Source organism: Periplaneta americana, chromosome 1, assembly GCF_040183065.1.
Source record: "Periplaneta americana isolate PAMFEO1 chromosome 1, P.americana_PAMFEO1_priV1, whole genome shotgun sequence".
NCBI lineage: Eukaryota > Metazoa > Arthropoda > Insecta > Blattodea > Blattidae > Periplaneta > Periplaneta americana.
Window position 1 is genome coordinate 172,544,972 of NC_091117.1, and position 72,089 is coordinate 172,617,060.

The following is a 72,089-nucleotide window of genomic DNA, read 5'->3' on the forward strand; positions in this document are numbered from 1 at the left end:
CATTACATTACATTACATTACATTACATTACATTACATTATATTATATTATATTATATTATATTATATTATATTATATTATATTATATTATATTATATTATATTATATTATATTATATCATATCATATTATATTATATTATATCAGAAGTTACTGTAATAACATTATAGCATTATGTCAATTTAGAGAAACTACACTTTCCAATGGTGAAATAATAATTAATTATACAAATCGGTTAATTTAGCTTCCGATATTACTTCATACAAACACAGAAACATTCTCTGTAGGCTATCTTTCATAGCTTTCGATTGCTGCTGTCCAAGGCCCCTTATAGACGAAGTCATTTGTTTTTTAATTCATTACACCACCTTAGATGGCAGTTATTTTAATTTCAAAACTCATTTATCTCATTAAATATCCGTCCTATCAAAATTTGTCAAGGAATAAAACTTATCTTAAATTATTTTTAAAGAAACTTTTGTTATGCAATATTTTTACAAAAATCAATAATAAGCGAGATATTTCGATTTATTTAATTCAGGCCCCCTTATAACCCCCCTTTTAAATAATGTATTTTGAATGCCATATAGCCTAAAATCTAAGTTACAACGAACTTAATTTATATTCCAATTTTCATATAAATCAGTTCAGCCAATATTGCGTGAAAAGGTAACAAACATACAGACAGACAGACAGACAGAAAGACAAAAATTTCAAAAAAGCGATTTTTGGTTTCAGGGTGGTTAATTATATATGTTAGGACCAATTATTTTTGGAAAATCGAAAATTACCAGAAACATTTCGGCTACAGATTTATTATTAGTATAGATTAACTTCGTTACATAAAACTTTATCTATAACTAATCTTAACAGAATTTCTTTATTTAATCCCATTATAATAATAGAAATCATTTACCTCTTAAGTCAAAAGGTAGTAAGTTAAGTCGAAAGTCTCCATTTTGAGATATTGTGAGATGAATGTTCCACTTTGCATACAGCTGTTTGACTTATTTTCTTTGAATATCGAAATATACAGGATGTTTCCGAGGTGGTGTTACAAACTTTCAGGGATGATGGCGAAGGGCACATGTATCAATTTGAGATAAGGAACCCTGGTCCGAAAATGACCGAGTCGAAAGTTGCAAGCAAAAATAGTAAAGTATCGCTTCAAAGTGATAGCAATTGAACATCTGTGCGTTCATACAAATGCACTCAAAAGTATGCTTGTGTGTGGTAATTCAAAACATGTTATGTACAGTAGGCCTACAATATATTATCGTTAGCAGATAATACATGGGACGACATATGTAGGCTAGGGCCTATTTGATTGAAACTTTCTGCCTGTCAAGATAATTTGTTCATAATTATTATATCGTAAAATGCGGAATTTAAATAAGATTATTTATTCATTAAGGGGTTTGGTACAGCTTACAGCAGTAAAATTTTGGAAATGTTCAACATTTTTTTCCTCTATTACCGTATATTGTACAAAAATGAAGATTAGTATGTGTAAAATACTGTCCTTCTGCTATACGAAAAAATATATTTACGATTTAAAAAAAATGATTTATATATTTTTTAATTGAAAATGGTGGCAGTTCACTGTTCAGTGATGAAGCGTTTCCCTCATAACTCAAAAACTATCCAACATTCTGTGATGAAATGTTTTGTGTGTATTTATGCATGTCATATCTACAATATGATGCAAAATAACTTCTCTATTTTTAATAGATTAACTGATAAAAATAAGTTCATTTTAAAAAATAGTCAAATATCAGTACTTTCTTCTAACACAAAATAAATAATATATTACTTATTAAGGAACGTAGTTGAAAGAGCGTGATAATATAAACAAGGGTTTCAGCAATAAAATAAAAGAGAGAGAACATCAAAAAGTTAACAAATTTATGAGTTATAAGGGAAACGTTTCATCACTGCACAATGAACTGCCACCATTTTGAATTTTGTAAAAAAAAATTTAAATATTTTTTTAATCGTAAAAATATTTTTTTCAAATAGCAGAAGGACACATACCAATTTTCATTATTGTACAAGACACAGCAATGCAGAAAAATAATGTTGAATATTTCCAAAAATTTTACTGCTGTAAGCTGTACCTAACCCCTTAAATGGACAGATAATAAGTAAAAAGGAATAAGTATAGTAAATATGTACACAAATAAGTGAATAAATGTAACATAACAGCCATGCCTGTTATCAGGAATTTCGGCGACAAGCACCATGCTGAATACTTGACCCACAAGCGTAGAAAAATACAGTACGTCTTAGTAAATTGTGTTTAATTGAAACTTCTTCAAATGGGTACTTGTCGAATTCTGTGAAACACAATTCTATGGAAAACGACTTTGCGTGTTGTTGATACGGGAATGTGTGCATTGTTATGTTATTGCGTAATTTGTTTGTGTTTGCGATTTTCTACAAATTTACAAAAATTAATGAATAAATTTTTCTGGGAGTTAGGCTGCTACCAGACGGTATATCTACTGTGTATGTAGTGTTGTGTCGTTGAGAAGCTTTTGCTAGGAAATATGCCGAAATCAGAGGCGGAATGAAAGAGAACGTAGTGTCAAAGAAAACATGAAAATGAAACTTCGAAAATTGAGCCGAAAACGAAAAAGGATAGACTGGTACGTGTGCGAGAATACAGGACAAGGAAAAATACATGTTCTATCCTTTCTTCTGCAGTTCAGTCACAAAGTATCAACGACTTAGTGAATGTTCCTACACCGCAAATAATCAACGAGTGCAATGCTTTGGTCCATCTGGTTTCAGTGATTTACAATTAAATCGTAGTTCACCATATTATACGAAGACTTTGAAATCAAATAAAAGTATTCATCAAATATTTTAAAAACAATTCAGAAACAATTTTCGTTTTATGTGCTTAATTTTTCATATATTATTTCAGTTATCATAAACAAATTGTTTCATTTTTAATCTCTGAAATTTATTGTGTATGGCAGTCTTAAATTCAATACTAATTTATCGTCTCTCATTGCACGAACAAGTTAAAAAGATTACTATACATTTATAGGTTAAGAAGTTTCGCTTCCGACGCGTGTAGAGGCTAAACCCTTTTTTACTTTTGATGCTATTTGGAGTTGATCACTTTTGCAACAAAAAGCTAAAGCGTTCCGGAGTATTTTTTTTCGTAACGCTTGTGCCATGAGTCGGTTAGCGTGGCAGAAGATGCCACACCTGTATTCAAACATTCTTTTATTTTAGTTTCGTTTCAATTCATCGCCATACAAGTTATGATTTCTGAGAAATTATTTACGGTTTTTCAACTCTGTTCGTTTTCTTGCAAGCCTTGAAGATTGCATCCAGTATAAAATTATATCCTTGGCCAGGCAATTAATCGAAGGACTAATATATATATTTTTTTTTATTCTGAGATAGCAGATGGAAATATTTTTCAACCGCTACAACTTGTGATAATTTTGTAATGAATGTTAATTTCATCCAATGAAAGTAATTAGATTTGGTTCGTTTTAATTGAAATGAACTGAATTGAATCGGATTTATTTGGGTTGGTTTGGCTTAATTTGAGTTTGTTGGAGTAGGATTTGGGTTGGTTTTGAGTTGGGGTTGAAACGAGTCTAATCGTGGCTATTCGGTTGGCAGCTTGACTGTTGGCTCGTTGATTTGGTTGCTTATTCACTTGCTTGGGTTTGATCGCTGGTTGATTTGTTGCTTAACTACTTGCTTAATTTGGTTGATGGTCGATATAGAAGTGGTTAAGTTTTTCACGTCGTTGTTTCTTCTTAACCAGTTTGTTTCTTTCCGACAAACAGTCATTCTCTCGGTTTCATAAACGTTTTTCTTTATTTTCACTTTCTTGTTACGCTTTCAAACTTTCTACCGCGAAGATAGTAATGTATTATGGCAAATATCAGAAGGAAGACGACATAGTCAGGGTGTTCGACAAGAATGTATGTAGCATATCACTATTTTTAATATTTATATTGATTACTCTGCGAGAAAATTTAAATGTTTAACAGATCCTGGATTAAAAATATGAGTTAGATAAATACCTAAATATAATCTTTCCTGATTTCTTGCTTATCCTTCAAGATACAAACGTTTCCTTACAAAGATTAATTTTTAAACTAAATCGAATTTGAAGGGTACAGGGGGAAAAAAGCTCAGGATCACATAAAGCAAATTTTTTAGGTGAGCAAATTGAAAGTTCGACCCTGATCGTTATTTCTTACAATGCCCTAATTTAAACTCCACATTTCTCGGACACTAATTCTTTATTCTCAGTAATACTTAACATGATTATTTATTTATTTATTTATTTATTTATTTATTTATTTATTTATGTATTTATGTATTTATTTATTTATTTATTTATTTATTTATTTATTTATTTATTTATTTATTTATTTATTTATTTATTTATTTATTTATTTATTTATTTATTTATTTATTCATTCATTTAACAAGCTAGCTAGTGAATACAAATTAAAATGATGAAATAGAAATGATACACTTGCATGTTAGTAACTATAATAGTTTTTATTATTCGATCTTCAATATCATCTTCAAAAAAGTATAGTTGTATTACGAAACATCTTACGAAGTCACACCAAAGGATAATTTCTGAGTCATGGAGTCCTTTTTGGATAACAATATGAATTATTGGAAAAGAACAAATTATAATCTATGAGTGTTGTGTTTGCACCACAATTGTAATGGAAATGCACTCTGTTACTCCAAAACAGTATCAAACCAATGCGAATCCAAATGAATTTGAGCTACAGTTTGTATAGCAGTTTGAAATTTTATGTTTAGTCCCTAGAGTTTAACAATTTTATATCAATTATTTTGATTCTTCGAATACTCAGAAGTATACAGGCCGTAAGGTGTATAAGTCCATTATTTTAACTGATGATTATTCATGCTATAAAGAAGAAAAAATGTCCTTACAATTTTTTTCTAATTGCAATATTTAACTAAAAATTTACAATATTAAGCTTTTGACAACGTTACTGGATGGGGAGGAGGGGGTTTAGAAGTACACAGTACAGCTCAAGCGGGTACAGACATACAGGTACAAAACAGATGCTCTGTTCTAATGCAGGAGCGGACCATGACAATACTGTTGTTTACATAAAACCAGCAGCAAATACTAACCTCCAATCTCAATAATAGAACATTATGGTGAATTTACATTTTATGTAACAATATTACTCCATTTTTTAATTGTACGTCTAAAAAGTAAACAATAATGGTTTTCTGCATAAAATCACACGAACTCTTTTTCTAATGCAACATTTCAATCTCTCCCGCTTCCGTAAAGCAGTAACATTTTAAAACAAATTTCTGGTTGTGTGATTTTCGAAACGGGGTAAGAGACATCTAGTTTCTAATAATCGTTGAGAAACTGCTACAAAAGTTCGCCGATTAGGTAACCTTCTTTGAGGAAAATGTTGACGGTACATCCTTCTTACCTCACTTGAATTACGACGACTTTCTCCATAGATTAATAACATATGGTATTCCTAAACTGTGAATGACATTGTCGAATACCCTGTACTGTACTATCATCCGCTCGGCAGTATATCTATGGACAGGGAGCTTGAACTCAGCTGACTCGTACTTACGTCTGTGCAGAGTACTGCCTGCTGAACACGTTGCCAGTCTCTCACTCCAAAATATTAACTAAGTTAAGCATGCATTTTTATTTAATTTCACGAAAACGTAATAGAACACACAAATATTTATTTAAACTAATATTAACTCTTTGCTAGATGTATCTACTGATGTAATTGTTTTCGTAATTTTAGTAACGATGTAAGTAGTATAACGCGAATAAAATAAGAAAAGAAAGATTTTTTCTGGAAAAACTATCAAGTTTTAACCCTATGTTGTATGGACATTTTTTTATCCTGTAGACGTCCCCGATGACTGTTAAAAGGAAGACACTTATACCGCTTACATTCCTTATATTTTAATTGTATCGGGATCTGGTATAATTACTTTTGAAAAGCCTTATACATTGAATAAATAATTACTTGGTGATACAGGAATGATGAAAGAAACCTGTCGTTTTGTTCGTCACAAACGGGAGATCGGAGCCGAGCATCTACTGAGCTTGAGTTGGGACTTTTGAGATAGATATAAAATTAAGATCAAAGTTGATTTAGCCGGTTTTTCTGCTAGGAGTCTCAAGGTATTTTATGAATCGAAAGCAATACGTAAGAGGGGAAATAAAAGAATCAAAGGGGCAATGATGAAAGTATCAGTCAGCAACGAGGTGCACGCGGAGAGCTCCGTAATTTGGATGTGATTTATGGTTAAAAGCGCCTTCTTGCATTTGTCGGGACCGGCAATTTAAGGAAACTACACTTCTCTGTTTCTCTTTCTCTCTCTCTCTCAATGTGTGCACACACCGAGCTTCGGTTCACATGGTCACATCTCCAATGAAGCTGAAAATCACCATAACGACTTCAATTAATGCAATTCCGTGGTCGTTGTTGTTGTTATTACAATATGTATGCAATGTAGCTCAGTCAGATTAAATTTATTTATTTAAAAACTGTAGACACATACCTTAAATTTCTTTATTTAAAAATTGTACATCTTAAAAAAATTCAGTCTAACTTCCTTAACACTGAAGAACAAAAGTAACTAATTGCTCAGAGTATCGAGATCTCATATAATGTTCCTCTGAATGGAGACGTTACTGATAAAAAAAATATGGCAGTCGTGTTCAAATTTTACATTTATCATATTTTACTGTACATAAATAATTTCTAATCTTCTTATGAAATTATTTTTATGCTCGACCATGCCGAAATGTAGTAATTATACACCTGGTAGCAGTCCTTTAATGCATATCATTAAAGTACACCTATTCATTAAAGTTCAGGTTTTCGTTAATCTCGGATATGCAATCGAAAGACGAGGGAAACGTCACGGAGGCTGGAAATTCAATACTGTCGCAGAAGGTTATGTTCTGTTACTATAATAATTAGCGTTAATTGTAAATAATATTCAAATAAATTCAATTTGTCATCTCGTTTTTCAATTCTAAATCAATTTCCAGGTTATACATTCTCTGCATTACATCAAGGTCAATGACATTATTGTTCCTCGGAAAAAATCAATACTTTCGCGTCTGCGCACATCTCACAATTTCGAGCTATGAACAAGGTCACTTCCGATCTTCTGTCAGATACAAATAAAATGAATATTTCTGAATAATTTCAAGTTAGAAATATGGTCGAGCATAAAAAGTCGTATGAAACTTGCCTATGATGGTAATGAAGACGCTCGTATAAAAATTATGAAACTCCCTTGCGCTCGTTTCATAAACAAACATACTTGCGTCTTAATTACTATCATTATAGGCTTGTTGCATAATGTACTATTTATGTAAACTTTTCAGAGAAAATTTCAGCGGATTCAAAAGCGGCTTGGCTTTTGAAAGACCTTACAAGATTTTGGATATTACCTCAGATGACGTCATTTCAATACAGTTATAATAGTTATTCATGCAACAAGTGGACAACCTTGATTATGGCATGAGTGCGACAATTTTCACAAGTGTCATAATAAGATTATCCACGAGTTGGATATAACACTTTATAGCATCTTAGCATTATAAATTGTAGGAAATAAATTATAAATCATCCATAGCTGACAGAGTCTTCATATGTTCGTATCGATTAGTTGCGTCTGGCATTGACATTGAATAAAATGGAATTGATGACCTTGCAGGTATTACAAACTCTAGTTATACCACAGTCTAGTACTGTAGATATATACAGTCACGAAGCTTGAGTTGAGAGGATGCTAGGAACAATAGACTGTGCCGGTAATAATTCGCATTGTCTGTAATGAAGCGATATTAGCGATCCTAGTGGTTAGCAACTATCTATGGATGCATATTTACTACGTATTGAGCTTCGTGACTGTATATACTAGACTGTGATTATACCTTAGGCATCAAATTTTATGTTAGAAATGTTCCTTTATTTCGTTAATATAGTTTCTCTGAACCACAGAACTGTTTTACGCGATATTACAAAAGCGATACAAAATTGTTAAAGCTTGGAAATAACTGATACGTTACCATGTGTCCTGCATTTCATTTCTTGTTACGTGGCGCGTAGAAGCATAAGCAAGATAGTCAGACGAGCTGCATGCATACCGACCTAAGCGTTCCGGTATTACGTCATAGCGTGCCATAATAAGCCGATTACGAACGTTATTGGATGTAGTAACAACCTGTTTATAATGCTAGGATGGCATAAAATCTCTTAATTGTATCACCTAGTTCAGGGTATTTACTTTTTAATTACATTATTATTATTATTATTATTATTATTATTATTATTATTATTATTATTATTATTATTATTATTATTATTATTATTATTAGCTATAATTCAAGCTTAAAATATTGGCCTCCTGATTAAAAGAATTTCGATCAATGCCTTTAAATTGTCTACGTTATGCGTCCTTAGACTAAATCAAGTTCGTAGTTTTTTAGGAATTTTTGTAGTTCTGCTACTTTGTGCACTTTTCTCAGAACTGTTGCATTCTGAATTTAAAGTATTTAATATCCATCAAATTTATAACAATGTTTTATTGCATTTCGCACATAAAACCCGTAATATATTCAATTTGTAGTAGAATAAATATAAAACTAAAAGATCAGCCAACATATGCTTGGCAGAACATAAATGTACCACGACTGTACATTACAATCACAGTAGAAACTCCGGTACAAGGCTCTATAACAAGATAACAGCTAAATTACCAAACATCCAATTTGCTAATGCTTCTTATTTTAAAAAATAAATTAAATATTATTGTTTAGGGAGGCAATAAAAAGTTTCAATTACTGTAATATCTACGTTTTTCTTTTTCTCTTTTTTCTTTTTATTTTTTAATTAATAAATTGAATACTACACTTGTTTTAAAATTTTATGGAATACCCCCTGATCACGAGTATGTACTCTTTGTGGGGGGAAGTAGAGAGGTTTTTATATACAAAAAACAATATTGTGAATTTTATTAGTTACAACAATGTAATTTATTCGTCACAACAATAATTCCTTTCTACAATTCACCTTAAACGCTCTTGTCAACAATTGGATCTTCACTCAACACAGTATTCGTTATAGCACTCCACCGACGACAATGACAGTTTACTTGGACTATTACGCACAACAATGAACTGTTAATCTTAACTAATATTTACAAAGCACTATTTACAAATCAGAACTATCAGTTCTCAGTTCTTCTATCTCAGTCACTCGAGTTCACGGTATCTCGAACCACAGACCTTCAGAGACAGTTCACTGTACTCGAACTCGGGTCCCTCCAACTGCGGTCCACTGCACTCGAACTCAGGTCCCTCCAACTGCGGTCCACTGCACTCGAACTCAGGCCTTCGGATGCTGACGCAGATGCGGACGCACACTCGAGTCGAACTCCGGCTGGCTTGCTTGCTCTGGCTTTCTCACTGACTGAATCACTGAAAACTGGAAACTGCTGTCGTTCCTTCGCGACCGTAATTTATAACCACAGTGACGTAATCTCGAAGGTTCCACCCGTCTCTAGAGATGGCATTCCAGAGAAATCCAGAGCCCTCTCCTCTCTACCAGCACCAGATGCGCGCGCAAACTCGTCGCGTGACGTAATACACCCTCTCTCTTCTCTCCACCGCGCGACGTCACTCAATGTTCCGTGCAGCCTGTGCGATCTGCTTTCATGCGGAACGCTGGTCGTGAGTTCGAATCTCACGTCGCTGTCACAATATGTATATTCATTCTAGCAATAAGAAAATGGATCTACCTCCAAATGTGCATTGATCAGTTGTATAATGGAGATATTAAAAGTTTAATATTTGTACAGAGCGTTCGTTATCTCGTGAAACCAACTTACGTGTGAGGGGAAGAAAAAAGTGGACTGGGAAGCTTTCCCCTCGCTCCTCTTCCAATTAGTTTCACGAGGTAAGGAATGGTCTGCATAGGCCTAGATCATTGTAGCGTTTCTCACCAAGAAGACGGTAACTTGACTGCAATTATGATCATTATTTATTACCAACACAGTTTCGCTCAAAGAAAGAAACGAAATATAATTGATTAATCGCTAGGCTTCCATAAATTTCATGACATCATTACAATATCTCAAAATACAAGAAGTGGATAGGGTAGTAATGAAATGGGTAAAAAATTAAAAGATTAAAAACAAATTTCCATTCATGCATCAATTTACCTATTTACCTACCGATCTACTTGCCTACTTATCAGCCTGTTTGCCTGTCTAATGTTCTATCATGACGCTTTATGAAGACACGCTCGACACAGTGCAACGCATGCCATTAATAATGGACAATCAAATTAAATTAAATTAAATTATGTTTATTTAACGACGCTTGCAACTGCAGAGGTTATATCAGCGTCGCCGGTGTGCCGGAATGTTATCCCGCAGTAGTTCTTTTACATGAGCCAGTCGCAGTTAAACACGCTTAAATGCCATCGATCTGGGCCGGGAGCATAGAAGGCGAGCGCTATACCAATTCCGCTACCGAGGCCGACAATATATAATGGACAATGGTAATGCTCGAAAGAAATTACTGTGACGTGTATACGACATAAAAGTTTTCAGTCTGTATCACCTAAAATAAAATTAATATTTAAACCAACAGTAGGCCCTAATTTTAATGTAGTCATACTAAACAAAGGAAATAAATCAGGTACACGGGAAGGAGTACAAATTCCACCCCTTCTGGTCCTCACAGATGTTTACAGAAATAGATGGAATAATCACATGCGACGGATGGATACCTCACGAATTCCACGCCAAATTTTGAATTTCCAGCTCAAGAGAAAGCAGTCCTTAGGAAGACCTAAACAAACGGTGACTTGAGGCCGTAACAGCCCAGTAAAAGCCTAACAAGGCCTACATATCAGAAGGAGAAGGATGATGATGATGATGATGATGATGATGTAAGTAAGAATGAATATGAAAAGTGCACACATCTTTTATAAAGATGAAGTTTTCAAAATCATTAACAACGCCTGTCCACACCCGTGGAGTAACGGTCAGCGCGTCTGGCCGCGAAACCAGGTGGGCCGGGTTCGAATCCTGGTCGAGGCAAGTTACCTGGTTGAGGTTTTTTCCGGGGTTTTCCCTCAACCCAATACGAGCAAATGCTGGGTAACTTTCGGTGCTGGACCCCGGACTCATTTCACCGGCATTATCACCTTCATATCATTCAGACGCTAAATAACCTAGATGTTGATACAGAGTCGTAAAATAACCCAATAAAATAAAAAAAAATTAACAACACCTAGGCTATACGAACTCAAAGTCAAAACTATTTTTAAACAGGACACAAACAATTGCTCGAATATAGTATGTATATTCAAGGAACTACAGTCCCGACGCTGTAATTCCCGGCGTGACTCCTTCTCTTTGCTTACGTCTTAGGAAGTGAAGGCTCTATAAAATCTAGATAGGTAGTATCGTTCGCCATTTTTGTTCTTTTGTTGCCGAGCTACCATACGAGGAATCTATTTGCCACACCGTTAAACATTATCATGTCGTAACTCCTATCATAACAAATCAAACGCACTGCAATTCAACAAATAATTGAGCGGCAAATAACGTCTTCGTGTGCTTTCTGCGAACGCCAACGAAAGAACCAAAATGGCGGGCGATTATACTAAGTATTTATCGAGCCTTAAGAAATGAATAACATCTTCATCAGCGAATCACAAGACGCGCACGTTTAAATGTAGCCGACCTGCAACGCGATTGGGTGCCGCAAATTAGAGCGACTGGACTATAATATTTGAACAGTTTCAACAAATCCTTTACCACAGTAAAGGAAACTTAAAATGATTTCATTGACGAAGAAATGTTTTTTTTTTTACGAAAAACGATATTTCATTTATTCCGAGTGAGATTGACTTTTTACCAAGATGTGGTTATTTTCAAATGATATTGTTTAGTGTATAATGTTATTTTCGGTCATATCAGGTAGTCCATATATCATTTTTATGTGTATACAAGTCAAATGATCCCGGTTAAAATCTGAGCAGGGAAGTGAAAATTAAAATCTTTCTCTTAAAGGAATTAATTTCGTATTCCATGGGTTCTATTTGCACGTCATAGCTCAAGAGATATTTTTACATCTTCTACATATTATTCCCCCTTTAGGAGAGAGCAGGGACTTGACTGTCCTCGCACGCAGGCCGCTCGAGTGGTACCATTGTATTGCTCGGGATGGAATGGTGTGTGTGCCCTAAGACATCCCGCGGTACAGATCCCCACATGATAGTGATGGTGTTTAGCAAGAGGAATCGGAAAATTCGCCAAAGGATTGCCTGAGATTCGCTTTTTAGTTGGGAATACTTTGGGAACAATGCAACCAAGTAGACAGCCGAAACCGGATTGGAATTCACGCCTGAGTGTAGCGTTAGATCAACAGCCTAGCCTACTAGCATATTAAACTACACCGCTAGCCTGCCTAGCGTTAATTCAAAATCTTTAAAAATAATAATAAAAAGAAAAGGATGGAAAGAGCAAATGTTAATGTGTTGTAGATAGATGAAGATTATAATAATGATGAGAGACAATATTAGTCGGACGGCTATCGCGACGGTAAGGTAAAGGTAAAAAGGTAAAGTTATCCCCGTAACATACCATGAAGGCACTTGGGGGGCATGGAGGTAGAGCCCCATGCTTTCCATGACCTCGGCACTAGAATGAGGTGGTGTGGTCGGCACTACGCTCTGACCGCTTTTTACCCTCGGGAAAGACCCGGTACTCAATTTTATAGGAGGCTGAGTGAACCTCGGGGCCGTTCTGAAAGTTTGGCAACGAGAAAAAATCCTGTCACCACCTGGGATCGAACCCCGGACCTTCCAGTCCGTAGCCAGCTGCTCTACCAACTGAGCTACCCGGCCATCACTATCGCGACGGTATATCAAATTAGAATCCGGGCGAATCCAAGTGAAATTTGTTTTGGAAAAAGACGGTGCTTGGTGATAGATTTTCGCGGAGTAGGCTACTTCCCTTTTCCCTACAAATATTCCACTATTGTCCCATTAATCATCACCATGCGGTGCTATAAATTTCGTCTCCCACAGTTTACTGAGAGCAACGCCTAAGGCGGCTAAAAGAACTTTTTTGATTAGTTACTTAACGACACTGTACGTAGCAACTATTACATTATTTAGCGTCGATGGAATTGTTGATAGTGAGATTGTATTTGGCGAGATGTGGCTGAGGATTCGGCGTATATTACCTGGCATTCGCCTTACGATTGGGGAAAACCTCAGGAAAAAAACCCAACCAGGTAATCAGCCCAAGCGGGAATCGAATCCATGCCCGAACACAACTTCGGATCCGTAGGCAAGCGCCTCAGCCGACTGAGCTACATCGACGGCAGCTAAGAGAACTGCAGCTTCGATGCGTCGCTCATACTGGGACGCTTGGGTGAATGACGCAATCATGTACCCGCCATTGCACAATAATAATTAGGGGAGAGCATGTTGATGAAAAGTTATCTTATTTTTCACATTAGGAGGATGTCTGTTAATATAGAAATCCTTTCTAATGTTAATATCAGCTTAAAAACGTAATATCTTATATTGCATTTTTTTACGTTTTTGAACTAATAGGTCAATTTTATATTTTTCTTCGGCATTTTTTGGTCATTTTTAATACTTTGAAGAACTTTTAGATCATTTGGAATAAATTTTACTTTCTTCTTTACCGATAGGCCTGTTAAATAATTTTCTAACCAAATAGGTCAGTAATAATTACCTACTGAATAAGTGAATAACAGTGAAGTTTGAGTTTTATAGTTTGGAACAGACTCTAAAGTCCATCCCTCATTCCACTAAAGACTTCACCTCACACAACGGAATGAATATAAAATGCTTGACAGCAACTTAGTTTAAGTGAGAACTTCGACCGCTACAGTTCTTTTGTCGGTACGAGGGTGTCTTTAGAATTTATGTTTGGAAGGAGGGAAACTTTCACCATGTCCTGGAGAGGATGTTGTGTTCTCAACATGGTTCGGAAGGGATGTCTACTGTAGTGGACAGTATTTTTAACAAAAAGATTGCAAGAATGCACGCTGCGCCCACAATTTATTCTCTCATTCACACTCCCTCATCTGGAAGATCTGGTAACAAAAGTGAAGCGCGAAAGGAGGAGGAGACAGAGAATGAAGGCACTGACATGGACCACTCCTGATTGAAACACATTGTAAACACTCATTAAAATCTATAGTTTTCCCTTAAAACCTTCATTTTGGTGCATGCTCTTTTCCTTTATCTTAGCAAAATTCCAAGAAGTTGCCTCCTCTCCCAGAGATTTGCAGGGCAGTCATTAAAACAAGGTGACTAATTTTTAAGAAGTTGTGGTGAAAGTACGGTGAATAATATTTAAATGTCATTTTCTTTTAATTTAATGTCATTTTTCCGTTAATTTAAGAACATTTTAATGATCATTTTAAGTAGATTTTTAGGTCATCAACATCCGCCCCTAATAATAATAATAATAATAATAATAATAATAATAATAATAATAATAATAATAATAATAATAATAATAATAATAATGACGTTGATAGTACTTTTAAGTAAAACGGACAAAAGTGTCTCATTTTCATGTAATAAGATGACGTCAATCTTTCCGCACACTGTCCGTTTCATTCTATTCTCTAATTTGCCTCGATGTTTTCCACACAATAATCGTGGAAATATTGGGTGTTGTGTGTGTATACAGGGTGTTTCCGATGTGATGTTGCAAACTTTCAGGGATGATGGCGAAGGGCATGTGTATCAATTTGAGATAAGGAACCCTGGTCCGGAAATGACCGCGTCGAAAGTTACAAGCAAAAAAGTTGTGTGGAAATGAAATAATTTTATTCCCTGTACACCTTATTTATGTGTATTTATCTGTACACCTTACACGTACTGTATTCATCTGACGTTGTTTACGTTGTCTGCTTATCGTATTCCATTCAGTGCGCTGTCTGAGGGACGGGGACAGGGAACTACACTAAAGCAATGCAGATGGCGTAATGTGTAACGGACATGGTCGGTCCTGATATATTTACGTCTGTAGACAGCAGTGTATGTGTACAAGTTGCAGTGTCCAGTCGATCAGTCCTAGTGAAATGGAGGAGTACATGAGAGCGGAATAAGCAGACCTGATTTTCGAATGTGGATGAGCCAATGGGAACAGTAGACAAGCTCACAGATTGTATCGGGACAAGTACCCACGTAGGAGACATCCGCCCCATGCCATCTTTCCACGACTGTTCCAAAGGTTAAGGGAAAGAGAGCACGTGGTGCGAAATTACAATTCCATTTCCACACAACTATTTTTGCTTGTAACTTTCGACTCAGTCATTTCCAGACCATGGTTCCTTATCTCAAATTGATACATGTGCCCTTCGCCATCATCCCTGAAAGTTTGTAACACCAGCCCGGAAATACCCTGCTTGTATACTACATACATACATACATACATACAGTCGACCTGGTTGGCGAGTTGGTATAGCGCTGGCCTTCTATGCCCAAGGTTGCGGGTTCGATCCCGGGCCAGTGTGCTTAAATGCGACAGGCTCATGTCAGTAGATTTACTGACATGTAAAAGAACTCCTGCGGGACAAAATTCCGGCACATCCGGCGACGCTGATATAACCTCTGCAGTTGCGAGCGTCGTTAAATAAGACATAACATTTAACATTTTTACATACATACATACATAGGCCTACATACATACATACATACATACATACATACATACATACATACATACATACATACATACATACATACATACATACATACATTAAATACACTATAGTACAGTGTTTAAGAAAGTACATACTTGCATTTTATTACTACTTCAAGTAGCGTCCTGCAATGTTCGAACATGAGAGAGGCAACCAAGACATCACAAACTTCGCCTTATTGCATATGAAAAACTAATAGCAAGATCTGTGCTAAAATCCTTAAGCGGTTAAAACATGTTAGAGGTGGGAGTGAAGGACAGCGAATCAAGATTGAACAAACACGACAGGCATCGACGAACATCACACTTCGCCATACTCAACAAACTTGAACCGAACATAGCGCCTGTAATGCACGACTCTAACTTTGACTAACTTATCTATAGATAACTTATTTCACGCAATTATTTTCTCCAGTTATGTTTTTAATGTGACCTCTGTATGAGGATAATGCGATTTAGGTGTACATAAAATTCTTTCCTTAGACTCCGTAAGTGATCCAACCATGAAAACACTATATCTTCCTGGTTTATTGTGTCCAAACTTACTTTTATATACTGATTCCCGCTTCGTTCAACAGAGGCATCCACGATCTCACGATACTGTGTCTGCAGAGACACTTCCAGTCTCAGTTGAGAAGTTCTGTAAAGACATATTATATAGTCCAAATCGAGATGTTCTCTTTCAGAGACTTCTGTAGTCTCAATCGATAAGTTTTCCTGCAGAAGACTGCGGTCTCACTCGAGACGGCAATTCAAACTTCCATTTCCAGTGTCGTGTGGCAGTTGTGAACCAGGCTCGAGCAACAGAATGAACGCGCTCTGTTTAACCTAGAGCCATAGCGCTCCGTCAAATTGCCCCCCTTCTCTTGAGACATAATCACGGGGTGCGGACACATCTCAACACAATCCAATCCAATTCCAAACAGTTTTTCTTTCGATTTCGTGCCATCATAGAGTACGCTCTGACGAGAGCATGAATGACGTAACAGCTGCTTATCCAACAGCGATCGCTAGCATGCATTTCGTCATATTATTCCCACAGTAAATCCCAGATCCTACTTTCTTTCAAAACACTTTTCATACCCGCTGTTTTTATAAGACTAATATGCGTCAAACGAAAAAAAAAAAAAGATTATAAATTATCTGTAGTTAGAGTCTATGAATTACCTATTTTAATTTGTCATTTGTGATTTTGCAAGTTTTATTTCGGATATAATTTTCAGCATAACTGATACATTGAAAGTTGTCTATAACATATGTCTCTTCCAAACTACTGTACGAACTTTATACATTTATACATATCTACCAGCCATTTCATCTGCGAAAAATGTCTTACATGAAGTACTCTAATAATAATTTTACTGGAATAATTCAGAGCTATAGAAGTCTTATGACAAACTAAATTTTTTTAAAACGATTGCCGGTATTAATTTAATGTCGACTCTAAAGAATACTTCTTGGATTTTTTCTACATGATGAATAGAATCAAACATAAAGCAGATACATATTATTATTATTATTATTATTATTATTATTATTATTATTATTATTATTATTATTAGTAGTAGTAGTAGTAGTAGTAGTAGTAGTTTTTTTATTGGGTTATTTTACGACGCTGTATCAACATCTAGGTTATTTAGCGTCTGAATGATATGAAGGTGATAATGCCGGTGAAATGAGTCCGGGGTCCAGCACCGAAAGTTACCCAGCATTTGCTCGTATTGGGTTGAGGGAAAACCCCGGAAAAAACCTCAATCAGGTAACTTGCCGCCCCGACCGGGATTCGAACCCGGGCCAACTGGTTTCGCGGCCAGACGCGCTGACCGTTACTCCACAGGTGTGGACTAGTAGTAGTGGTAGTGGTGGTGGTGGTGGTGGTGGTGGTAGTGGTAGTGGCAGTGGTAGTAGTAGTAGTAGTAGTAGTAGTAGTAGTAGTAGTAGTAGTAGTAGTAGTAGTAGTAGTAGTAACGCCGCTGCTATTATACATACCACTAATCCATACTAAACTTACAAAATACAAAGTTGTGGAAGACGCCTACAGTACATACAAAACCTCACACATTAGGACATATTAAGACACAGGAAAAGATTAAAAAAAGAGCTCTCAAGCGTTGTCGTAATAATTCACCATTAAAATGGGACACACTCACGGACAGGAAAACGCGAATTCGATTATGCGCAATGTTCAAAATATACGAGGTGAGCCTGCCTGGAAAGAAATAAAAAAATAGGTTGCAGCCGCCAAATTACTCTTCAAGGAACGACTACTCATATACAGTAAATTGAGGGAAAGAAGACAGAGGACGAACACTGGAAAGTTTTCTGTTCTCAATCGTACTATCAGGGACTGGAATGCTTTACCTGCAGACTTAGTAAAGGCTTTACCAATAACCAAAAATGTATTTAAAAATAGACTTAAGGACTTTACTAATAGACGGTAGTATATTATACACACTATTTAAAGGTGTAATTGATATTTTATTTGAAATGTATCAGTGAAGAAGTGTGTTGTGTAAGTGAAGTGTGTTGTGTCAGTGAAGTGTGTTTGTGTCAGTGAAGCTTTATAGTTTATAGTGGCATTGCAAAGTATTTGAACAGTGAAATGTTTTGAAGTGTTAGTGAAATCAGGATAGAATCAGTGAAATGTGTCGTAGTTCCAGTGCAGTGTGAGTTGTCAGCGAAATGAGTGTAGTGCTGAAAGGTACTTGTGAATGTATGAACATATCATACTCGTGGGTTTTAGTTCGAACTTAGGGTTAAGATACAAATTAGATTTACTTTAAATGTTATTTTAAGTGATCGTACTTCATTTAATTTGGGATGTTCCCTTTTATTATTATTGTTATTGTTATTATTATTATCAATTATTATTAGTAGTATTATTATTAATTTATTATTAATTCTACTTTTATTAATCGTGTTTATTATTAATTGTCATTATTGCGTGTAATTGGTTACCACTGCTACAGGTATATACCCATTTGCAGTGTGAATAAATACATACATACACCCTATTATTCAACTCTTCACCCTACATGCAGTTGCAATACTCTACCCTTCTCCTACGCCCCTTTTCTGAAATAAGTTTACTCAGTCGGCCGTAATTCTGAAAATGTTTACGGAAAATTATTTTTCTGATTATATCTTATTCAGTATAAAATGATATTTATTTCGTATTGAAAATTTTGATTATTCATTGTAAACGTTTATAAAAGTTTAGCTTTCTTTTAGGGTAATTCTGTACTACTGTCTACGAATGCTGTAATTCTATGAGAGATACTGTGTATAAGTTAAGTCAAAATTGGTATACCCGCCTAATACGCAGTTTACACGCATCTCCTTGAAAAGCGTCTTGTCGGGATCTTACAATAATAATAATAATAATAATAATAATAATAATAATAATAATAATAATAATAATAATAATAATTATTATTATTATTATTATTATTATTATTATTATTATTATTATTATTATTATTATTATTATAAACTTTTCGCGAAGCGTCCTAATACTATTTTATTTACGACTACACACCTAAGTAGTTCCCTTCGTACTCCGCTTATACACTTTACATATACGAATCTGTGATAGGATAGGTTAGGTTAGGTTAGGTTAGGTTTCTATTAGCTTGCATATACTATCACCTGCATCCCCACAAAAAATCCCTCGCTAAACTGGAGAATTAGCATGGTGGCTTTGAACCGTGCCGTTACGTTTACCACCAAATTTAATTAAATACACAATGTCGCCAACATAAGAACATGACGTTGGTGTGTGGTGTCGTTAGAAGAAGAAATTTGTTTCTCTCTCTCTCTCTTTCTCTACCTCCTTCGTTCTGAACATTACTGAGAGATAGCACCACTGTTAGCGACAAGGTGTATTTGCGTAAATACTGCGAGTAGATTAAAGTTATGTGGCTTAGATGAGAGGCTCGGGACAAACCGTTTTGCTGTAGCGCATGCGCGGACCTCTCATACAGTGGGAGCGTGATCCTTACTTGAATTTATTTTCGCGTGTACATTGCAGATCAAATGAAGAAGGTCCCTTCTTGTTCCGGTTACACACCTTGCATATACGAAGGTTAGGTTTGGTTAGTTTAAGTTTTTATTAACTAAGTCCGGGCATGCGCAGACAGGCAAGAATTGTACCTATATGTCATTTCTTTCTGGAAACGTTTCACTGTGTCTTGTAAAGTGTCCATTTTATCTCGACCTAAAATATCTGTCGCATTTTCTTTTGTTTTATCACGGCCGAATTGGTTTATCTTTTTGGTATCAATGTTTCTAGTCGGTCATAGACTTTATGACAGGTTTTGTTTCGTAATATTGATAAACAATAATATAATGAAAGCGTTCAATAATTTCATGGCCCCTAAAATTTCTTTTTCGTAAAAGGCTAGATATTTTTTCTCTAGGCCACAAATAAAACGGCAACGCGGTCATAATTACATATTTAACGCTTTGGCGAACATTAACCAGAAATTTACTTTCCGTCATTTGAATGATATTCCGTGTAACACACCTTTTTTCCTCTTCATTTCTTTGTGATATCCTACTTTAAGATCTTAATACAACTGCATTTTGTTTTGATGCAATCAAAACACCGCCGTTGTACTACATAAACCTTGCACTTGACTAATGAAGTGATTTATTTAAGAATATAGTCGCGAATTTCACTACCACCATTTCGATTGTCTTTTGTTTGGCACGACTCGGTATGGCCCGGTGACTAGTGGTCAGCGAGTAACGTCGACTACCGACTATGCTCTACCGTGTGTATTAACCAGTTGTTCCAAATCCTTTTCACTTCCAAAAACACCGGAACAACCTCAGCGCTAGTTTCACCGACGTTAGTATTGGAACTACTAGTGAACATAGATAATATCATGACGTAATTTTCAGAATATGAATTAGTTAATTTCAATCCCCATAAGTCCCTTAAAAGCATGTCCGTCGCGCAAACATTCAAAAAGTCTAAGTGACGTCATCTGCTGGGGTAACCGTATTGGGTGACACGACGTGCGGGTGACACATTTTTCGTATTTACCTGCAAAACTTCATCTCTCCTCATTCTGATTTCCAAATCGCATACTGAAAAGTGCACACCGTCAATGTTCCTATGCAGTCGTGGTAATAATTTCGAACAAGAATGATACAAAACTTTTCGTATTAAGGTTACGTATGCAACAGGGGCGGCCCGTCCTTATGTGCTACAGTGCTACAGCACAATGATAATTTTTGCTCAAATAATGTATTTGCAATACCACCATAGTATCTGATCTGCCATTTGACAATTTTCCGTGGTTATGTTCATGACGCGTTAGAGAGTGTTTAGTCTTCGCTCTTAGCTCTTTGGTGCCTCAGGGGGTACAATGTGCTACTCAAAACTCTAAATGAGAACGTAGACAATTAATGCGCATGTGCGAAGCTGAAATCACTGCCCTGATTGACTATTTTTACGCGGGAAAATGCTGTAGTCAGCTTCAGCACAACACAGCTTGGAGATTGCAAAAGTAAAGCGTAACGAGAGAATGCTTGTTTGTGGAAGAACTCGGAACTATTTACAATGTAGGCCTATTTGATAATTCAAGTGTCCGACTGCTGCTGCTGTCTACCTGGTTTTTGAGGTTCCTCCTGAATCAGCCAGCAAGCGACGGAGAATGGAATCCCAGAAAACTGAAGCCAAGGAAGCATGTGACCGTATAATTCAGAAAACTACTCACCGTTTCCAGTCTTTAAGCTATCTAGATGCAACAAAATTGTTAAACAGCAAATTTTCTGGCAATTTTTGGATAGCCTAATTTTCCTGAACGCGAACTTGAAGTTGCTGTCAACAGCTATACTGTACTGAACAAAAGAGTGCTAAAGACACAACTTTGAGTTCTATACGGAACATCTGCCTTCCGGAATATAGATGGAGCTGTTCAATTGTTACGATACATAGCCTCCAACAATTCACAGGGTCCATTCTGTGAAGTAACACTGTCAATAGAAAAGAGTATGATATCCAAGTTGAAGGGTTTAACACCAGGGTAATTGACAGGTTCTGCAGTAGGAAGGAACGTCGTATGGATTTCATATTTCGTCACTAGGCGAGTCTCAAATTAAGATAAATACATATAAGTGTATACAGTAGGCCAATATAGAAATTGTAGCACACTCATTATTTTGACCACCAGCCGCTACTGGTATGCAATTAGTAGTGAATGTATCGATATATTCTCGTGGGACCTTATGAATTATGTCACTCAGTTTTCTGTACATACAAATCATCAAATGCTTTACATTTCATTGAATAACTCACAGATTGGGTGATGAGAATGTCCTCCGCTTCCTTTTCATGGACGTGGCTTGCTGCCTGCGATGTTAGGTGTCCTTCTTCTGTTACTTTTAAACACGAATTGCACTGCGATTTTACACAAATCTTATCTCTTTCACCACCAGCTAGACATTTATGGAAACGGTATTGATAACGATCGATAGCCATTAAATGTATTTCACGTTAGCTAAGCTTACGTATAGATGTACAATACCCCTAATACGCCATTACGAAAACGCTATACAGCTGTTGGCTAGCCTCGTTTATAAGTTCACATTACACTACACTCTGACATCATACAATGTTTGTTCTCTTAGTCTAATATAAGTTCATGTGCTCTAAATATAGAGATCGCTCTGTCAGTAGTCAACCCCGTACCATTTTTTGACATCATACAATGTGCGTTCTGTTTAAAATAGTCGAATAAGTTCATGTGCTCTAAATACAGATATCGCTGTGTCAGGTTTCTACCACAGTCTAGTATATACAGTCGCGAAGCTCAATACGTAGTAAATATGCAAACATTAGGTAGTTGCTCACCACTAGGATCGCTAATATCGCCTCATTACAGGCAATGCAAAATAGTACCGTCACAGTCTTTTGCTTCTAGCACCCTCAAAACTCAAGCTTCGTGACTGAATATAGTAGACTGTGGCTTCTACCACAGTCTACTATATACAGTCGCGAAGCTCAATATGTAGTAAAAATGCAAACAGGGGTAGTTGCCCACCACTAGGATCGCTACTATCGCCTCATCATCGCAGATCTCTCTCCTAGCAGCCGACAAAATATGTTACACTTTCGTTGTGTTCTTTTGGAAAAATTAACACCTTCCTTCCATTATTGAAATATTAAATGCATAAAGTTAATTTATTATTTTAATGAAATTCCACCATAAACTCGAAGATACCTGCAAGAAATAATTTAATATAATTTTTGTTTGTGCAAAACGAACTGAAATTTACTATAATAGCTTCACTCATTCAATATTATAGCGATAATTAACTATGAATTGAAACCAATAAATATTAATTTGCATTTCTCTTTACAACAATAATAATGGAAATATGAATTAATGGAGTAACTTACGTGTACCGGTACTTCTAGTGTAGGCTTACGTAGTTAACAAAGTGGGATGAGGTTAAGCAATAATAATCACACCAGAATTGAAAATAAAACGTGATCAATACATTTTATTGTAACAGGCTTTTTCTACGTCTCTAGTTAAAGCTACAAATAAAAATAACAACAAAATTAACAGCTATAATTAAAAACATATCCTTTGAAGAAAAAATTAGGCCTAAGCAATAATAATCCCACCAGAATTGAAAATAAAACGTGATCAGTAAAGTTCATTAAAACAAACTTAATTTTTCTACGTCTTTAGTAAAATAACACATAAAAATAATAACAAAATTAATAGCTACAATTAAAAATATATCCTCTGAAAAAAAAAGTAGACCTAACCTTTATTTCTCTGGAAATTTAGCAGCCTAAGTGACAGAACTTTGACCGGTATCTAATGTCCTTTCGGTTAGACTGAAACATTTCATTGTGAAATTTAAGGATATAATGTATTCTAACAGTCACAAAGAACTTCAAATTAACAGTTTTGTTTCTGCACAGCATTCTTGTGGAAACCTAGGAACCTTTCTGAATCTTTCGGAAATCGGAAAAAGGATAACTTTGGCCTCTTTCTCTTACTGTTGCTACAATTTATAGCACTACAAACGTCTCCTCCTTGTCCCATATTATTATTCCAATTATTATATTTTAGCCATTAACATTTTCATTATAACCAATAACGAACATTTCACAAGCATCAATGTGAAATACGCAACGAGCTAGCACTCGACAGAAATACGACACAGTCCAAAGTCGACCATGGACAGTCTATTGTTTTTAGTTGCTAACCGCTTGGAGCGCTTTATCACGAGATTTGCAAAAAAACACCTCAAGCTTCGCGACTGTATATAGTAGACTGTGGTTTCTACCATTCTTTTGCATCATAAATGTGTTTTCTCTTTAACATAGTAGAATAAGTTCATGTGCTCTAAATATAGAGGCCATTGTGCCAGTAGTTAATTCGTATTTGCGATCATATCTCAGGCAGAAGAGTTGTGTTGTGTTACGTCTCTTTACCGAGCTATGTTTACTCCTTAAAAATTGACGGAATTACCTTAGGCATTTAGGATTCTATTTTATAGACATTATAAGCCAGATAGTAAACTTATGTAAATAATATTTCCATCTGTGGCTTATCTATTTCAAAATAAGTTAAAATAAAATACTTTGAAATAGATAAGTTACAGACGGAAATATTATTTACATAAGTTTTAGGATGGAAGTTCCAGTATAAAGGGGACCGAGTTATTACACAGGTTCGTATGCGTTTGTAAAAATAAATGCAACAATATTTGCTACTCTAAATCAGTTAAACAAATACATACACGCATACATACTATACATGCGTGATAAAAATAGTGGAATATGGCCGATAACAAATGATGAACTAATGAGAAGACATCTTAGAAGCTTCGTTATATATATATATATATATATATATATATATATATAGCATTAATTGAGCTGGACACACTATAATTCACCAAATTACAGATACTTACAATAGCCTAAACTAATTTAAGAAATACAACAGTTTGTAAAGTGAAATCTACAGCTAGTAGTAAGAAGCGTATGTAAGTACGTACGTTTTTTTTCCTACTTTATTCCACGGCATACCCCATTATAATACGTAATATTACATGCTATATGTTCTTACTCCTACCACACTCTAATATATACAGTCACGAAGCTCAATACGTAGTAAATATACATCCATAGATAGTTGCTGACCACTAGGATCTCTACTATCGCTTCATTACAGACAATGCGAAATAGTACCGGCACGTCTATTGTTCGTAGTATTCTCAAAACTCAAGCTTCGTGACTGTGTATACTAGGCTGTGCTCCTACGCTGTAGATTTTACACAAAAAAAAAACACACAAAAACACACATACAGAAAACACACACACAGTAAGGGTGAAATATGAAAAATACACAGTAACTTTATTTATTTATTTAAACAAATCATGAAATTTCTTCCTTGTCACATGGTCTCAGCAGTAGCCCTATGTCATGCTGACCACATGGCCAGGAACACCCGCAATATTGTGCGTGTCAAGTGTTGCCCCACTGATAAACATGTCTATCCTCTTCTACACCGCATTGGATTGTAATTCGATATAAAAAGGCGAAGTAAAACATGACAAAAAAAAAGTATCAGGCTTAGTGTTTAGTATTGCACGTTGTCTCTTTCAATAGAGAAGAAGGTGGAAATATGGGCTAGGAGTGGTAATATGGGCTACCTCGTTTTTTACTATATATGGTGTTGTTTGGAGACCGGAGGGAAAAAGACCTTTGGGGAGGCCGAGACGTAGATGGGAGGATAATATTAAAATTGATTTGAGGGGGGTGGGATATGATGATAGAGACTGGATTAATCTTGCACAGGATAGGGACCGATGGCGGGCTTATGTGAGGGCGGCAATGAACCTTCGGGTTCCTTAAAAGCCATTTGTAAGTAAGTATATGGTGTTGTTACCTAGCGAAAAAGCTCTAAAAGTACATCTCGTGTCCATCAGTCTGCGTGCACAAAGAGACAAAACCAGTTGCCTTTGTGGTGTGGATGTGGTGTGTTCTTTGTGTTTTTCATCAATTTCAAAGTTTTTTTTTCATTTATGTAGTTTCAATTTTATTGAAAGAAATATATTTCGTGTTTAGAAATCACGCTTGATGTGTTCCACTGATTAAGAACAGTTCTATCACATGGCATAAGAGTAATATTTATTTAGAACAACAATTGCCATACATAATCTTAGAAACCTTTATGAGTCGATGTTGCTAATATGGGCTATCGCTATGTGTCAAATATGGGATAGGTAGCCCATATTACCAGCACATTAACACGTCACGTATTTTCACTATCGTGATTTGCGTTATTTGTTACAGAATATTGCCATTCATGTGACACGATTCCCTACCTATGTTTCTTTGTTTTTTTCCGATTTTATTTAAAAATTTTTGTGGTAGCCCATATTTAGACCATACTACCTATACAGGACCAGTTCGTCTTTCTTTCAAAAAGTAATTATATGCAATTATATCTATTGCAACTATTGACCGTTAAGACTGGAAAAATTGTATAGGCCTATGAATAATTACTCTGTATGTGAATAAAGATTTCCAAGCAATATACCACACCATTTTCCATTATTATGAGGAAAACAAAATGGAAGCCCATATTTCCACCTTCTCCTCTATTAATTTAGCGTGACATCTCTGTATTAAGTTGAATAGCTACAACAGTAATTACACAAGAAGAATTAAAAAATTATGCCGTTCGACCATTAAACCTCCTACTACCGTACATATAATGAATCAAGTCTGAGATTCTATAGTAATCCAGTGTGAAAATGTATTTCTGATTTTATCTACTTAAAAATATTCAGTTCTTGTCCATCCCATGTACCAATGATACAAACTGTATGACTCCTTCATAAATTGGTTAACACGATTCAAATATAGTACATGGTAGGCCTAATAACAAAACGTGAGGCAAAGCATTCTGGCTTCGATTCTTTTGCCGCCTGTTAGTCGAATACAGAGGATTCCAATAAGAAAAATGTAAATAAAGACACACACGAATGTGCCACATTTGCACGCAAGAAGCTGGAATTCCCTCTCTCTAATACGAAAACGTCCATGGCAAAGAAATTACTTATTGATGCTGTATTCCACCAGCTGTCCCGATTCTGAATGGTCGCCACTTGGTCTGAAAAACAACCACTGCCACTTCTTTGTGATGTAACAAGAAATAGTTTTTATAACGGTGATTATTTAAACTACGAGTATGTTTAAATATAGGCCAAGCCGATGTTTAAATACAATTAAGTTCTTTTTAACATACTTCTAATATACAGACTTAATGCAATTTTGGTTAGTTTTTTTTTTCAACCTCTCCCCTTCGATCTCCCTTAAAATTAAGTTCTCAATTTGTGTTAGGGAAATTGCCTATAATAATTATAACTAAATTTGGACTTTGTTTGGCAGAGGGGCGATCTCTTTCATTCCTTGTCAAAATGTTAACTCAATGTTGATCTCGGTACCGACCACACACACAATTTCTTAATAACAAGAATGAGAATTCTTTGTTGCAAAACCCAGTTTTAGTCCAATTGACTGACGGGTTCTCAACAAAGCAATCTGTTATTTCCATACGTATCCAGAAATCATGCTCTCAAAAGTTTAGTTCTATCATCTTTCCGTCTCTCTCCTACTTTATAAATCAAATACTAAATATTCATTAAGAAATGTACTTCTTGCAAATGTGGTTAACATATCACCTTTTATCTTATGACGAGTTGCCAAACTAACTTACTATTATGACAAGTGTTGTACTGTATTGCATGTTTCCACGTATTCACATTTTTTCTATGTTCTAGTGATATTTAACTTATTTTATATTTTTGTTTTCATATTTTCCGATAATGGTATATCTATAATGTGATAAGTTGAGCTATATATAATCATAATTTTCCTTACTGTGTGTACTTAAAAATATTGTATTCATTGTATGCTTTGTACTGCACTATTTTATTACTACTATTATTATTATTATTATTATTATTATTATTATTATTATTATTATTATTATTATTATTAATTGTCTTATTTTTTTACACTTTGTATGTCTCATTTATTTTGACCTGATGTTCACATTTTATTATGCTTTTTTCTTTCTTTCTGTATGTTATATATTATGTCTGATTTCTGCTTACTTGTTACTTACATTTTATTATTATTATCTTATTCACTTTTTTGTGTAAAATTGTAGTTTATTTTCTAAATTTGTAGTGTTCTTTGTAACGCAGTTTTACTCCTGGTTGAGTGTTAGAGAAGGCCGTATGGCCTTAACTCTGCCAGGTTAAATAAATCATCATTATTATTACTATTATTATTATTATTATTATTATTATTATTATTATTATTATTATTATTTTAAAACATATGATAAAGTCGTAAAATCATGAAATAAAAATACTTTGAGTCTCTATAGAAAGGCAAAATAGTCTCCTCTCTACAAGAAATCGAACCCATCTGCTGTAGATTTATAACGGAGTTACAGCTTTGAACTCAATTGAATAGAAAGATGCAGAAAGAGCACAGCCAACAAAAAAATACAGTTTTGTGTTTTTCCCCATTACATAATAGATCTTTAACTCTATCAAATTATGTAAAAAGGACACACATAATGCACTACAACTTGTTGAAAACTAATGTGAAAATTCTTATAAGATGCAGAATGGTCACATCTACTGTAGATATACCCTTTATGCAAAGTAGGAGCATTTCTGTCCATTGCGCGGAGAAAAGGATTCCTGGAGACACATTTTAGCCCAGTGTGGCGAAACGGAGCATATCCGGAGAAAATATCTACCACTCTCGATGCTAAGTCAGAATAGGGGTTCGCTTGCATGTCTTGACCTCATGGGGAATAGAGAATGCGAACAAAAGACTGGATTGTTCCTCTTGAAGGCGAGACAGATTGGAACTTCAGCTGTTGAAGTTTGTGATGCGGATTGACGAAGGGATAATGGTAACTATTGAAATATACACTTTTATGTCTGTTTTAGGTTATGATATATTATATAATGTGTTTTGTTTGTATCATTTTCATATTAATCTGTGTGTTCTTTTGGAGAATGGTTGGATCTAATCATAGGTGAGGGGGGTGAAACCTACAAAGTAGAACTTGTTTTATACAGCAATTACGGTCAAAAGACCCGTGCGTTGGATTTGAGAGAAAATTCTGATAGTGTAGTGCATCTGTATGTATAATATTTCTGAATAAATCCATCTATCTGTCTGTCTACTTTGAAATACATTTTCAAGTCACAATATAGTGTAATTTTAATTTTATTTTTGGAACATAATAAACTTTGCAAAAGGTAATAATTATATTATGTAAAATGTGAACATTACATAGAGTAGGCTATTATATTCCTTTACCAAATTGTTCAGAAAGAATATGTTCTGTTTATATTGAAGAATGTATAAATAAATTTTCTAGTAGAAAACACCACTACTTTGTTAATTATTCATGTTTATCTCTTTCCTGTAAAATTTTAACTTTGTCGGATGTGTCCTTTATGCATCTTTCTATTTAATTGTAAAATTAAGCAAGATATTAACCTCTTTTTCTACAAGCAGAATAAAATAACATTTATTTTTCTTCCTTTTCCAACGTGCATGTCGTACTTGGTCTACTCACACTCAAGGATCACAATCTTCGCACTTTCGTTTTTCTATAATAAGCCTGTACATGTCTGCGCAGAGCATTCTTTCATGCACAGGTCAGCTAAGTGCCCTATTATCTTAAACAATTCCATCCTTACTAACAGAGTTCACTCACAGTGCACAATTAATGTGTCAATTATAACAACTACTTACTTGGTCACAAAAACTCACTCGTAGTAAAGAAAATATCGAAAGTATTTTAACTATCCTTATGCATTTCTTACATCTTAAATACTACCCATCATCAATGATAGATATCATTTTCCATTATGTATTGCCATCTAATACTGAAATCAAATCAAATCATTCTCCCTCTCAACATGGAGATTTTCTTTTCGTATTTTCGTGTCAACAAGGCAGTATTTTAAAAATTGTTGTCACTGCTCGAGGAATTATAACGCGACTTCAGTTCTCACAATCATTTTTGCTTGTATTGTCAAGAGTTTCTCTGTAGATCAACGGAAATATTAAATAAGTCGAGGAAATGAGCTGAAATATTACAAAAAAAATGAAGTGAAATAATTGCTCTGCTTAAATACCGCAAGGAGAATATTAGAGAGGATATCATGATACTATATAATGTAAAATCTTAAAGATACCAGAAATATTATAAAGACTGTCCGCCTGAGTCGTTATGTCGCATCCCGGTTTCCCCACCAGTTTCTGTTCGTCCCTCTGTAAAGGCTAGTGGCTGGGATGTTAGGCTATTTCTTGAAAATATTTGCTGTGCGGAATTGAAAGTCTACATAAAATTATACAACTGTTTAAAATAATTAAAAGAAAAGGGCCCCCTTAAGTAGGTAATAGTCACGTTTCCCCCGTTTCGACGACACTGCGACATAACCCCGAGGACGGACAGTAAGGGCCATCAATTCTATCGTCCAAGGTCAGACTAGAGTCATTGCTGCTCTTAGAGGGGATACCTGCTTCAAGATGATCGACCAAGTACTCGCCATTGACTAAAGAAACTTCTGCCACCTCTTTTTATGTAGGAGAGTTTTATCGTAAAATCATCACCTGCTATGATTGACACGCCAGTTCTTACCATGATTAAAAGTGATTTTGAATTTCGGTAAAACAAGCTGTGATCGCCGTAAATTGTATACTCTGCGCAACGAACCCTTCAGTAAGGAAGCGTTCGGTATTTACCATGCGACAAAAATAAAGTCTTTGAAACGTAATATTTTCACATCCATCTAATTTTTAACGAATTTTAACTTTTGTTTAATTTTGTATAATGAAATATGCTTTGCATCATTATTACACTTACACAATAATCATATATTTATTATCTGTACATATCGAACTGGCGAATCAAGGTCACGTACATACGTACAAAAGTTCAAACCACGCACAAGTCACTGAACTGAAAACTATGAACTGAAGTACTGATATTCCCGGTTGCCCCAGTTGTCTTTAGTTGAGAAGAATGACCCAGGATTGGGGTAAGCACAAGTAGCAAATGCAGTCCATTGGTTGACCTTGAGCCGCCAGTTCGAAATGCACAGATAATAGTCAACAGTTATTTGTATATGATATGTAAACGATTATGGATAGAAAAATACTCAAATATAAATGAAAGGTTCAGAGCCATAGTGGGCCAAGCGCCATTTATTAAAAACGGAGAAAACAAGGGTTAAAGTTAAGTGAATACCATAGTTTAATGAAGATTTGACATATCATTTAGTTTTAATGTGTATACTTTATATTACTTTCTATATGTTTCCATTGAATTATGGTAATAACTTCATTTTAACCCTTGTTTTCTACGGTTTTAGTAAATGGCGCTTGGCCCACTATGGTTCTGAATCCTTCAAATATGTTTTTTTTTTTAGTTTAAGTGGAGGGGGGGTCCGATAACTCCCTCTTGTGTACGTCCTTCATGGAAGTTACGGTCCTTTGTTCGAATCCAGCGTCAAGTACCGGTTTTTGTCTGTCATACGGAAAGATGACATGCAGTGTTGACACGGAAGTTGCACATATGTGGCTAGTGTATGAGGTTGATGCTGTCTGAAAGGGCAAAACAGCTGAAGACTGCAAGTGTTAAATGCGTAATAAAGAAAACATTATGTTGGATTGCATTTATTAATAGCAAACAATTGGGACAGGAAGGATTCTAAATTCATCACGTCATCAGTTAATATAATTACATTAACACAGTGGTAAACAGTTCTTAGAATTTAAAATGGTACATATAGCCATGAAAGACATAAATTAGGAATAATCAGTATGGGCAATGTACTACAGACTAACAAATTACACACACCACAGGAAGGCTTTTCTGATCTCAATCGGACATTGACAACGAAACATTGAAATGTGATGTCATCTCTGTTCAAGCACCCGCCATTTCTATGGAAACAACTTTTTAATATTCCAACCGTAGACCTAATGCCGAGAGCTTTTATTCCTTGTTAAATCATAAGGTAACCGCGTTGCAAATGTAACAAATATTTTAATTAATCGGTAAATGAGACTTAGGCTAATTCATTTCAGATCTTTAATGAAATAATGTAGTTAATATATTATTAATAGGCTACATTTCGAAAAGTAAGTAATTACTTTTAATGCAATATATTTAGCATATTTCAAAGTTCATTTGTATCTTTTCTTGACAATACTTCGCATAATTAGTAATACTCACATCGCTATTTTTCGCTTTTAAATTTTAACATCCGTAATAATTATTAATACGCATTGCATATAGCAACGTGTAATTTTAAGTTAATCCTTATCAAGAAATTCCATTAAATCGGCTAATTTTTCTGGTACCAGTCAAAACTCACAACTCAAAAATTTGCTGAATTTCAAGATGAAATGTGTTCGTATTTCAATTTTTTTCATAAATTTTAGTCATTGGCGAGATAAATATGTTTTTGTGAAATATTATTAACTCTGTTTAAAATAGAGGGTTAATTGCCTTGAAAAGTAGCTTAACATAGATTAATTTTAGGACAATTTTATTTGCAAGTCATTATTAAGATTCTTTTTAAGTATTATCAGGTGATTAATCAAAAGAATGTTCCATAAAAATGTGCATAGGCCGATAATGTTTATCAGAAAACTTAATTTTCTGATTACAATCGAAAAATTCGTATGTGCAAGCCATAAACTGTTTTGCAGTTATTAAGTTTTCTACAATTCAATCTTCGTATTCTTTTCGTTTCTGATTTAAAGAATTTCACGATTAAGTACTGTAGGCAGCAATGTGAATTACCATTTTATATAACTTGCACCTACTTACTGTATTCCTACAAATACAGTCTATGCCTATTTTACAGGTGAACGTTTTAAATGTATGTTCTATTATCACTATTAGGCCTACATAATATTATTTCACGCAGTATGAATACAATTTTTTATAATGCAAGTATTTCACGTCTATTTACGTGAACAATATTTCCTGCAAATTTATCTAAAAATATATTAATTAATTAACAGAACAGTTTTTAATATATCGTCTGATAATAATATAATTTCAACGCTTGCCTCTATAAATTGACAAGCGAAGCATCATTAAAAATTGCCATTTCCTTATTCTATTTTCAATTAGACTACATCAATTTGAAATGTTCGCTTTGTTTTAATTCGTATCTGTTAAATGAACTTCTAAAATTATCATCTAAATTAAATCTGCTTAATATTGTAGCCTATAGTTAACTAATATTTGTTCATCCCACAATTAAGAGGAGAAGTTATTTTCAATATTTTATCTCATCTAATCTAATTTTTAAACCATCTTTCACCACAAAATAACATGAACGTTTCTTTTATTGTAAATTTAGGTATCTCCAGTAGGTCTAAGGCATTTTGAAATGACGGTGACTATGTTTGTTGACTAGATAAGGCATTTTACCATTTCGTTTCCACTCTCAACTGCTAACAGGCTATTCCAATATGCCTTCTTATACATGTACTTCATAATAATAAATATATCGATATAAAATATGTTCTAAGTTGATAAATTACGTATAATATTTTATATAAATAGTTTTAAGTTTCTCTCTTGCCAGTAACAGTTTCATCATGTTTCGTTATTGAACTTCGGCTTGACTTCGGACTTCGTCTATTTCTTTGTTGCCAGTAGATCTGCGTACAATGTGCTGGTAATCGATGTCATCTTTAAGAGGAAAGGATTGACCGTTCTTCCGCCAGAGGTCTGGTTTCCACAATTCCGGTGCCTCTTCCATTGTTTTTTCAACGTCGTTCCATGATAACGGTTGACCTGTGAACATTATTAATATTATTTTATCTAATAGATGTATCCAGTTCCTTGCAAAGCTTTTAATAACCATATAGAGAGGGTATATTAATTTCATGTTCGTTTTCACCAAATAAAATTAAATCATCTGCATATACCGATAGGCCTAAATTCATTTTGCTCAGTATATAATAAAATAATAATTAATACAGACAGCTTATGACTATAACGTAAAACAATAAATTAATGTCCATGTACAGAAATCAAATGTTTCAATGCGTTATCTAACATATTAGTTGAGCCTGCCCGGAGAGAGATAAAAATAGGTTGCAGCCGCCAAATTACTCTTCAAGGAACGACCATTCATACAAATTGGGGGAAAGAAGACAGAGGACGGACACTGGAAAGTTTTCTGTTCTCAATCGTACTATCAGGGATTGGAATGCTTTACCTGCAGACTTACTAAAGTCTTTACCAATAACCAAAAATGTATTTAAAAATAGGCTCAATAATATACGGTAGTATATTATACACACTATTTAAAGGATGTAATTGGTATTTTGTTATTTGAAGTGTTGTATCAGTGAAGAAGTGTGTTGTCTCAGTGAAGTGTGAAGTGTGTCGTGTCAGTGAAATGTGTTGTGTAAGTGAAGTGTGTTTGTGTCAGTGAAGTGTGTTGTGTAAGTGAAGTGTGTTTGTGTCAGTGAAGTTTTATAGTTTATAGTGGCAGTTCAAAGTATTTGAACAGTGAAATGTTTTTGAAGTGTTAGTGAAATCAGAATAGAATCAGTGAAATGTGTCATAGTTCCAGTGCAGTAAGTGAGTTGACAGCGAAATGAGTGTAGGTAGTGCTGAAAGTATGAACATACGAGTATCATACTCGTGGGTTTTAGTTCGAACTTAGGGTTAAGATACAAATTAGATTTACTTTAAATGTTATTTTAAGTGATCGTGCTTAATTTAATTTAGGATGCTTCTTGTTATTATTGTTATTATTATTATTATTATTATTATTATTATTATCATTATTATTATTATTATTATTATTATTATTATTATTAGTAGTAGTAGTAGTAGTAGTAGTAGTATGAATTATTATTAATATTATTAATTTATTATTAATTGTATGTTTTATTAATTGTGTTTATTATTAATTGTCATTATTGAGTATAATTAGTTACCACTGCAATCGGGTATTTACCCATTTGCAGTATGAATAAATACATATATACACATACATTAAAAAAGTAATTAGTTACAAAAAATTGCATATATATAAATAGTTCTAATTATGCGACATGGACACTCACAAAACAGATGCGAATAAACAGAACATTTTTGAAAGACTGTGAGAAAAATATTGGGAAACAGTTCGAAATCCAGGTACCTACTTCGAAATGGAGGAAACTGCGCAATAAATAAATTTATAATTTTTACAAAGAACCTAACATTGTGGCCAGAATTAAAGCAAGAAGACTGCAATGGATTGCACATGTGCTAAGTGCTCCAGAAGAAAGGAGAGTAAAAAGGACGTTCCTTTAGAGAAAAGACTACTTAGAAGAACTAGGCTTAGATATTTGAATAATCTGGAGGAATAGGCTACCTAACATTTTTTGAAATTTATGATATCTGCAAAATTTTTTGTCAGGACGAGGTGGGTCCAACGATTAGCATGTATAGCCGTAAAACGAACGAGCCCGGGTTCAAATCCTAGTTGGGACAAGTTACCTGGATGAGGTTTCTTCCGGAGTTTTCCCTCAACCTATTAAGAGCAAATGCTGGATAAATTTCGGCGCTGGATTCTGCACTCATTTCGCTGGAATTATCACCCTCATCTCAACTCAGACGCTAGATAACTATTGCAGTTGATAAATCGTTGTTAAATAACCAATTAGGAAAGGGCAGAGTTCAGTAATATTATGTTATAAACTCGAGAGCTTATAGCTTTTATAGCTTATAAAGTTTAACAATAATAACAATAATAATAATAATAATAATAATAATAATAATAATAACAACAACAATAATAATAATAATAATATTGTCCGTGCAATATAAAAGTCTAATTCTCACTTACTGTTTAACTAAAACGTGTGTTATTTGAGAGCGTTTCAACAATTTGATGAAATGGGAAAAATAAACGATTTCTAACTATTTATCGATACCATCTTCAGGGATCTACGTAAAAACACATCACATAGCTACGTAGCAATCATCCTTGATGAATTTGTTACTAAATCCAGCAACGAGAACGCGGGAAGCGAACTTTTGATTTATCAGTAGAAGATATTCTATACGTCCACTTAATGAAAGAAGATATATAGAAAATATCAGCTGCTACATTCAAGGTTAATATAACTTAAATACGTACAAAATTGAACCCAAAGCTAGTATAAATTCATTGTGATGTGATTGGTAACTGTGATCACATAACGTATCAAGAATAAATTACACAACTGATCAATTTGTCAATATCCATGGTAATTAATTTAATATGCGGAAATAATCATAAATCGATTAATATTCGGATATATTGATAACCACCGGTCATTATACAGATCAATATTATCTTAATCAGAGATCATATCAACGACAAGAGCGAAGAAAATGCAATTTATCTTTTTCGTCGCTTTTATCGTGTATCTTTGCTTTTATCGTTACTCCAATATGCACACCTCAATGACAATGCATGCTTCAATTCTCTCTGATATAGCATCGCTGCTTCTTTTATCGTTTATCTTTACTCCAACGTGTGCGTACCCTAATTCTCACTTACTGATTAACTAAAACGTGTGTTATTTGAGGGTGTTTTAACAATCTGATGAAATGGGAAAAATAAACGATTCCTAACTATTTACCGATACCATCTTCAGGGATCTAGGTAAAAAAAACATAGCTACGTTGTAATCATCCTTGATGAATTTGTTACGAAATATAGGATTAAACTTTGATTACCTTTTTCGAAACTAGAAAGCTAATTCTTTTAGCATAAGATTCAGGTGTAGTAGGTGACGTTGATTATCGGAAGAGAAAGATTCTTTCTGTAGAAATGTGTGTGGTCCACTCAAACTACCCTAGATGGCACATTAGAATGACGTAGGAATAGTAACTATTTGAAGTGTTATGATTGGTTGGGAGAGAAGCATTTTATTACATCCATCTCTAGTAGAAACCGTGTAAGTAATATTGCCAACACTTTAAAAGTGCTGGCAGAGTTGGAGGGAAATGTTATCCCATCACCTAACCAAGCCACTGCAACCTTGTCACGGTCCTCGACCTCCTGTCACTTTGCTATTGTCTCATATGAACCACTCTAATCTTGTCTCGGTCCTCGACCTCCTGTCACTTTGCTATTGTCTCATATGAACCACTCTAATCTTGTCTCGGTCCTCGACCTCCTGTCACTTTGCTATTGTCTCATATGAACCACTCTAATCTTGTCTCGGTCCTCGACCTCCTGTCACTTTGCTATTGTCTCATATGAACCACTCTAACCTTGTCTCGGTCCTCGGCCTCCTGTCACTTTGCTATTGTCTCATATGAACCACTCTAACCTTGTCTCGGTCCTCGACCTCCTGTCACTTTGCTATTGTCTCATATGAACCACTCTAATCTTGTCTCGGTCCTCGACCTCCTGTCACTTTGCTATTGTCTCATATGAACCACTCTAACCTTGTCTCGGTCCTCGACCTCCTTTTACTTTGCTATTGTCTCATATGAACCACTCTAACCTTGTCTCGGTCCTCGACCTCCTGTCACTTTGCTATTGTCTCATATGAACCACTCTAATCTTGTCTCGGTCCTCGACCTCCTGTCACTTTGCTATTGTCTCATATGAACCACTCTAACCTTGTCTCGGTCCTCGGCCTCCTGTCACTTTGCTATTGTCTCATATGAACCACTCTAACCTTGTCTCGGTCCTCGACCTCCTGTCACTTTGCTATTGTCTCATATGAACCACTCTAACCTTGTCTCGGTCCTCGTCCTCCTGTCACTTTGCTATTGTCACATATGAACCACTCTAACCTTGTCTCGGTCCTCGACCTCCTGTCACTTTGCTATTGTCTCATATGAACCACTCTAACCTTCTCTCGGTCCTCGACCTCCTTTCACTTTGCTATTGTCTCATATGAACCACTCTAACCTTGTCTCGGTCCTCGACCTCCTGTCACTTTGCTATTGTCTCATATGAACCACTCTAACCTTGTCACAGTCCTCGACCTCCTGTCACTTTGCTATTGTCTCATATGAACCACTCTAATCTTGTCTCGGTCCTCGACCTCCTGTCACTTTGCTATTGTCTCATATGAACCACTCTAACCTTGTCTCGGTCCTCGGCCTCCTGTCACTTTGCTATTGTCTCATATGAACCACTCTAACCTTGTCTCGGTCCTCGACCTCCTGTCACTTTGCTATTGTCTCATATGAACCACTCTAACCTTGTCTCGGTCCTCGACCTCCTGTCACTTTGCTATTGTATCATATGAACCACTCTAACCTTGTCTCGGTCCTCGTCCTCCTGTCACTTTGCTATTGTCTCATATGAACCACTCTAACCTTGTCGCGGTCCTCGACCTCCTGTCACTTTGCTATTGTCTCATATGAACCACTCTAACATTGTCTCGGTCCTCGGCCTCCTGTCATTTTGCTATTGTCTCATATGAACCACTCTAACCTTGTCTCGGTCCTCGACCTCCTGTCACTTTGCTATTGTCTCATATGAACCACTCTAACCTTGTCTCGGTCCTCGACCTCCTGTTACTTTGCTATTGTCTCATATGAACCATTCTAACCTTGTCTCGGTCCTCGACCTCCTGTTACTTTGCTATTGTCTCATATGAACCACTCTAACCTTGTCTCGGTCCTCGACCTCCTGTTACTTTGCTATTGTCTCATATGAACCACTCTAACCTTGTCTCGGTCCTCGACCTCCTGTTACTTTGCTATTGTCTCACATGAACCACTCTAACCTTGTCTCGGTCCTCGACCTCCTGTTACTTTGCTATTGTCTCATATGAACCACTCTAACCTTGTCTCGGTCCTCGGCCTCCTGTCACTTTGCTATTGTCTCATATGAACCACTCTAACCTTGTCTCGGTCCTCGGCCTCCTGTCACTTTGCTATTGTCTCATATGAACCACTCTAATCTTGTCTCGATCCTCGACCTCCTGTTACTTGTGCCCACATCACGCAAAATATCCAAATAGTAATTTTTACTCCATTTTATTATATTTTTGGTCCACGGAAAATAATATCCTCCATTCACAAGAAGTTTCACGGTGCCGTCATCTATGAAATAAAGAGTTATAAATTATGATGGCAGACGGTATTGAAGGAAAATCCTATGTTGAATGTTGCCAGCACTGTAGTAGTCATTCCTCATTGGCTACGCTAACAGAAAATTATTTAGCGCGTCTCGTAGCGTTGATTGCCGATCGGTGAAGATAAACGGAGAATATTGAAATATAGATCATGTAGATATTTTCTCATATAGCCAAATACTTAAAACTTCAACATGCAAAGTCGTTAGTTATGTCTAAGTCTACTGATTAGTACGAAAACGATGAAATTACGAAATAACATAACTCTAACATAACTTACACTTTATAATGTCGAATAATACAAAATAAATACATTTGAAATGTTGATATGGAGAAAGATGGAGCGTGTGAAACGGACAGATAGAATAAGAAATAAAGCTGTGTTGGAAAGAGTGGATGGCGAGAGAATAATGCTGAAACTAATCAGGAAGAGAAAAAGGAATTGTTTGGATCGCAGACTAAGAAGTAACTGCCTACTGAAGGATGCACTGGAAGGAATGATGAACGAAAGAAAAGTTCGGGCCAGAAGAAGATATCAGATGATACATGAATTATATGCGGAGAGTAAAAGGGAGAGATTAGAGAATGCTGAGGTTGCAGTGAAAAACCTTTCCTTCAGCAGAAAATTATGAATGAATGAATGAATGAATGAATGAATGAATGAATGAATGAATGAATGAATGAATGTACATGTTGGCTTGTCATTAACTATAACTGAAAAAAAAAAGTTTGTTTGCATAAAATAGCACAATTTAGATTATGCAAACACAGAATGAGCCATGAATATCGCACGGTTTAGAATTTATGAAAACAATTTTTTGAGTATTAAGTAACACCGTGTGCTATATCACAGTTCATGTTCTTATAGGCCTATTAACTGGAAAAGTTAACAATGAACGTTCAATTTATGGTAAAGTACATCTTTTGATGTAACTTCTTGCTTAGTGAGACTGAAATTAGAGAACGTCTTAATAATACATAAATCGAGGTTTAATCCTTGCCACATCTTATGATCCTTGAAATGGACAGACAAGTGGGACAGGTCATCTTTGAGTATACTATTTCGTTTACTCTGCCATTCTCATCCTGTCATTGTTCTATTATTGCAAAACTATTATCTCCTTCTTTGTGTATTGTTCTAGATTTAGAATTCCGAGAGGTGCATTATATAAATGTTTACATTGCATCACCTTCTTCGTGGATGTAGTAGTCCGAGCGCCGCGATGGCCCAGGGATCGTATCGGCTGTCCTGAACCACGGCAACGCTCCCCAGTCCCGGCCCTCGGTCTGCAACAAAACAACATATCAAACATTTTCAACAATAACGTTGCATATCCATTCAAACACTATTTAATGTATTCACTTAGTCACTTATTCATTTATTCAGTCACCCTAGAAGAGGTGTATACTGACGTTCAAAGGTATCCGACCTACGATTTTATGATCGTGTAAGCGAACTTTCAACCCACGGTATAAGATATAAGAAATTGACAAACTTTGAAATAGTTCCGCTATTTCTCAATAGGTGATCCTATTATTGGGACCGGTGTAAAAGTATTTGGGAGAATGTCGATGTAGATTAAGTATAAATTATTCTCATAATTGACATTATCAGCGGTTTCCCACTAAATCTAATGTTTTTAAACAATCATTAGAGAGGAATGAACTTATGGATTTTATAATGCGGGTATATTTATGTACTACTGGCGACACTGACGGTTACCTTCGCCATCTATTCATAGAGGTAATAATTAAAGAAGCGATACTTACACGAATAAGGTATCGAAAACTATCGATTAGTGAAGTCAGATACCTCTGAACGCCAGTGTACAATGGACTTTTTCTACTGTTGGTAATAAAAAAGAAAACCACAATCTTTCTTAAATTGAATTTATCACCATCTTCATGCGAACAAAATTGTGTGAGGATCAATTCTTACTAAACGGGTTCGTTACAAACAGGCCGGTGTTATCACTGACCAAAAATAAAATGTACCGGATCTCACAACAAAGTTGTACAGTAACTGACGTTCAAAGATATCTGATCCCACTATTCGATAGTGATCGATAATTTGTTCGTGTAAATGTGGATTCTTTAGTTGTTGCTTCGATGACTAGATGGCGAAGGTAATAGTCACTGTTGCCAATTGTAGATAAATATTCCCGCATTATGGAATTCAATTTTTCATCCCACTCAACCGATAGTAAAACAACACTGGGTTTAGCTGATATTGTCAATTGTGATGTTAATTAATGCTTAATCTACATAATCATTTTCTCTGACACTTTTTAACTGTCATAATAATGGTGCTACCTATTGAGAATTAACGGAACTTTTAAAAAATTGTTAATTTTTCATATCTTTGGTTCTGACTTATGCCTTGGCTGGAAAGTTCGCTTACACGATCATAAAATTGTAGGTCGGATACCTTTGAACGTCAGTGTACACTGGCTCAACTGATTGTGAAACAACACTGGGTTTAGCTGGAAACCGCTGATATTGTCAATTGTGATATTAATTAATGCTTGATCTACATAATCATTTTCATTTCATTATAATCATTTGTGAATTTCCTCCTAACACATTCACGACATCCGCACAAACAAGCAGCTGATGTAACCCGTTCAATTCCAAACTCTCTCTCTCTTATCCTGGACTTTCCTAATGGCATATTCTAGAGCAAATTTAAAAAATAAAGATGATAGTGCATCTCCTTTCTTTGGCCCGTAGTAAATTGGAAAAACGTCAGACAGAAAGTGGTCTATACGGACTTTACTGTATGTTTCACTGAGACACATTTTAATTAATCGAATTAGCTTGTTGAGAATACCAAATGCAATAAGAATATTCTATAAAACTTCTCTATTAACATGAATCATATGCCTTTTTTAAATCTACGAATAACTGATATACTGCGCCCTTATATTCCCAATTTCTTTCTAATATATGACGAATTAAAAAAAATCTGATTATTAGTGGATCTGTTACGCCTAAAACCACATTGATGAACCCCAATAAATTCATCTACATATGGAGTTACTCTTCTCAAAAGAATATTAGACAACATTTTGTAGGACGTCAATAAAAGTGATATTCCTCGAAAGTTACTACAGTTAGTTTTTCCCCTTCTTTTAAAGACAGGTACAATTATGGACTCCTTCCATTGTCCTGGTATAATTTCCTTTTCGCAAATAGCAAGTACAAGCTTATAAATTTCGCTAGATAATGCGCTTCCGCCCTCTTGTATTCATTGTGCTGGAATTTGATCGATACCTGGAGACTTGTAATTTTTCAGCTTTTCTATCGCAATTTCGACTTCAGAAAGTGTGGGTTCGGATATAAATGGCTCAGCAGTTTGTATTTGAATTTCGTCCCGATCACTTGTATTTGGCCTATGTACATTTAGTAGTTGCCCAATATAATTTTTCCATCTGTTCAGGATTCAATGAGAGTCTGCAAGCAAGTCACCATTCTCATCCTTGACCACGTTTACCCTTGCCTGATATTCGTTCTTAAATTCCTTTATATCCTTATATAAATCTCTAATGTTTTTATTTTTACTATTTGTTTCTACCTCATTCAGTTTTTCCTTCAAGTAATCTTTCTTTTTATTCCTAAGTGTACGACTTGCTTCCCGTCTTTTATTGAAGTAATTATCTCTATTCACCTCAACTGGATCCTGTAAGAATTTAAATTTTGCCCATTTCTTTCTTTCTACTACCATGCAACAATCTTCATCAGACCACAATCACATGGGATGTTATGATTGCAGCCCCTGGGGTCCATGAGATATGATTTCGGTTTGTTACTAGATAAAATTTGGCGTAACGTTGCTTGATTTGAAACCAGTCTAATTGTATTTTTTTTTTTTAGAAATTTCCAGGATATTGTTGATCATTTAAGCATATTTGGCTGTTTATAACAACCCCAAAAGTGAAGACCCTCTTCTCACTCTACTTTTTATCACCTGAAGACGAACAATTGTAGACCTGGTTAAGTGGAAGGCTTTAACTCTGTCAGGTAAAATAAAATACACTTTTCAATCATCAGTAATGAATACAATCAAATCTTCTTTTCTTCTATACAGTTCTCTCCGTCATTTAGATTAATATCCCCATCCACTCATTAAAACAATCATTCAGTCGTTCATGTGTTAATTTTTTTTTCTTCACTTATCCGTATTAAGATTACCTATGTTAATATTACTAATTATTTACTACCGGTATAGGCTAAATGGACGGAGTTACGCAATAACAGACCAACCGACAATTTGAAAAAAAAAAAAAAGAGAGAGAGAGATATTTGCACAAATCTGTTGATGGCAGGCTAATTTAACTCGGAAAAAAAAATCAAGAATGTGATATCTGAATTTTGCTGCTATTTATAAGCAAAAATTCGTTTACTGTATAAAATTCGTTTATTTATTTTACTTTGAAATATTAATTCAACTGTTGATCTATTATTAAAAATCGGTTAGCCCTTTTTTTGGTATTATTTGTGCTATATCACCTGTCTTCTTCGGAACAAAGGTTGGGAAGTTCATGAAGAGGTCCACTGCATTTCTGAAGACGACTCTCACAGAAGAGCGGATATAATAGCAATAAACAGGCAACAACAAAAGGCTATTATCATAGATCCAACCATACACATGGAGAGAGATATAAACCAAGCTCATCAGGTTGATCATGAAAAGAGGGCCATTTATGAGTCTTGTATTCCCTACCTTAGTGACAAGTATAACATCCCTCTCTCCAATTGGTCAGTGACAGGTTTATTTTTTAGTGCTCGGAGTTCTTTACTAAAATTTACATATTTTTTTTTAAAACAATTATCAATGCCATCTTTTGAAATTCAAAAAATCATCTTGCAGATTCTTAAAGATTCCCTGCAGATTATTCAATTTCATTTATACAATACAGAAGGTCTTAATTAAGAATATGCTAATTTTAATTAAATATTTTTTATTTATAAGTATAATTTTAAAGTCAGCTTCTAAGATTTTATTTTATAATTGATAATCAACGGTGCTTAATTATTACATTTCATTTTTATAACAATATTCATATTTGATTCGTTATATTTTATTTTCTATTAATTTCCGGATCCTCGTGGTCATCCTTATAATAATATGAATCTTATAATACTTTTTACATTAAAATGTTTTATAAAAAAAAAAAACAGATTTATTTCAATATCTCGAAACAGGTTTCTGGCGCTTGGTCTCTTATTGCGTAACTCTGTACAAATGATCAATTTAGTAAAAAGTGTAACTAAATTCAGTCAGAATTAACTGCTATCTACTAATTATGAAATTCTGCCAGTGAATGAGATGATCTATCTATCTCATAGTTATCCAATGGATTAATCACTTACTAGAGGAGCCAATTCGCGACGCCTTCCAATCCTGGGAACGCTCTTGGACGCTTTGAGGAAGAAGTTGTCGTATTCACTACGACGTCCAATACGAGGGACGCTTTTAGAAGCTTTCAAAAAGAAGTTGGTTCCAGAGTCGTCCGCCGAGATGGTGCTGGGGCAGACTGCAAAGACGATGAATATGGCAGCTCCCACAGCCACCGGTAATCCTGAAAATGAAATAAACTCATCATGTGATGCTGAAAAATTCGCATGAGTTTATACTTTTGTGTCGGAGATAAATTCATGTTAAAAGTAGAAAACTTTTTGCACGATAGTCGTTACAGCAAACAGACGCCACGATTGAAAGTTGATGTTACTGAATTCAGAGTTTATAACCTAGATAAATATGTTGAAATATTACAAATAACTGCTCTAGAATTGTAATGAAAACCACTGCCTTCTATGTAGGCTATGCTACAAAGCCAAAATGCATGTAAAATTCATAGGCAAAACTCAGTGTTAATTAATATACATTACACGAAACAAATCACTGCATTTTAAATGTACTGAACTTTATTTAAACAATTCAAACTTCACTTAACCAAAATAAATAAAAATTATTCCAATTGAACACGAAATATTACAAGTACCTGAATCATTTTTATTCCTTCACATTGAAGTTGATGGTGAAATTTGTACGTTGGCCAGACTGCTAACATCAGTCAGCTGTTATAGTGTAATGTACAGTAGTGGCAAAAAAACCGGACCTACCCTTGTAGCTGATTTCAGAGCCTTGTTCACTACAGACCACGATAGACTGGTGACTAAGACTTTCGTGGTTTGAATCCTGCCTGGGAAGGAAACTTTTTTTTGTTCCTTATTCAAATTTATTCCCAGTACTTTTCGATTGCAAGTAAAATTCATGTTCTGGGAATAATAAGTTAATTAAATAGTAAAATATCGCTGCAATCGAAAAGTATTGGGAATAAATTTGAATAAGGAATAAAAAAAGTTTCCTTCCCAGGCAGGACTCGAACCACGAAAGTCTTAGTTACCAGTCTATCGTGCTCTGGAGTGAACAAGGCTCTGAAATCAGCTGCAGGGGTCGGTTCGGCTTTTTTTTACCACTACTGCACATACTAAATTTATATATTAAGATTTTTTAAAATATTATTTTCAAAATATACTATCATGCAAAAAAATGCTGTACAGTACACGTTTGTGAAGTGCATTACAAAATCGAGGAAATTGAAAAACTCGTTCTGTTCGTTTTTCAAACTTTCCCTCCATTTTATAAAAAGCACTTCCCAACCTTGTATCATAATATATTATTACAGACTGATTGCTAAAGAGGGCAGAACTGATTAATGGTGGCTGGTTTTATTCCGATAGTTTAGTGCTTAAGTGCAGACTGATCATTTCAAGACCTCGGATGCAATTCTCTGCGTTTAATGAAGGGATACCTGTGATAAGATTAAAGGATAAGATTTTCATCTCGTTTCTCCAGTTTTCCCAACTTCACATATTTCTTTCCACGAACATTGTCCATTTCACTAATTTCTACCTTTTCACCTCATAAAGAAATTTACAAATTTATTCCATTGTTAACATTCATATTTGACCAGCCTCATGGTCTAGTGGTCAGAGCTTCTGGCTATAGTTAATGAGGTCCCGGGTTCGATTCCCGGTTAGAACACAGGAATTTTTCCTTAAAAGGGGATTATTCCTGTGTTCGTCCATGGTCTGGAATTTAGGTTAAGTTTAGATTTAAGACCTCTCCTGGCACTACATTATCATAATCATCCTATCACATCATCGAGGTAATGTAACTCCGCCTTCCAGGCGCCCCAACCTCAGAAGTGGGTTACAATTAAGCCACAGCCAGGAGAGAAGACCAGAAATGTCGTAAAGACAACCTGGTGGCATTGGATAAAAAAAAAAACATTCATATAAATAAAACTTTATTTTTTAACAATCTCCCAAACTTAAAAACCAATTCTTGAAATTATTCAAATCAGCTTCAAGCAAGATATGCATAATATACACTCACTATTTGTTAACAGAAAACCACAATTCAACTCACACAGAGTTTGTGTGCACTCAATGTTGGATCTTTGACGGCCTGTCAGCCCACTTGAAGTATGTGGATACAAAGGGAAAAATTGAGCTGGTTCCGGTAAAGTTCCTGAATAGCTTAGTCGGTAGAGCGTTGACGAGCTTAGCCGGAGGTTTCGGGTTCGATACTCGGCTCCGGAACAATTTTTCCCTTGAAATTATTAAACTCTTAAAATTTGGTATTTATGACATATCTGCTTAAGGCATCCAACCACAGATTTATGGTGTGTCATCAGAAACTGGTTTATTGGTAGGCTAATGCTGCATAAGTCTAACGGGTATGACAAAGGATGTTGAAAGGATGAATATATTAGTTTTATAACTATATAGCTATATGATTAGATCTACATACCCAAAGATAAACATTTTTTAGCCATCAAGTTACATCTCTTGTTTCCTGAAGTCTTCATTGTCTCCACACTGAAATAAAACAATAACACGTGAAATTGACAGTTCAAATTTGTTTTTTTTTTAGACTGAATTGGTGTAATTATCCGAAAAATAACACAGCATACAGTTTCTTCATGAACACGTTACAACATCCAAGTAGTAAATTAATTGACCGAATATAAAAAGGCATATTCATAATATATTAGTAAATCTTATTTTTTTGTTAGGTTATTTCACCACGCTTTATCAACATCTTAGGTTATTTAGCGTCTGAATGATATGAAGGTGATAATGCCGGTGAAATGAGTCCGGGGTCTAACACCGAAAGTTATCCAGCATTTGCTCATATTGGGTTGAGGGAAAACAGCGGGAAAAACCCCAACCAGGTAACTTTCCCCGACCGGGAATCGTACCCGGGCCACCTGGTTTCGCGGCCAGACGTGCTAACCGTTACTCCACAGGTGTGGACAATCTTATTGTTAGATACAGAAAAAAAATGGAATAACGTAGAACCATATAGTGATCCACAATTTAAAAAAAAAATAAAATAAGAATTAAATATTTATTCTCTAAATGAAGTCATCATAAAAGTTAAAAAGAAATAAGCAATGAAAAGAAAGCCATCCTAATCTGCAACATGCCCAACGCATACATCAACTGAAATTATGCTTTCTCATTATACGTTTTGTAGTTATGTAACAATTCAGTTCTTTACCTTTACGAGCGTATGCAAATTCCAGGTAAAAACACGTTTCTTATCTTTGGTCTCGTCATGGGATAGCGAAAGATACAACTGAATTCCATAATGAGTATACCCGGTGAAATTACGAGGGGAAGGGAGAAGGGGTAAACAAATGAAGAGCGCAGTGACGTTCACTTATCAACTGTTTATAAGAGTTGAACGGTTCATTTCTAGTTTCAGTTACCTGGGTTCATTCTGTATACATCAGTCTAGTGCAATGGTTCCCAAACTGTGGGTCGTGTAAAGAGCTGAGGGAGGGGTCGCGAGTTGGTATACAAAGTAGAACAAACACACCTTCTTAACACACACTGTGTTTTCAGAAACATAAACAACATTCAATAATAATAATAATAATAATAATAATAATAATAATAATAATAATAATAATAATAATAATAATAGCAATAATAATAATAATAATAATAGCATAATAAAATCGACACTAAATAACATGAAAATAATAGGCTACCATAATAGAAAAAAGAAAGTAAAATACATTGGAATATAGTAAAAGCAACTCATTTAGTACAAATGATTAATATGGAAAGCGTAAGGAAGAATATAACAAAATGGAATGTAATAAAATAATAATAAAAAAGAAAAAATACGAAAATTAAATAAAATAACATACATAACATAACATAAAATAACTTAATAATAAAAAAAAATTAAGTAGTCAGACTAAACATTATAGGAAAATTTTTTATTAGCGCGACAAATGTGCGCGTTTTTCAGAAAGTACATTATATTTCAAATGGGGACTCTATAGGATAAATTTTTGTAAATTGTGATAGTAATAATATTATGATAGTACTTTTTGAGAATTTTCTACAATTTTACTGAGCGAGAGAAGGACCAGTTTTGTGCAGAAACTTGTTCATGAACATTCCCTTAATACGTTGACGCAAAAAACCGATCTTCCTCTCGTTTAGTAAAATTGTAAAAAATTCTCAAAAAGTACTATCATAATATTATTAGTACCACAATATTACAGAAACATTATACGCTAATAGTATATTGCGATACAAATGTGGTAAGTGCGTTATCACAGAATGGAGAACAATTTTCAAAAACCGAAAGACGAAGTCTAGTTTCTTCTAGGCTATTTCAGATATTTTGTTAATGCACTTAACACGTGTATTGCATACTATTTTTATACGTTTTACATTAAAAATATTAATCAAAATATTAATGACCAATTTCTTTCGTAAGTAAAACTTACTACTATAAAAAACATTTCCATGTCGTTGCTAAACGTATCTTATTTCAATGTAAACAGAGTAGTAGGCTAACTAGTTAATTTAATATTTATTCGGACAGTTAAATTTTGATAGCAGTATCATCCACCTTTGGATAAATGAATAATACTTTGAAGTTAAATAAGATGGACAATACTGCGTCAGTATATTCCGTAACTGCAACAATTATTGTACTATCACGTTTAATTTTTATAAATAATGATGTTTTATTTATCGCACAAATGCTGTCAGTAATCAATTTACAGCACTGTTTTACTTCTGTTCGCATAGCAACCAGGCAATGTGTGCTATTGCCAACTTACTAGACATGTAAACAACTTCGGTAAGTACGAGAAAAGAATACGATCGTACAAAATAGTAATATGCGTTACAAGAGCGGTATGTTGAAGTTTTCATGTTCGAGGAAAAGTTTGAAAAAGCGAAACGTAGTTGAGCTTTTTTAATTTCCGAGAATTGAAAGAAAACATACCGCTCGTGTATCGCACATTATTTTGTGCGAAGATCGTTTATTACATATCTGAAAGAGGAATTTCTAATTAGTTGCAATGAAATCTCCATCTTGGTTTCTGTTCAATGACGGCAAATTTGTAAAACAAAAATATCTATCTTCAACATTGTTGCTTTAAAATGTTTTCGGTGTTTATTATACTCCAGCAGGCCGTGATATACGTCTGTCTTTTTTTCCTCCCAGTCTATAAATGTGAACTTATAACAAACGGTAAGGTTATGTAATGATTTATTTTTCATTTTAATATTTTAATAATATTATTTATATAACATATTGCACTAATAACATCGGCATCTGGAATCTTGTTGATTTTTTCATGGCTTCCTTAATGTTACTTGCATCACGAATGCAGTAACTTTAGTGGAGTTGTAGAGTTTACTCAATTTTTGCAAGTATTTAAAAACAATAATTAACAGTGCAATTTAGGTGAAATTGCAGTGGTAAGTTTCCAATTTGTAATTATTACTATATCGAACGTCTCTAAAAATAATATGTTAAAAGCCTAAAGCAGTAAAATCAATATGTCACTTAAGCGGTAAGAAGAGGGAAATTGTTATGTGTGTTAGGTTGGAAATACTGAATGTGGAATTTTAGACTTTCCGCGGATTGGTTTTGTGCGGAAACCAAGCAAATACGCACGATCTCGCACAAAAATACTTTACATAACCAATACCGATAAATGCTAGCTCTCTTTATGTCAAATTATAATATTATTGTTTTAAGTACACAACAATAATGAATTATTATACAAGTGGGACAAATACAAGGCAAGTAACGTGTAAAATGATAAGCCAACCTCAGTGCTGCCATCTTCAGTTCCCAACAGATACGACCTTCTCTGCCTGTTCCCCAGTGACGACTGATATTGGTGCTCGATGTTTTGTGTTATTCGTCTCTCTTTTCAAGATGTTTTAACCTATAATGGCGACGACTCTTAAAATACACTCAGAAAACCTCCACCCAGTTCTTCACGAAGTAATAATAAAACAAGATCAGATCGTAGGATGTGTGTTAGGGTTAGAAAAATCTACAGTCTGGTAAAAAATGTTGTACCCTTTCGAAAGAATTCAGGTGAAGGAACAATTTATAAAAATATATTCTTGATCTAAAGTTAATTGCGCAACAAACATAAAACCCGAGAAATGTGGAGAGAGAGATGCTGCTCCTACGCTTTCAGACTTCCGTTGCACACACAACTCACTGCGATCCATGTCAATCATTGGCTTTCGCGCCGATGTTGCTTACCTAGCGAACTCTAGTTGCAGTTGCTTCGCTTAAAAATGTGTATAGTTTGGATTACTTGACAAGTCTTGTCATCCAGCAGTGTTGATTTCAACCGTCTCGTGGAGTTCTCGTTCTCTTATTTATGTAGACTGTCAATGAAGTACACAATGTTTCTGGTCAGTATAGGCCTAATACTGAACAACAAATTTTTACTTTTTTTACTGCTCCAAAATAAAAATAGGTGAATATTACTAATATGTGTGTCCTAAATCCAAATTTAAAATCCAAATTGCTCCATCACGTACCATTTTCGGGGAAAGTGAATTTATTTTTTTTTATAAAAAAATACTTTTTTTTTCACTTACGACAGACTAGGGATTCAAATATAAGTTTGTTATTGTTATAATACTTGAAAAATGTGTACTGAAGAGGAAGATGATGATAATTATGATGATAATAATAATGGTAATAACCTAAACATAACAATTATAGTAGGTACCACTCTTTAATTCATGATTCTTAAATTTATTCAGTGACGACTCGTGATATTTTTTGCATGTAGGATATGAGATTGGTGACTGATGACGAAGACAGAAAAAAAATAATAACAACAATAATAATAATAATAATAATAATAATAATAATAATAATAATAATAATAATAATAATAGAGCATACACAATTAATTTCTTACTGCAATTAAATTCTTCTAAATGATCAAATACAATTTCAGATAGTCTTTCGGCAGTCCTACCATCTAAAAGTCCTGTTAATTCTTGTGTTCTATTATAGCTTATTTGATTTATTTTCATGTAATTTTGGTTTTTATTCATTTTATTTTTTATATTATATCATTTTAAATTATTTATTATTTCGTTTATTCTGATCTTTTAAAATGACCAATGAACTGCATTTAAGGAGGCTGCAAAGCTACTCCAAAATTCTTATTATAGGCCTAATCTCTGACAGGGTCTCAATCACCCAGAAAGAAGGGTCGTAGTATTAGGATATACGGTCACATCTTCAAACGCGGTTAAAGTTAAGCCATACCCTGCCCTCCGCACCCTCCCCTGTCCATAACTTCACTGCTAAAAAAACCGTTTGCTGTATGATATTTGGATGGTCCCTCGCAAAGTATTTCTAAGGTGTGAGATGTGCACTGGCGACAAATCACGACAGAAAGTGGAAGTTTGAAGAAAATTATTACGTCGGGATGCATTAAAAATCAAAATCTGTAATTAAAATGTTTTCTATCCTCAGAGACACGAAATTAAACTGTAGGATCATCCTTATATCCTTAATGCAGGAATCGCCACTGAATTTATTTCACTGGTGTTCAACATTCCAGTGAAGAATACTGTAAAATTAAACTCGACAACCAAACTCTCTTGTTTATTTTACAGTAACTGATCTTACTTGTTTCGTATAAAGTGGATATAAGGTGGAAATTTTATTCCCTTTAAAATAATTCTAAATGCAAAATTAATTTTTAGTTTTTAATTAATTAATTAAATAATATTTATTTGTAGTAATTATAATTTTATTACGACCACTTTCCAAAGCAACAACACATAAAGTCACCAGCAAGATTCGTGTGTGTTTGATTGTAGTTTGAACTGATTACCTTATTAGGCCTTTCAGAAGTTCTACCCCCCCCCACTGTAAGGAGAATATCAAGTAATCCCATACTGAATTCCCGGGCCCATCTTGTTAAATGTCATCTCCACCGCTGCCCCTGAAGTTAAGTAACCGCGCAGCGTCGTAAATAAACGATTGAAAACAGATCACATGAAAGATGGTAAGTTGTGTGGCTGTAGGCCTAAAGCCGACACGCACAAATTGTCGTCGCGACGGTACCGCCTGAGCACAGACCAAACACTCCAGTTCGAGTGGCAGAGCATGGCTCCTTGAGCACGCAACGCGCACGACACCAACTTCATCCCCACCCCCCCCTTTCTGGTTCACATCCCACTCACCACAACGAAGAAGGAAAAAGTGAAGCGAAAATAATAACGAAATTAGATATTAATAAAATAAAACAAAACGTTCATTAACAGTTAAGAAACGGAAGAAAAAAGATAGACACTGAATGAGAAAGAAAAACTGAAAGGAAATAAAAATGAAGAAGAGAAGAAAAGCGAGAAAATGAAATAAAATATTAACAAAAAGAAAAGTAAAGATAAAGGTAAGAAACAAAGAATGTTTGGTCAATTAGTATGATGTGACAGGTTTTGCATGAGTAGCCTAACTTAACTGCCAGTATTACATCACGAATGCATTCATAATCATAATCATCATCATCCTGGTGTAACGTACGTCCACTTCCCATGGTGCACCACGAGAAACATCTATGACTATAGTCGATACTTACGTGACAATTTACGAAATGTGTTTTACGCACGTGGGCAATACGTTGGGTGTATAATACGCACTTTTCACGCGTGTTTCGTACAAGACATTTTAGAGAGCTATTTAGAAAATAAGACCTATAATACAGAAAAATCAAATTTTTTATATATCCATTATACAGGGACATCATTTTATTTTTACTTCAATTTTTATTGTACCTGAGTTTTTTTAATGTACTGTACTTACTCCCACCCCTTCTACTAATGAAGTTCAACCGTCCTCTATACAGAACCAAGACTGCATTTACAGTCATAATAGCCTTACGGTCATAGTAAACAGTAAGTTCCAGAAATATATTCGCGTTTTCCAGTGACGAAAGAGCTTTCAATATTGAATCATATTTTCGCACAAGTACTGTCGTCCATTTGCCTACGTCGTATCCCGGTTTCCCCCACCAGCTTCTATTGGTCCCTCTGTAAAGGCTAGTGCCTGAGCTGTCTTAGCTCTTTCCTGAAAACATTAATTTGTATTAGGAATTGGGCGTCTACGTAATATTATACAACTTTTAAAATAACTTAAATAAAAGGGCCTCGTTAAATAATTAAATGTCACGTGATTTCCCCTCTTTCTACGACCCTGTGACATAACCAATTGGACGGACAGTAGACAGCATGTCTGAGTAATTTTATCTTTTCGGATCGGGCAGAAGTTAATATTGAATTTACAGTACGTAAGGTACTCTTTTTTAAGAGTAGGTAGGGTCTACAGAATTATTTCAACATGGGTTACTAGTACGAAGGACGAAACTGGTAATACTGGGATTAGGTACAATAGTCTATAGTGAGATAATATGCACGAACGGCCACCATTTTCAAAAATGTGTTTAAATATCCATATTATGATTATTTTTCAATTTAACTTCATTCTTTATAGTGTACGCTAATGTGCTGTAGGCAGTATAATATACACTGCATAATGAATATGTCCGCATGGACAGCTCAGTTCGTGAGTAAAAACACTCATTGTTAATACTGTACTGTATTTTGATTAAACAAAAACCTAATGAAAATTATCAAACTCAAAAGCGTGATATTTCCTAGTTTACGTAAATGGATGAACTACTTTTCTTCCCTCCTATACCTAGTAAAGTGATTTGTTTGTATATTACGCCAGTATCATCGAACTCCAGTCGTGGAAGGGGGTAGCCAACGGCGTTTCCTGTTCTTAATTTGATCCAAAGGTATAGCCAGGTTAATATTAGAAATGTTAGTAAAAATAAAATGATGTCTCTGTATAATAGTGATTTACCAAGTGAGGTGGCTCGACGGTCACGTTTGAGACTCGCATTCGGGAGGTCCCGGGTTCAAACTATCATGCAACAGTTGCAACAACTTCTACATTGGACAGACTAGAAGATAATTTCAAACAAGTTTCAAGGAACATATCACAGCGATAACCAAACTACACAGCAATTCAACCTACGCAGAACACGTCACTCGAAGCAGAGGGTAATAATTTCCACGAGCGCATAAAATCTATTTACTCTTACATGCTATAGCTTACAATATTATTTTATCCATTACTGATATCTACATTTTAAGGGTTCAGAGCCATAGTGGGCCAAGCGCCATTTATTAAAAACGGAGAAAACAAGAGTTAAAATTAAATGATTACCATAATTTAACGAAACATATAGCAAGTAAGATAAAGTATGCACGTTAAAATGAAATGATATGTCAATCTTCATTAAACTATGGTATTCACTTAACTTTAACCCTTGCTTTCTCTGTTTTTAATAAGTGGTGCTTGGCCCGCTATGGCTCTGAACCCTTCATTTAATTTTCGTTGTAATGTGTTGTTTGTGAAAAAGTTATAAATGAATAAAATTTATAAATGGATATTATGGTTGCTAATTGTTGATTGTCATGGTAAAGCCACAGTCTAGTATATACAGCCACGAAGCTCAAGACGTAAGGAATATGAAGCCATAGATAGTTGCTAACGACTAGGATCGCTACTATCGCCTCATCACAGACAATGCGAAATAGTACCTGCACAGTCTATTGTTCCTAGTACCCTCAACAACTCAAGCTTCGTGACTGAAGCTCAGTACGTAGGGAATATGCATCCATAGATAGTTGCTAACCACTAGGATCGCTACTATCGCCTCATTACAGACAATGCGAAATAGTACCGGCACCAGGCGCGGATACAAGGGGGGGTCTGGGGGGCTATAGACCCCCCTATCATTTCAAAGACTTTTTTTATTTAAAATGTACAAAACATTATTTTTTCATTCATATAACTTCTATGATTTCTTCACTCTCTAAACTTCATATTATTTTGCTATTTTACTTTGACATACAAACTCTCTTTACAGTTCGCAGTGAATAGATCAGGTAAGTGGTCGCATTCCTGAGGGGTCGTTACCATGGGGTTTAACAATAGCTCGGACTTCGGAACGGAAATCTAACGGTAACCACCCCTACCACACTGTAGCTAGGCTGCTACCAATATCTTTGTTATCGTACTTTACAATAGCCACTACATTCGACTTCTGAATTGAGACGAGAAGTGATCAGTCTGCACAGGTGAATTATTTAGTGTAACAGTTATAAGAAATTATAAAATGTCGGAACGTAAGTTTCAAACAAATATCTTACAATTTTTCAAGAAGCCGTGTGGTGAAGTGAAAGAAAAGTGCAGTACGGATGACAATGATACAACTGATGAAGAAAAGTATATGCCTATTAATACCGTAACAGGGAATCGGTTATGTGCGGTGAAAGTGATGACGCTAGTTCGACGACTCATAATGTATTAGATATTGGTTGCTTAGTGGAAAAAGAAATATGCAGTGACGAGATAAAATACAAAGCTCTAACAAATCCATGGGTTCCAGACGAAAAATATCCATTTCCGAGGACACTAGAATCGGGACAGTCTAGACAATTTCAGCATGCGTGGCTTAAAAGATTTCCATGGCTGTCTTACAGTAAGAAGGATGAAGGTGCGTTCTGTCACGTGTGCGTTTTATTCGGAACTAAAGAGGGAGGGCGAAGCAAACGTACGTTACACAATTTAGTTACGAAACCTCTAAGAAAATTAATTCAAAAAGGCCTCTGAAATATTCAGGAGACATTCAGAAAACAGTTATAACAAAACTGCTCTCTTAAAATGTGACAACTTTAAACGAGTGTTTGAAGGTAAGGTAGAGAACGTTCTGGTTCAATTGAATAATGAAGTGTTACAAACAATGCGCGAAAACAGGATGAAACTTGTCCCAATAGTAAAAACAATTATTTTGTGCGGCCGACAAAATATTCCATTAAGAGGACACAGGGATGATGGTGCGATTGACTGGGAAAGCGAAAATCAAAACGAAGGTAATTCCAAGGAGCTTCTTAAATATCGCGTTGATGCCGGTGATCAGATTCTGCATACTCATCTTAAAAATGCCCCAAAAAACTCTTCTCTAACAAGTAAAACAACCCAAAACGATCTCATAAACTGTTGTGGCACCATTATTGAAAAGAAAATTGTTGAAGAGGTTAACCAAAGTAAAACATCCCAGACGACTTCAGCTTCGTTAAACTGTAAGTAACATTTAATCGACTTTCCATTCCAGTCACCATTTCCTTTAGAATTAGAACTAACTGAAGACTTAGAACCTAAGAGTGACAATATTGTTGTGGTTTATTTATTTGTTTTTAATCCCATTGTTCTGTGTAATGATTATACTACTGTATTCATATGTTAATTGAGGGGTTGGGTGCAAGAAAGGCACTTCTCTCAAATGCAAGTTTAGAGAAAATTGTTGTTGGAAATTCAAACCGTAATAATGTTATCTATGCATGCCTTTACATTTTGGGTACCGGTACTCCTGACCTCTACGATCACAGTATTGAACTACAACTTTGTGATCATATGCATAACAGATCAGAGATCACAATAAAGCGTTTTACTCAAAAAGGGCACATCCTCTAAAATGCCCTTCTTGCACCCAGCCCCTCAATTATTATTAGCCCCCCCTATTATTAAATTCTAGATCCGCGCCTGACCGGCACAGTCTACTGTTCCTAGTATTCTCAACAACTCAAGCTTCGTGACTGAAGCTCAGTACGTAGGGAATATGCATCCATAAATAGTTGCTTACCACTAGGATCGCTAGGATCGCCTCATTACAGACAATGCGAAATATTACCGGCACAATCTATTGTTCCTACTACCCTCAACAACTCAAGCTTCGTGACTGTATATACTAGACTGTGGTAAGGCTTTTAATTCACAGCAATGAACTTTTAATTCAGTGCTGTGAATAAAGCCATTGTTTAGGTTTCGGAAGCTGATGAAATAAATACAAGTTTAGATACCAGTTGTGGATGAAAGTAATCTTGCTTACTTTTAAGGATATCTGATATACAAAGAAGTATACCTGACATGTTCTGAATTAATCTCGTCCTCACTCACCTGATCCGCCTTGCAGTGAATCTCACCCAAGAATGACGAAACCACTATCTGTTCTGCGCTTTATAACACAACAATAGCAGCTGTCTCTCGTCACCATGGTGATTTACACACAGATTTAACGCCAGTAGTATGCGGGCCGGTGCCTTCCTGCAAGCAGACGCAAAGTGAATTTGTAAGCCAAAAACACATAAATTTCACTTTCTGTCACTGACTCTAGTTCATTATCCCCTAACACTGGATTACGTCTTTCTATGTCCCCCGCTGTGGTGCTTTTGGTTGCGAATCCAGTGGACTCGAGTTCGACTCTTGGTAGAAAATTGACTATTCATTTCAAGTCCATAGAGAATAGGCCTATGTTTGTGATCCATGATAAGTCTGTTTTTTACATTTCAGGCAGTAGTCTTGCGACGTAGCAATCAATTAATATTAATTTTCGCAGTGGAGAAGATGAATAAGAAGTAGAAGCAGAAGAAGAAACTACAGATTGTACAGATAAGGAATGTTACCACAACACAGTCGTGTCTGTGGCTCAGCGTTATCCTGCTGGTCTTCCACCGGGATGTCCGGGTTTGATACTCAGCCTGGTCGTGATGAAATTTGTAGTAGACAGAGGGTATTTCTCGGGGTACTTTCGTTTTTCTTTTTCATTCCCAACACTTACTTTCTCCACATTTCATCTACTATTACAATAATTGAAGGGTTCAGAGCCATAGTAGGCCAAGCGCCATTTATTAAAAACAGAGAAACCAAGGGTTGAAGTTAAGTGAATACCATAGTTGATGAAGATTGATATATCATTTAGTTTTAATGTGTATACTTTATATTACTTGCTATATGTTTCCATTGAATTATGGTAATAACTTCATTTTAATCCATGTTTTCTACGGTTTTAGTAAATGGCGCTTGGCCCACTATGGTTATGAACCTTTCAATTAATAAATAAGCTGAGGTGAATTCTTTATAGTCCTCAGTACGGATTTAAGGTTATAGATTTGCAAGATTTCTAACTTCTACATTTTTACACCAATTAATCTGAAAACTTTTACCATATATTTCGTACAATGTGAACATGCAATACACAAATTTTCACTTTGATATTCCAATTAGTTGACTTATAATTAATTTTTGTTTTTTATACTGAATTAGGCCTATAATTGTTCCAATTTTCAAACTTTACGCGATATTTCTTTAAATTTATATTTAATTCATTCCTGATAGATGTATGTAAAATGTGATACACGATTTTCATATTCTTTCAATTACTCTTTTAGAAAAAAAATATTTGCGCTTTTAGTTCTTAATATTTTAAATTTTTTTTTTTTTTTTTTTTTTTTTTTTTTTTTTTTTTTTTTTTTTTTTTTTTTTTTACGTATCACATCCCCAACACTTGGTGATTTGAATACTTTAAATAGAAGAAGAAAACAGAAGTGTCACTTTACTTCACATGCTTTTGTGGACTTCTATGCAAAATTTCAGTGAGATTGGAGGAAAACTGCATTCATTAGAGCATTTTGAATGTTACAAAATGTTGAAAATTGGAAAATCGAGGAAATGAATAGCAAAGTACAGTACAGTCTCGTTAATCCGAACTACGCTAATCCGAAAATCTGGTTAATCAGAACAAAATTATTTTTAAAAACTAAATTTATTGTAACAGTACAAAGCAGCGAAAAAAAAAGTATAAATTCACTCGATTTATTTTACTTTAAAAAATTATGAAAACAGCGCATTCAAGGGTATTTACAACAATTAGTGTTTTCTGTACATAATTTACATATCTGTCATGTTCATAAAATCAAGCAGGCAGGCAGACAGGCAGTGGTCCTAAAAATAGCAACAGGGTACTCCCACCACGTCTCTCAGCGCTCGTGAATAGCATACATTGCAGTACAGGAAATATTTCGGTTAATCCGAAAATCTTGTAATCCGAATAGGTCTTGGTCCCAATTAGTTCGGATTAGCGAGACTCTACTGTACAGCATATATATGATATATACTATCGACTTTTTCCTTCCTATACAGGTCTACTACATGCATTTTTCTCCTACATAATAGCGGGAAATATGAACTGAAGGAAAAATAAAAATAGTTAGAATGAAGAACAAATAAGCCACCGACGTGGCTCAGTCGGTTAAGACGCTTGCCTGCCGGCCCGAAGTTGCGTTCGGACGCGGGTTCGATCCCCGCTTGGACTGATTACCTGGTTGGGTTTTTTCCGAGGTTTTCCCCAACCATATTGTGAATGCAAGGTAATCTATGACGAATCCTCGTCCTCATCTCGCCAAATATCATTTCGTTATCACCAATCTCATCGACGCTAAATAACCTAATAGTTGATACAGCGTCGTTAAATAACCAACTAAAAAAAAAAGATCAAATTATATCAGAATGACAGCTGAGTATCAGTTTAAAGGGCTGCAGACTCACGCAGGCGCTGCTCTTTAAATTCGTCCTGAAGGGATTTAAATTGTCATAGGGTCAAAATAAGCACAGATTTAGAAATTGAAATATTATTTTTTTATTTTTTAGAGTTAAAAACAAAATTTCTATTTTCAAGTTTCTTTTTTCGCTTTTCTTATCGATCCATAGCCTTACAGGATTAAGAGACTCTGGCCCCGAAGGATATGTCCGAGGAGAACCTGGTTCTGTCAGAGTTGAGGCAGGATGGTGCACTTGTCAGCAGCGGATTCCATAATTTAACTCAGGCCACATTTCGGACTGAATCAATCATCTCATATAAGGCACACAATGGGCAATATAAGCCTAAGTGCATGGATTCATCCCAGGTCTGACCTTTGAAAAGCGAGTCAGCTAGCACCAAGATAAGCTGAACTTGCACATATTTGTCACTCGTCGCTAATATGAATTTTAGGCCTGATCAGAAAGAGAAAAAGAAATTGGTTGGGTCACTGGCTGAGAAGAAGCTGCCTACTAAAGGATTCACTGGAAGGAATGGTGAACGGGACAAGAGTTCGGGGCAGAAGAAGATATCAGATGATAGACGACATTAAGTCATCTGTGAAAGAAAGATGTATTACAGTACAGATCGCACGTGTTATCACCTGCTGCTCATGTCAATGAACGCATGACGCGAAGAACAGAGCGCAATAGTGGCATATGTAATTTAATAAACTCACTACTACAGAACATGTGTTCCAATTACAGTAGGATATCTGATTACAACTATAACTAACATGCAACTAGAAGTTAACATATCATGAAACTATTGCTGTGTGTATATATACTAGCCGTACCCGTGCGCTTCGCTGCACCTTTTAGAAATAAATATAAAGTAATTACATAATTAAAATAGGACGTTTGATCCAGGGAACATTCGTGTTTGATAGAAGGATAAATCGTTTAATATGTTACTTAATTTAAATCATATTTAAATAACTAAAATGCGGTCATTTTGGTCCAGAGAGCAATCATTTGGTGCAATGACAATTCCTTTAACATGTTTCGCAATTGTTATTACATGGAACTATAGTTTAATGAAGATTGACATATCATTTAGTTTTAATGTGTATACTTTATATTACTTGCTATAGGCCTATGTTTCAGAAGTTACTGTAATAACATTGTAGAATTATGTACATCTAGAGAAACTACACTTTCCAATGATTAAATAATAATTAAACAATCAATTAGCTTCCGATATTGCATCATACAAACATAGAAACATTCTCTTAAGCTATGTTCAATAGCTTTCGATTGTTGTTGTCAAAGGTCCCTTATAGACGAAGTCATTTGTTTTTATTTCAGTACAGTGCCTTAGATGGCGTTGTTATTGTAATTTTAAAACTCATTTATCTCATTAAATATCAGTCCTATCAAAATTTTGTATAGAATAAAACTTATCGGAAATTATTTTTAAAGAAACTTTTATTATGTAATATTTTTCACGAAAATAAATAATAAGCGAGATATATCGATTTATTTAATTCTGGCCCCCTTATAACCCCCTTTTTTAAATAAAGTATTTTGAATGCCATATAGTCTAAAATCTAAGTTACAACGAACTTAATTTATATTCCAATTTTCATATAAATCTATTCAGCCATTGTCGCGTGAAAAGGTAACAAACATCCAGACAGACAGGCAGACAGACAGACATACAAACAAAAATTTCAAAAAAGCGATTTTCGGTTTCAGGATGGTTAATTATACATGTTAACACCAATTATTTTTGGAAAATCGAAAATTACCAGAAAAATTTTGGCTACAGATTTATTATTATTAGTGTATATATATATATATATATATATATATATATATATATATATATAATATACGTATACTGTATTGTTCTTTGTAACATAAGATACACATTTAAATATTTAAGCATGATAAAGTACGAATCACTCCAATAATTCTTAACAGTACTTAAATCATTAACATCAAGTAATGCTTTACATAACTTTTTCTTGTACATATTGTACGGTAACGAAAAATCTAAATCCTATTTATTTGATAGATGATTGTAAGTTCGAAGCATTAATAAAAGTGGAGACATTTTATGAGATTGTGTTTTTGATGTCTGTAAATAAGAGAGAGATCGCTTTCTCAAATTTTATTTACCAATATTGAAACTAATTAGCTGTAGAAGATCAGGGTTGTCTATTAAACCATTTACGTTTTTTTTTTTTAATTTTAGTAGGTTATTTTAAGACGCTTTATCAACATCTTAGGTTATTTAGCGTCTGAATGAGATGAAGGTGATAATGCCGGTGAAATGAGTCCGGGATCCAATACCGGAAGTTATCCAGCAGTTGCTCGTATTGGGTTGAGGGAAAACCCCGGAAAAAACCTCAACCAGGTAACTTGCCCAGACCGGGAATCGAACCCGGGCCACCTGGTTTCGCGGCTAGACGCGCTAACCGTTACTTCACAAGTGTGGACAATTATGGTTTTAAACAAATACATTTGTTGCGCTGTTATCCTGCGGTTACTGAGAGATGGTACATTAAATTCAACAAGCATGGATTCATAAGATTGGAATATGTTGTAACATGAATGTTTTTTCATATACAGTAGGTTTAGAATTTTATTCTGTACTGTCTCTAGAATGACAGAGAGCGAGTGATGGTGAGGGTTCCAAACTATAGATGCGTACTCTAATTTACTTCGTATTAAACTATTGTATATTTTAAAGACAGTTTCAACATTCTGAAATCTTTTAAGTTTCTGTAGATGAAATCTACCAGTTCGAAATTGTTTTTATATGTGTTAAAAAGGATAGGTCATGAGAGATACCACTCCTAAACCATTTATGAAGTGACCCTTGCTAATTTTGTGTTATATATAATCTAACAACTTAATTTTTGGCGGCTGAACTACTTCTCTTTCATATTTAAATATAAAAATATAGGGGTGACATTTCAAATTTCAAAGTGCGCGTAGCTGGGGGTGAGGGGGTTAAATCTAAAATGCAATTAAGCCTAGTTTCAGACTTTCCCTTCAATATATAAATTGACATGTTTTTGGTTTAAATTGAATTCCATTGAAAAAATTAGTTATTTAGACTGGGAAGTTTTGAAATGAAAGCCTGTATGTACTAAAAGTTAATATAGTTACTTGGTATAGTTTATAAACGCACAAACCATACCCCCACTCCTTTCAGATGTATTTCCTGTCATTCAGTATTTCTTTAATATTGTCAAGGGTCTTTAAAGGTAAGCGTTCACTACATGTATCGCACTCATCGGACGAATCGCACGGATCGGAAAAAGACAATCTTTGCTGTAATTGTTATGTAACCGCGTTCACTACATCGTATCGGACGCATCGGCTCTCGGTAAATCCGTCCACGTTTCTCAGATGCGTGCGATCATGGCCTTCTTTAATAAATCAATTTTAATTGGTCAACTGTTACTATTATGTTGTGCCATGTTCAGTGTCGCGCCAAAGTGGCAGACGGAAAACTTATTTCGCTTGTAGAAAATTGCGAAGAATGATATAAATTGAGGCGTTCCCATTACAGTAATCAAGTCATTTCTTACATATAGGCCTATATTATGTAACCAATATTTCTTTCGTTTCTTCCTCTTCAATTAAGACGCATGAAGCAATTACAAATTCTTATTCGCCAACAATCATAATTAATAGACCTAACCTCAACTCCTCTGTTTTCAGTAATGTCAATATCGTACGACGTCATGTTTTAAACAGCTGATAGGGGAATCCGAAGAGGCGATGAGGTGGAGCCGTTACAGTGAACGCACTGCACTTAAATATCCGTTGCGTGCGATTCGTACGAGGAGTGCGATACGATGTAGTGAACGCTTACCTTAAGAGTCTCCCATTTAACCATTACGCGGTTTACAAGATGCATTGTCTGATCGTTGTTATATATTGGTTACATTTCAGAGTCTTGTGAACCAGGTTTAAAAACTCTAATTGACATAGCACCCATCCAACTACACTCCGTGTCATTCTTAACTTTTAGTACATATAAATCCGGACTCTATTAAGATTAATAATAATAATATTTTAAAGATTTAATTATGTCACTATTGCACTAAGGCACGACGATCCAGATCACCATGTTGTGCAACGTAATGACACAGATATCGCAGGCACACTGCATGCGCAAGGTGTGGGTATTGACAGGTGGTAAATATCACCTGGACTTTGGTATAAGTGAGAATTTAACGCGTTTTAAGTATCTTGTATTCTGATTGAAATTAATAGCGTCGTACTGCAGGTGCAAATGGCGATCTTTATAGAAAAACTCTTAATATTCTGTCTTAAAATCCTGTTGATAATCTCCGACTAGCGAAAGTGTTCTAATATCAACCACACATGTGTTGTATGGTCTTTGCTTCTTCTTCCTCATTTGCTTGTTAGTTTTCTTTCTTTTCATCTTATTCTTCCACATCTTAAGCGCCCAAGATGATGTTAAGTCTCCTTCGCTCTACATCTTCACCTCCTCCAGTGCATTTCATTCTTCCTCCCTATACATTTTTCCTTCCTCTCCCATTTGTGTCTTCGATTTCTTTTCTCTGAATCTTCATCACTTGTCATTGAAACTTAAACTCCTCTTCTTCATCATATCTACATCTTCTTATTCTTCTTCTTTCTCTGCATCTTGCATCTTCAGCTTCTCCATCTGGATCATATTCTTGCTCTCCATTCTCTTCATACTTTGCATGTATTAACGTGAAACGCTTATGGTCGAGTGTCAAACGAATAAAATGTTATGAAAATTTCACTCGCTTAGCAAAGGCAATGAGTTAAATCATACTATTCCATCGTCACTTGCTTATCAACGGATAAGACTCTTACATTGATATAGTGTTTGCTAGAAGGAGGTACAATCTTAGAAAAAAGTTTTGTCGCACGATACTTTATAAGTCCCAGAATGCATTGCACATGATCAAACATACAACGAAACAAAACTAATTTTATTCCTCAACTAGTTCTTCTCTTCTGAATTAGGTCGCTCGTCCTCTGATCATGCGCACTGCCTCCTTTCTGGGACTTACAAAGTATCAGTGCGACAAAACGTTTTTCTAAGACTGGACATACTTTCTTAAATGAATTATATTTATTTCTCTTATCATAAACCCGGTACTAACGACTCTCCAATAAACCAATTCAGATGAAACATAGTAATTTCGTTGTAAATACTTGTACATATTTATGGTAAATATACAATAAAGAAATAAAAGGAAATTCATCATTAAAAATACAACACATATATTTGGATCATGTTTTGTTATAAGTGAGTCGCCTAGAATCAAACTGCATTTTATCAAAAAATCTGATTTGTCAGAAAAGGCTAAAAACGAGTGCAGTTAGACACCAAACGGTAATTTTACTACTGAAGTTAAGGCAGATAAATTGCAGTTTGACTCCAAATGAGCAGTTTATCACATTCCCTGCAAAATTATACACTGAAACATACCTTAATCCCATGTTTCATAGTTAGTAGTAAGTACAGTTTAATTTTAGGTGACTCAAGTAAACTGTTTTCGTAGGTTAGAGTAGCCTAAGTTACGGCTTAAGTCAGGATTTAGCGACTCATAATCGAAGAACACAACAATTCTCATTTCAGTATTCGAGTATTGTGTGTCATCTTGGTGGTCGACGACTATCGTTCCCGTTTCCCAATCCAGTGTGATGAATTTTTAGACGAAAAAGTTCTCAAATGCGTCTTCCATCAGATCAAAAAGCAAAGTTATTGTCCCCTTGTAATGTAGGCCTATATGCATGGCAAAAACTCATTCATTCTTGATTAAAGGGAACAATTTATGATCTCAGTTTAGCCATTATTACATTCTCATTTCTTGATAACATATCACCACGTGAACGATTGTGGGAACATTTAGCTTTCATAATATCGCTGTTCTGTTGTTTTCATATGCAGTGAAACCCATCAATGTAGTGTAGTGCGAAAATTGAAATGGATATCAATGAAACCGAAACCATTTTAAAAGATCCAATAACTTAATTTTTAGATGCTCGCAAAATTAAATAAATCATATTTTATAACAAACAATCTCATATTCGTATTTAAGCATTTACTTGTCACCGTTTCTCTTTTTTATGCATGAACTATTCCATTTAAGAAAGACTTAAGTCCTCCTATCATACTGAGTTTTCTAATCGAAATACTCTGATAAAACTCACCATATAAATTTCTGTCCATTGCAGATCTCATATCGAAAATATTTTCCTTCGGTTAGAAGCCATAGTTAACAAATTGTAACTGGTACATAAAATGTTAACTTATTTAAGATATGTGATCTGAAAGTAGTGCAGGTTTCTTTTTCTAAGCGAATGGTGATGGATAGATAGGCATGACAGTTTTTACATCCTGCATCCCGTTGACAGGTGCATCCAGCAGCGCCAGAGTTTATTGACTTCGCCGTCGAGCCACATACGAACATGCTGCAGGTGATCCAGTAGGCAGGTCACGTATATGGTGCAGCCATCTCACGACAGGCAATAAAAACTCGAAACAAGACAATTTGTCCGTCACGAAGAGTTAGTCTCGCTCCGGGCACATCACTGCAATGTACACCTCAGTAATTATTGCGCGAGTACAGCTTCTAAATTACGTCAGTAATATTGACACCATGTCATTAATCGGAAGCGGTGAAAATTTCACTCTTTCTTGATGTGTGTTATTGTAAGCTACTTCTTCCTCCCTCTTCCACGTATAAAAATAATTACAATTACTCTGGCTTCCTATGAAAAGTTCCCCCTCTGTCTGAAGTGCTGTTCTTTCCGCCCATGAATCTGGCTTGGGTTTGATTCCCGTCTGAGAAGTGGAGTTTTAGCTTCCTCTCATTGGAATTAGATTGTGTTTCGGACTTATGTTTGTTTACCGTTGACGTTTCATTTTGTCCACAGCAAGACTAGGATATAGACCTATATCAGAATGACATACTTAGGCGGAGGACGAGGGAGAATTTTCCCTCCCCCTATATAAACACCCTCTACCATTAACTTCCTTCCAGAGACAGGTTAATAATTTTTCTTTTCTAATTAATTTTCTTAAAACGAATTTGTAAGCATGTAGTTATATTTTCAGATATTATCAGTAGAGACCGGATTTTAAAGGGAATCCCTTTTTTTATTTCAACAGGAAACATGAAATAATTAATCACGATGTTCAAAACTATCTTCCACCGACCAAATTATGTGGTTTCAACTTCCCTTTTTTAGTCCCCATATTCCCTTTTTCTCCCCCTTTCTTAAAACATCTCTTATTCTGGTTCTTTTTAACAGAATATCGCAAACATTTAGGTAATTTTCCTATATTTTTACCGATAGGTCTATAACTTCCTGAGCAAGCGAAAATAAATATCGTTCTTCTTCTGATTCCAGACATTGAAAAACTAATAAAGTGTGCTGATTTAGAGTTCGGGATAAAAAGAAAATTTTTACCTCTGGTTTCAGTTGATGTTGAGCGGTCATTTTCTGTTTATAAAGACATTCCGCATTCAAAGAGGCAGAATCATATTGAAACATATTGAAATGTTGATTGTGATCAAATATAACACTTTTCTTATGTTGTGAAGCGATAAATACAGGGTTAATTAAAAGTCCCGCATCACCTAAATAACTTTTGAAGAATGTGGTTCAGTGACATGAAACTTGGTATGTGGGGATAACCATATACTAGGAACTCAATAATGGTATTACCGAGTTTATTCTACTTCCGGTTTAACCGGAAGTAACTCCATCTATCTTATTTTAAATAGAACACCCAATATATATTTTTTTTTATTTTTGAATAAAGTTCATTAAGGGCTTTTCAAAAAGTACCCACTTGATACTTCTGTACTTCGTATGTAGGGCTATTACGCTGATCAAGTCATTATTAATTTTATGAGACAAAGATTAGAATTTTTCTTATCTGTGTTAACATTAATATAAGATGAAATAGCTTTATTTATATTCAATAAATTATTTTATGCTCGACCATGCCGAAATGTAGTAATTATACACCTGGTAGCAGCCCTTTAATGGACCTCATTAAAGTACACCTATTCATTAAAGTTCAGGTTTTCCACCAATCAGAGAGCACCACTGTACCAATATGAAAGCGCAAGTATCGATTATTCTCGGATATACAATCGAAAGTCAACTAGCGAAACGTCACGGAGGCTGGAAATCCAATACTGTCGCAGAAGGTTATGTTCTGTTACTATAATAATTAGCGTTAATTGTAAATAATATTCAAATAAATTCAATTTGTCATCTCGTTTTTCAATTCTAAATCAATTTCCAGGTTATATCAAGATTAATGTTCATTTCACACTCTAGATTATATCAAGGTCAATGACATTATTTTGTTCCTCGGAAAAAATCAATACTTTCGCGTCTGCGCACATCTCACAATTTACGAGATATTGCATAAGGTCACTTCCGCTCCCCAGTCAGATAAGAATAATATGAATACTTATTAATAATTTCAAGTAAGAAATATGGTAGAGCATAAAAAGTCGTATGAAACTTGCCTATAATGGCAATTAAGACGCTCGTATGAAAATTATGAAACGAGCGCAAGCGAGTTTCATAAACATACTCGCGTCTTAATTACTACCATTATAGGCTCGTTGCATAATGTACTAATTTTGTTTCTATTTTACATATAGGACTATATAATAAATATCCTTTGAGTCGAGATTGAATTGTTGCTTCTTCCAATAGCATTTCAATTAATTCTTTCTGAGCAGCGCACAGTGATCCAGAATCCAGTATAAAAATCACATCTCAAGAAATGAAATAAAACCCTTAAATTATATTTTCTACATAACTAACATTCTAAATGTGCCAAGTGCCAATTTTTCAAATTTCATTTTATTCAATCTATGAGAGGAACATCCATATGAGAATATCATATTAAATTTTCTTCGTCGTAGCTCAAATGTCAATGACTCATTCGTCCGCCAAAAGACGGGTTATTTTTTATTGGGTTATTTTACGACGCTGTATCAACATCTCAGGTTATTTAGCGTCTGAATGAAATGAAGGTGATAATGCCGGTGAAATGAGTCCGGGGTCCAGCACCGAAAGTTACCCAGCATTTGCTCGTATTGGGTTGGGGGAAAGCCCCGGAAAAAACCTCAACCAGGTAACTTGCCTCGACCGGGATTCGAACCCGGGCCACCTGGTTTCGCGGCCAGACGTGCTGACCGTTACTCCACAGGTGTGGACACCAAAAGACGGTGTTGTACATAAATCAATATGCATTTCGCAGTATGTTTTTCATTTATATCTGAGAAAGCTGTTTTTGGCACTTAGCGCATTTAGAATGTTAGGTTCTCAATTGTCAAATAGCTATTTAACGTATTATCGCAGTATTTATGTAGAAGTGCAAAAGAAACTACTACTGGAATAGTCAACTTCGGAAATCGAACCCCATACCTCTGTGAAATGAAACCTACCGGCAAGTCCGTTCAGTGCCTTGAGCATTATTCTGTATGAAAATACTTTAAAGCACATAATTAAATGCAACACTTAGTAAAGTCGGGTGCAGTGCTCCGATAACAGTTGAAAGGCTCAAGGAAGAGACGCAGAAAAGCAGGAACTACGGCTGAAAGATGTATCGGCCCTCGAGGGTTGAGTTTGGTTTCTCACGCTTTTGGACGGACGTTGTGAAATTTGTGTCACCGGATGCTTCGAAGCATGATTCTTTCCTACACGAGGAAATTTTACATCCCGACACTTCTAGTTATTAATTGAACTTCATTCTGAACAGGACGAACTCATAAGTCCGAGATTTTAGCGTACGCTCTGCATTTTTGGTCAGAATTGTATGTCTGTTTTCTCTCCAAGTTTTTCCCATCCGTGGCCTAGTCTTAAAGTTCAGGCTAATACTATGGTGTGTCAACCAGTTGTCCTGCTCCAATTGATCAGATTAACAAGAATCGTTCCTACTGAGCAGTTCAGGCTAATACTATGGTGTGTCAACCAGTTGTCCTGTTTCGATTGATCAGATTAAGAAGAATCTTTCCTATTGAGCACCTAAGGCTAATATTATGGTGTGTCAACCAGTTGTCCTGTTTCAATTGATCAGATTAACAAGAAACTTTCCTACTGAGAAGCTAAGGCTAATACTATGGTATGTCAATCAGTTGTCCTGTTTCGATTGATCAGATTAAGAAGAATCTTTCCTATTGAGCAGCTAAGGCTAATATTATGATGTGTCAACCAGTTGTCCTGTTTCAATTGATCAGATTAACAAGAATCTTTCCTACTGAGCAGTTCAGGCTAGTACTATGGTGTGTCAACCAGTTGTCCTGCTCCAATTGATCAGATTAACAAGAATCTTTTCTACTGAGCAGTTCAGGCTAATACTATGGTGTGTCAACCAGTTTTCCTGCTCCAATTGATCAGATTAACAATAATCGTTCCTACTGAGCAGTTCAGGCTAATACTATGGTGTATCAACCAGTTGTCCTGCTCCAATTGATCAGATTAACAAGAATCGTTCCTACTGAGCAGTTCAGGCTAATACTATGGTGTGTCAACCAGTTATCCTGCTCCAATTGATCAGATTAACAAGAATCGTTCCTACTGAGCAGTTCAGGCTAATACTATGGTGTGTCAACCAGTTGTCCTGCTCCAATTGATCAGATTAACAAGAATCTTTCCTACTGAGCAGTTCAGGCTAATACTATGGTGTGTCAACCAGTTATTCTGCTCACATTGATCAGATTAACAAGAATCTTTCCTACTGAGCAGCTAAGGCTAATACTATGGTGCGTCAACCAGTTGTCCTGCTCCGATTGATCAGATTAACAAGAATCTTTCCTACTGAGCAGTTCAGACTAATACTATGGTGTGTCAACCAGTTATCCTGCTCACATTGATCAGATTAACAAGAATCTTTCCTACTGAGCAGTTTAGGCTAATACTATGATGTGTCAACCAGTTGTTCTGTTCACATTGATCAGATTAACAAGAATCTTTCCTACTGAGCAGTTCAGATTAATACTATGGTGTGTCAACCAGTTGTTCTGCTCACATTGATCAGATTAACAAGAATCTCTCCTATTGAGCAGTTCAGGCTAATACTATGATGTGTCAACCAGTTGTTCTGCTCACATTGATCAGATTAACAAGAATCTTTCCTACTGAGCAGCTAAGGCTAATACTATGGTGCGTCAACCAGTTGTCCTGCTCCGATTGATCAGATTAACAAGAATCTTTCCTACTGAGCAGTTCAGACTAATACTATGGTGTGTCAACCAGTTATCCTGCTCACATTGATCAGATTAACAAGAATCTTTCCTACTGAGCAGTTTAGGCTAATACTATGATGTGTCAACCAGTTGTTCTGTTCACATTGATCAGATTAACAAGAATCTTTCCTACTGAGCAGTTCAGATTAATACTATGGTGTGTCAACCAGTTGTTCTGCTCACATTGATCAGATTAACAAGAATCTCTCCTATTGAGCAGTTCAGGCTAATACTATGATGTGTCAACCAGTTGTTCTGCTCACATTGATCAGATTAACAAGAATCTTTCCTACTGAGCAGTTCAGACTAATACTATGGTGTGTCAACCAGTTTTCCTGCTCCAATTAATCAGATTAACAAGAATCTTTCCTACTGAGCAGTTCAAGCTAATACTATGGTGTGTCAACCAGTTGTCCTGCTCCAATTGATCAGATTAACAAGAATTTTTCCTACTGAGCAGTTCAGGCTAATTTTATGGTGTGTCAACCAGTTGTACTGCTCCAATTGATCAGATTAACAAGAATCTTTCCTACTGAGCAGTTCAGACTAACACAATGGTGTGTCAGCCAGTTGCCCTGCTCCAATTGATCAGATTAACAAGAATCTGTCTTATTGAGCAATTAAGGTTAATACTACGATGTGACAACTAGTTGTCTTGCTCTGATTGATCAGATTAACAGAATCTTCCTTATTGTGCAAAGCTAAGACTAATGCCATCGACACTTCATGACAGAGTGTTTCACTTTAATCAAAGGAGATTTTGATAATTCTGAGACATTCAAAATTCCCAGTCATGGATTGAGAAGTGGTAGTGAGTATAAATCATAATCATCCATAATATTAGTGATATTTCAGTGTATATGAATCATCAATTCTTTATTTCTGTCCAAAATTATACTACATAACTTTATTTTACATTATTTTCCCTCAATTTTTATAAATATTCTACACTACAAATTTTGGTAAA

General features: G+C 35.2%; 1 protein-coding gene across 2 annotated transcripts; it reads right to left on the reverse strand.

Annotated features, from left to right (window-relative positions):
• Positions 1-31,551: 31,551 nt before the first annotated feature.
• Positions 31,552-57,557, reverse strand: ETH (Ecdysis triggering hormone). 2 transcript variants are annotated; one of them, XM_069832084.1, is made up of 5 exons: positions 57,420-57,557; positions 46,830-46,897; positions 44,381-44,589; positions 40,198-40,294; positions 31,552-33,710 (listed from the first exon to the last, which is right to left on the reverse strand). In XM_069832084.1, the coding sequence occupies exons 2-5, from the start codon at positions 46,885-46,887 to the stop codon at positions 33,520-33,522; spliced, it is 555 nt and encodes a 184-aa protein (XP_069688185.1). In that variant the 5' UTR covers positions 46,888-46,897; positions 57,420-57,557; the 3' UTR covers positions 31,552-33,519. The 2 variants fall into 2 exon arrangements, with proteins under 2 accessions (XP_069688185.1, XP_069688184.1); XM_069832083.1 differs by lacking the exon at positions 57,420-57,557 and adding an exon at positions 50,173-50,239.
• Positions 57,558-72,089: the final 14,532 nt, after the last annotated feature.

What these genes read in the sequence shown, in the direction of transcription:
- ETH (XM_069832083.1), bottom strand. An exon ending in TAAAAAATGTTTATCTTTGG is followed by an intron (nt 44,590 to 46,829) that starts GTATGTAGATCT and finishes TTTCATTTTCAG; the next exon opens with GATTACCGGTGGCTGTGGGA. An exon ending in CTACTACATCCACGAAGAAG is followed by an intron (nt 33,711 to 40,197) that starts GTGATGCAATGT and finishes TAATGTTCACAG; the next exon opens with GTCAACCGTTATCATGGAAC.